Below are 72,089 nucleotides of genomic sequence, written 5' to 3' on the forward strand. Positions count from 1 at the left end.
TAATGATAATGTGACACTGAAAATTGTAATGATGCTGAAAATTAAATTTTTAAATATATTAAAATAAAAAACAGTTTTGATAATATATAATAATATATTATAACATAATACTAATACTAATATTTTGCAATGCTACTGTTTTTACTGTAGACTTATTTCAAAACATTAAAAAATCTTACTGATAGATAGATAGATAGATAGATAGATAGATAGATAGATAGATAGATAGATAGATAGATAGATAGATAGATAGATAGATAGATAGATAGATAGATAGATAGATAGATAGATCATGGACAGACGGACGGACGGATGGATTGGCAGATAGATAGATATTTTTTTTGAAGATGTAAATAAAACGATTGAATTATAGGAATACATTTTACAAGAAAATACTAGTTTTTCAGCTTCAAAATTTCACATTTAATTCAATGTGTTACTTGCCATTTCTTTGTAACTGTTTGCGAAATTTACTAGTAATTTTTGAGTGAAAATTGATTCTCGTAGCATTTCTTAAAACGTACGATTGGTAAAGAAACCCCCTTTATGCAAAGGAGGTTTTGCTGGTTAATAAAAAAAAATAAAAAAAAAAGTCATGGCCAGTCACTTCAAATCAAGACAGATGATCTCGGAGCACCATGACGACATGAGACTGATGCGTTTCTGAGCATTTATACCCGTGCAATCAGAAGGCTAATGTCATCATTACTTAGATTGCACTTAATTAGATTATGATGAGTGTACGATGACAAGCTGTTTGGTTTGATTAGAATTCACTCCCCTGTGAAAGGCAGAACTAACAGCCCTGTGGTCCGAGACAACGTTCCTTCCAAATATATCCTGCTCTCACCTTCTCCATTTCCTCCCTCTTGCCTCAAATGTTTTTGCTTACTTTACCACACTCATCCTCTTATGGAACAAGTGCATCTACTCATTAAGATTCACCTCAGATGTGTTACAGCTTGTTGGCACGAGGCAGTTGGTCTCTGATGCTGATATTTACGATCATTACTTTAACATGACTTTTTCATGCCAATAACATTGCAATCTGATAATATATAAATGCTTGTGTAATATACCTGTAAACATGCAATATAAAACATGTTAAGAATTTTTTATGTATGAAACATTGCAACGGTCACTTATCACTACATTATTATATTATATTATATTAAATCCAACAGTTCTTTCTGGTTCTCAAATCTGATTGGCTGATAAGATTAGAGTGCTAACAGAACTCCAACAACCGTTTCACCGTTTGTATCACTTCATTTTTTGTTACAGCGAGTGTCATTGTGGACGCCCAAATCCAGTATAATTTTCCAAATAATTCTGTTTTTGTGTCACGGAATCTAGTTTTAAGAGTTTTTAGGCAAGAATGTAATTGTTTAGACTTTAGAAATGCGGTTTGTTAATAAAGCTAATGTCTATTTGAAAATTTGCTTCAATGTTTAGCTTCAAGCTCCAGGGCGTTAGCGGTTGTTCAGTACTCATGAATCTGCCCGAGAACACCTCACCTCGGCCAGATCTTCTGGAATTTACCACTGACTCTGATGTTTCTATAGTGGTTAAACATGAGATAGAATTAGTTTTGGGTAAATCTAATGGGCAGTCTTTGGTCTCATTAATCCAATTATTTTTTCCAGAGCAAATATTTTTGGCAGAGGACAAATCTCATCATGTTATATTTCTAATTTCAATGCTGTATATCAGTGATGCCTTTGTACTTTTGACTGAATTGCCTAGCAACTTTTATGATGGCTGTTGTTGTTGTATATCAAATATTATTATTCAATAAATTATATTTTATATATATAATAATAGTATTTAATAGTAGTAGTTAGCGTTGAGAAACGGTGTGTGTGTGTGTGTGTTCGAGATGGTGATTTTAGTTACATTCTTCTGCCATTAGATGACAACAAGAGACTGTTTTTACGAGTCAGCAGTAAAACCTTTTATATTGAAAGAGAATGAAACGCTGTTGTAAACAAGGAAGTAATTTTTACTTAGAACAACAGCTTGTAAGACAGCCAACAAATGCACTAAGCACCGCTGTCATTGGAAATCACCCTTAACAGATGAAAGGATAATTACAACAAAGATATCGTTTTCCTCAGCAGACATTCAAAGTAATGTTTTATTGTGAATATGAGATTGATCTGAAAAATTAATGCTGCATCAGATGCAGGTAATCACACTCGCTCAGTTCATCTATGCTTCAGAATACTCTACTCTACACAATATTCTGCTTTTAATACAAATATAACCCTGTCTACACCGTGTCTACACCGGACATAAATGCGATGCAACAAAATACTGATGGAGCGTTCTATTGACGACGTACTGACACAAAGTTCAAATGACGACGCAAAGTTCTATTGACGACGTACTAACGCAAAGTTCAAATGATTTGCAATGGTCACTGTCATGTCCAGTGTAGACATACTTTAGCTGTTGGGGCGCGGTGGTGTAGACACGGTGTCAAACTGAGATTTTAATCCATGGCGGTAGGAAGTTGTTCTGCACAAAAGAGGGATTTTAAAGACACTCCGTTGTTGTTACCCATGCATTTACTCATGAGATATGGCTGTATATCGGCACGCTGTGATTACCTACAGCCGAATCACAGCCGTGCCGATAGCCATATCTCACGGCTACTCGTGTGATATTGCTCATACATTATATTACGAGGCGCACACATGCTTCCTACAATTTTTCACAATCACTTAAGATGGCCAAATACCATGTGCAGTTCAATTTGTAGGGCACTTTCAGGTGATTAGATCCTACCCAATAAGATGGTTTTGTTGAAGGAGATGGTTGTCTTGTTTGGTCCTGCAGCTTCCTGTAATTTTTTGAGGCATCATTCCAACAACTTGTGGTACTCTCAGTTCCTGTCTGTCAGCTTCTGAGCCTTATATCATCTCCTTCTCTTATTTTATTCTTTCCCATTCTCCCTTATTCTACCATTTGAGCTTCAGCAGAGAGGAAGAGAAGGATTGACTACTGTCTCTCTTGCACTCCTGCTTGTGACGCTTAAAAGCCTTTAGCATTTCTGTGTTGACTCTGTGATTGATAGCTTCCTCCTGCTTAGGCACACAGATCTATAAGACACAAGAGCCAGACACAGCACGACACTGGCATTAAACATAGAGCAGACCCTGTCGTGCCAGCACAGCTCAATCACAACACACACACACACACACACTCACACTCACACTCACCCGCTAAATCACTTCTATCTGTTCCTGTCTTTTTATCACTTTCACCCTTCACATACAGGCTCATATGTGCCTATAAATGCATCCTTTTCACTAATCATACTCCAGGATTGAGTATTGAAACTCTGTTTACATGTAACCTATCATTCAGAGCTGCCTTTTAGTTGGTGAGTGACAGCTGAGCTGGATGTCCCTGTGGACTGGATCTGGTAATAAGTAAGTTTCTTGGGTTTTCTCACTTTTCATGGTTACATATTATGGCACATCTGTGCTATCTCATATCCACTCATTAAGCGCAGAAAAAATGGAGATGCTGCAGGTTATAGATTGCAAGAAAAAATAAATGCAAAGAAGATCCTTAGCCTTTATTGAATAAAGTCTAAATGTTGGACATATTGACAACATAAAAAAATTTATGTATATTATATTAATGTATTATAATGTATTACAGTTACATTTTCTATTATGTAGATATGTTTGCACCTCTAACCAAACTTCCTCTTAACAATAATATATATATATAGAGAGAGAGAGAGAGAGAGAGAGAGAGAGAGAATGTACAGTGAATAATTATTTACAATATACTATACTATTTTAAAAAATCTGTATTTTTTTTTTAATGAATGTGATACTTTGAATGTTTAATTATATAGTGATTAAATATATTAAAGTAAAATTATTCAGTCCATAAACCTAAATATTATTTTAAAAAGTGTGCATTCATACATTACAGTTCAAAACTTAAAACTTTGGATTGAATTTTTGAATTAGTATTTTTAATACTTTTATTCATTATTTTCAAAAACATAAAAAAAAATGACACCACCACCAAACTTTTGAACATGTACATTAAAAACGTATGTTTTAGTTGCTAGATGTTTCAGATGTACCCATTTTTTATTAATTAATTTATTTTTGAATGATGGAGTACATGAAGAAGGACCATCAGTGCAGATCCCAACTCCAACCAGAAATACTCTGAAGCTGTTCTGTTTATTTATTCATGAGCGAATCGATCCTTTTCACTCCTGAGCAATGTCGTAATCTTTCGTTAGAAACTTGAGAAGAGAGCATTCACATGGGCAACTATAGTCACTTAAGGGAGATTATTACGTTATTACGATTATTACGTTATTACGTGTGTGTGTGGGGGGGTGGGGGGGTACAAGGGGAGGTGAAATTATCCCAGAAACGATGGGGGAAAAAGGACAAGAGAGGAAAAGTGGAGCATGTGGAGCTATTACGCAGAAATTCTTCCTTGAGTGTAGCAGAGAAGCAGTGACCTAGTTCTGTTAAAGGACTGTGTGTGTGTGTGTCCATGTGTGCAGGTGTGGACATTAGCATTTCACCATGTGTCTGTGTCTTTATGATAGTTTTATAGATGCTCAGTAATCACAGCCTTTCCAAAAGTTTCATAATGCCAAACCCTAGTGTCTGCACATTGCCACCGGCTATCACTCCCACTGTCAGATTGTAACAGGATTTCTTATGCTGTCATGTGGAAGCAGTTCTTCCTGCTCTTCATGAGGCTTAGAGGGCTGTGCACACCTCAGATGACCTGCGTCCCTTAATAAATCTTCATTTTCTCACTTACCACCACCATTGTTCTCTCTAAGCTGTATGCATGCACAGCTGAACATCATGATATTGCGTTAGATAAGATGTGTGGGAAAAAGCTAGAGATTTATTGAACCAGATCAAAATGAATGGACTGAGTCTCAAATGGAGCACATCTGCAAGTCTATTGATTTTCACGGTAACACTTTAGAATAGGGAACACTTATTCTCTATTAACTATGACTTTTCCCTCAATAAATTCCTAATTTGCTGCTTATTAATAGTTAGTATGGTAGTTAAGTTTAGGTATTGGGTAGGATTAGGGATGTAGAATAAGGTCATGTAGAATAAGGCATTAATGAGTGCTTAATTACTACTAATAAATGGCTAATATTCTAGTAATATGCATGCTAATAAGCAACTAGTTGAGAGACCCTAAAATTAAGTGTTTTGCATGGAAATGAGCAGCACTAATTAATTATGGAAATTTAGGATTTTTAATTTTTTAAATAATTATTACAATAAGCACAACAGCAACTGTTATCTTGCATACTTTGGTGGGACTGAACATCATTGCTCCACCAATGTGGTCCAAACACCCGAATCAGCTCTTAAACATACTGACGAAACTGCATGTCATGATATACTGTATGTGGTTATAATAATCTTCTCCACCATTTGATCCTCTTCACTTCTGCCATGATCAATAGAAACAAGCATCTTTGCACAAAATCTACACAGACATCTCTAAACATATCTAAAGATTTTAAATGCACTAAGATGCACCATTATTTATATATGTATATATATATATATATATGTATATATATATATATATATATATATATATATATATATATATATATATATATAATTTTTTTGTTTTTGTTTTTTTTAAAGAAGTCTCTTATTGTTTTTAAGGACTTGCCATAGAAATTTAGACCGATTTTTACTGTCTATTTTGATCAATAAATAAAAGTATTAATTTCTTTAAAAGAAATCTTACTCACTTTTTAACAGCAGTGTATCTGTGCATAAAATGTAATAAAATGCAACCAAATTGTTTAAGATATTTAGATTTTTTTTAGAAACCAATGATGAATTTAATGATGAATCTAAATTAACAATAATCTGCATATATTAACATTACAATTATGGCAAAAAAAAAAGGTGTACACACCTGTTGTAAATCCAGCTGAAAAATTTCTATGCATATTGTATCAAATTTTACTTAATTTATTAAAAACTTAAGCTATTAAATTTGATCATGAGTGGTTTGTGAATAATATGCAGGATTTTGTACAAAAAAATGAAAAACACTTTAGAATAGGGAACACTAATTCACTATTAACTAAGACTTTTCCCTCAATAAAGCTCCTAATTTGCTGCTTATTAATAGTTAGTAGGGTAGTTGTTAAGTTTAGGTATTGGGTAGGATTAGGGATGTAGAATAAGTTCATGTAGTAATATGCATGCTAATAAGAAACTAGTTAAGAGACCCTAACATAAAGTGTTACCAAAAAATCACATGCTCAATGAGATGCCCTTAAAGGTTACATGAAAAAAAAAAAAAAAAAAAATACATTTTTGGTCTCACTTTATTTTAAGTTCAAATTCTTGACATTAAGAAACCATTAACTACAACTTTTGCCACAATAAACTCCTAACTTGCTGCTTATTAATAGTTAGTAAGGTCGTTGTTAAGTTTAGTTATTGGATAGGATTGGGATGTAGAATATGGTCATGCAGAATATGTGCTTTATAAATACTAATAACAGCCTATATCGTAATAATAGGCACGCTAATAAGCAACTAGTGAGAATTGGTCCCTATACGTGTTATCACCTTTTTTAATAAAGTAGTATTTACAATATTGTGTTGATAGTCAGAGAAATTAAAGGATTGTTGACACAATACTGTAGTATTACAGATAGTGCCTTCACAGAGCAAGGGGAGAAAGATTTGCTTGTCAATTTGTCTTCTAAAAGAGAATTCAGCACATCGATCACACTTTAGAAACTTGATGCGTTTGCATGAGTAAAGGACTTGTCTGATCTGCATTTCTAAATGTGTTCGGGTAATATAGGTCTGGCGTAATGCTGATGTTTATATTAGTTCTTTATCTGTAGTCTGTCAGCTCAGTAATACAGTGGTCTGTCTCCCATCAGTTGAGCTGCAGTGATTCTCTTATCACAGAATGAACAGAGTGTATGTGTGTGTCTGCTAATTAGATCACATTGAACCACTCTGTTGCTTCTGCTCTGTGTCTCTGTTTGCAATCATGGTTATGTACAAATGCTTGATGGCTTTTTACTCACTTTCTCATTTGTGCTGCCCACTAAAAGCTGTTTATCCACGCATCTTTTGACTGTCGCTCTTCACACTGGACATCAGGGTTTATTTATTTCAGCAGTTAAACTGCAAACACTGTGGCCATATAAAAAATGGCCTGTTGTTTGTCATGTCAATAAAACACACTAGATTGAAACTACAGTCTGTGAGGATGAGAAAGTGGCCATCATTAGCGTCATCTTAGTGTACTCAACACAGTGTGACAGATCTGAACTGCCAGATATTTGTTGTCCCCGCCTGAAGACAACAGATTGATATAAACAAGAATGATTACAAGGATCATCTGTCAGGCTGGTCATTAGCCAACCAAACTAGTTGTCGCAATTTATTTTTATTTGGATGGCATAACCGAGCGTCAGCTCTGGCAATTTGGTATGGCTGCCATGAAAGCAAATTGCGGCAATTATTTTAATGCAATTATTCATTATTATACACTACTGGCATATTTGCACAACTAATGTTCATCTGTGTCTTTGTGTGTAGGAGAGAATTAAAGATAAACAATGTGTAGCTTCGGAGCCATATATATTAGTTATATTTTAAATACATTTTAAAAATTAATAAATGCTAATTATATATATATATATATATATATATATATATATATATATAATATAGTACATGCTCATTACTTTTCTGTTATGTAACACCCATTTAAGGTTTCTTTAAAAACACTAATATACAAATATGATTAAAAGATGAATATGAGTCAAAACTACAGAATGTCACATTCTATTATTGGGTGATTCAACACAGAATCACAGTGTCCTGTTGCATTAATTCTTCAGATATTAAAAGCAGGGAATGTGTCGTATCGTTATATCCATTACTTCTGTATTCTGAATCTTGCATTCGATGATGACACACACAAACCAGGATGAAGACAAGGGAGTTGACTTTGAGAGAAAAGCAAGCAATTTGGATGCTAAAAGAAAAGAGGAAGTCAGTTAGAGCTAAAGCAAAAACAAAGGGCATGGAGAAATCAAGAGTTTGGAAACCACCAGCGACACCAGCAACCAACAACGACCTGATCGGCTGAGAAAACAACAGTAGTTGATGACAGACAAATCATAAAAGCTGTGAAAATGAATCCTAAAAGACATGTCTGTAAAATCACCAACAACTTCCAGAAAGCTGGGGTGATGCTCTGACAATTTACTGTCCTCAGGAGACTTTGACACAGAATTACAGATGCTACACAGCAAGATGCAAACCTCTGACCAGCACCAAAACTAGAAAGGCAAGATTAGAGTTAGCAAAAAATCACAAAGGTGAGCCAGAAGAGTTTTGGAACTGTGTTCCTGGACCAATGAGACAAAGATGAACCTTTATCTAAGTGATGGGAAAGCAAAAATGTGGAGAAAAAAAGGGAACTGCAAATGATCCCAAGCATACAGCCTCATCTATAAAGCATGGTGGAGGTGGTGTCATGGCATGGGCATGTATGGCTGCCTCTGGAACAGGCCCTCTCAACTTTACTGATGACTTAATGTATGATGACAGTAGCAGAATGAATTTGGAAGGGTACAAAACCATCTTGCCTACCAATATTCAAGAAAATGCTACCAGATTCAATGGGAAGTGCTTCATATTGCATCAGGACAATGACCCAAAATACCCTGCCAGTTCAGTCAAGGAATTTATAAGGGCAAAGAAATGGAAAGTCTTAGATTGCCCAAGTCAATCTCCAGATTTAAATGCGATTGAACATGAATTTCACCAGCTGGCGAGGAGAATAAAGGCAGAAACTCCCCAAAACAAGCAACAATTGGAATTGGCTGCATTAAAGGCTGGGAAAAGCATTTCAAAGGATGAGACCAAGAGTCTGGTGATGTCTATGGGTCACAGACTCACTGCAAGGGACCTGCAACTAAATAATACTTATGCTCGCATCAATGAGTGGGATGAACTCTAAAAGTGCTGAACTTCTTAGCTGGTAAAACATATATGTGTTGAAACGGCTAAATAAAATGTGACATTGTGTAGTTTTGTCTCATATTCATCTTTTAATCATATTTGCAAATGTCTTGACTCCACAGCCAACAGAGCATTTTTTTCTTTACTGTTCCAATACTTATGGAGGGCACTGTATTAATTTAATGACAGTTGAAGCTTGTATATGAACATCTATCATTTTCTTTTTTCATATTCCACACTTTAATGTTGTGATGCCTAAATTCATTTTTAGCTTTTAAAACTATTGTTATTTTTTATTTGTAAAACAATATTATATTATTATATCTGCCATTTCTTTTTCTTTCTTTCTTTCTTTCTTTCTTTCTTTCTTTCTTTCTTTCTTTCTTTCTTTTTTTCTTTAAATAAAGAATAATTCTAAAAATATATAACTAGTAAAAATAATTATATAGTTACATTCAAATAAAAACTAAAAATAAGTAATAGGGTTCTTTATTTTTCCTCATTTGTGTATTTTTCCCCTTTTTTACAAAGAAATACAGATGCTGTCGTTCAGTTCCAGAGAGAATCAGAGATGATACGAAAGCGACCATTTCTATTTTCCAAAAAATGACCAACACTCGCCTGCCATTTCAGCTTCCTCTACTGCCAACATGAATACATCAGAAGACTCTGATCCAACACACAAGTTCAATCTCACATTCAATAAGTGTCCATATCAAGCTGTCTTGCTAGTTTTCTACCAACTTAACGATTGTACTTCAGCATGACTTCAAAGCCAGTCGGCTGCTTCCTGGAAAGGACAACCTCCTTGAGCCTGACCAACAGGATGCAATCTGACTGGCAAAAACCAATGTGAAATCATTATGAAAATGATCTCTGTTGTACATAAAATAACCTAGTTAATGGTGTAGCCTAGCAACTCAGAGCTTTGGGTGTGCTTGTGAACATGTGTGCAGAAGAACATGCTTCCCAGGGCTTTGATGGCATAAATTTGAATAGCACAAGATGGTCCAATTCCATCCCCCACTGTCAGAGAGGTGACGTGGCTCAGCGTTCTCGTACGAGCACCACTAAACCAGTGTTTGCTCAGTAAAGCAGTCAGTAAAAAGAGAAGAAAGCTGTTTATATCCCTCTCAACCCTCTGTCCCACTCACAGTACTAATGGTGCATGGGCCCGTAACATGAATAATGAGCGTAACATCCATTAACACACGAGCACCTGGGCTTATTGTACTCTCTGGGCTGGATAACAGTGTGTGTGAGAGAGATAGAAATGAAAAGAATGACTGAGAGGATGAAAGAGGCTGTGTGTGTATGAATATTCAACATATCTGCACCAAAGCACATGTCTAGATCACGTACGCATACTAACATGCATTTCTTTGCCATTTTGTGTCTTATGCTTTCCAGCGATAGTGATTTATTTCTCTTTATGTTCATAAATATCAGCCGAAACGCCTCATTTATCTGCTGTAATTTTGATATAAACCACAAATCTCAAAGCTGATAAGTGTGATATCTATCTCTGGTATTACCAATGCATGTTCCTGTTCATCCCCTCCTTATCTTTTCACTGTATTCTCCCTCCATTTTCTCTAAGCCTAGTTTTTGACCTTCCATTTTGTCCTTCAATGTCTCCGCTTTTCCCGTTTTTCTTCGGCAGCCTCGTCTTTTTTCTCTGCCTCCCCGGGTGAGGGACTGGAGGGGGTTGGGTATGCTCTTGCTCACCCTTTCCCCTCTTTTCTTTATGTCTCCAAAAAGGAGGAATATGTTTGTAGGTGTGTTAGATATCATATTTTATAGAGTAGAGAACAGAATTAGTCATGTGAAATGGTGAGGTGTTAGACTTCAGAGAAGCAGAAAAGTTTTTTTTTTTCAGCTTTCCTTCTCACTTTGATAGTCTGTCTGGAGAACGATTGATAAATTGCTCCATCCTCTCTTATATTGAGCTCCGGGCTGCCAATGACTTGAGGCACTGAAAGATGGAGAGGAGGAGGGGAGCTGCTAAAAAGATGGATCAGTTCTTTGAAATTAAAGAACAACTTTTTTCATCTATTTTTAGATGTAAAATCTGCCGGAGGGTTTGATGAAACTGTTTACTTTGCCTGTACTGAAGGAATATTCCAGGTTAAGTACAAGTTTAACTCAATCAACAGTGTTTTTGGCCGTAATTATTAGTTAATTTTCATTTGTCCCTCTTTTTCTTAAAAAAAAAAAAAAGATTGGTTACACTTTGAATACAGTTCAAAATTTTTGTTTTTGAAAGACGTCTCTTATGTTCACCAAGGCTGCATTTATTTGATTAAAAATACAGTAAAAACAGTAACATTATGAAATATTATTGCAATTTGCAATAACCTTTCTTTTTTAATATATGTTAAAACGGTGATGGCAAAGCTGATTTTTTTTGCAGTCTTTACACCTGTCTTCAGTATCACATAATCCTTCATAAATTATTATAATATAGCCTACTTATTCGGTACTCCAGAATTTGTTTTTTTTATTATTATCAGTGTTGAAAACCGTTGTGTTGCTTAATATTTTTGTGGAAACTGTGATGTCTTTTTTTTTCTCAGAATTCTTTGATGATATGTGTTTATTTGAAACCTTTTGTAATGTTTTAAAAGTCTATACTGTCAGGACTTTAATGTGTCCTTGCTGTATTAATTTCTTTAGGGCCATAAACATTGCACACTGTTTCAATTGTATAGCCATAAGATGTGCACAATAGGTGGGGTTAACATTTTAGGCTCAAAATTTACTTATTCAGCTTTTCTGTGTGAAGTTACATCCAATTTTACACAGTCCGAAACCTAAAACCCTAACTTGACAGTAAAATTATTGTTTAAAACAGCTTTACAGCTCAAATAATAAATATTTATACTAATGTTTAATTCTTATACACATTTATATTAATAATACACATTAATACATTTAACAGAAAAAGTATTTACCGTAATTGCTTGTATACAATTATAAGCTTCACAATCCTGCTATTAAAACCTCAAGGCTTGCTCTTTTTTTGTGGTTATTATACCACACACACACACCCAAATGCTATATCGAGCTTAACTTGTATTGTTAACTTTCTTTTCTTGCATTCTGGCTGAAACAAGAAAGGTCATGTGATTCGAGTCCTTCATCTTTTTGAGCCTTAATTACGATCGTTCACTATCATACACTCTTCAGGGTGGCTCTCTTCATGGGAAGAACAGGATCTCAAAGCATCCCCTTCTCAGGAGAAGCCAGCTTCACCTGTAGAGAGGGAGAAGAAAGAGAGGGGGACGCAGGAGACAGAGATACTGCCCTCAGGGTGTGAATCCTCATTTATCTGTTAGTGTCCATCTCTCCATGCTGGAGGTGAAGGATAGAGCGGGCTGGGGAAGGGATGAGGAAAGAGCTTATCTCTTTGAGAGACGGGGATTTAGAGAGAAATCATATCAAAACCCTTCACCTGTGAGAAGTATATGCGTGTAATGTCTGTAATGTCCACACACAGTATACAAGAACTGGATTTTTGTGTGCACAGAATTGATGACTTCTGTCATTATTTACGCAATATGCATTTTGATCCAATCCTGACTGTTTTCTTTCCTGAAAAAAAGTGCAACAAATGCTACCTTACAGAGATATTTCTATGTGATATAACCTGTAGATTAAGTTTTTTTGGTCTAACCTATAATGTGTTTAGGCATTCATTGATGTTAAATAATGTTTTTGAATAAGATCTTGAATACAATCTAATAATTTTGATGTTACCACATGCAACACATTTTTAGACAATACAAAAGGTAGAATAGCATGAACAGTGTCATTCTTTTGAATGAAAAGAAAGAAAATTACAAAAAATGGCATTCAATGAAATAAAGAAGTGTGTTTTTTGTCATAATGAAGCTCAACAGATGACAACCCAGATCCTTTTTCATTGTCATTATATGGACATTTGTCAGTCCATTTTATTGTATTTCTCATATCATTTGCTTGTAAATTACTGCAGCAGAACCTGAAAACCAACACACGCTAATACCATTGAACCCTTTCAAAGACTACTGGAATGACGGCCAGAATATAGCCATCGTCCGCCTTCCCTCGTCATTCTCTTTCTTTCTCTGTGGTACTTCTCTGAATTTTTCAATAGCTTTCTCTTGCTTTAAAAACCAGCTATATGTGACTAGAACTAGGTTATGAAAGCATGTTTCTCAATAAAATCTCATTAAAAATGTATATAAAAGCTTGCAGTCCATATAAAGCTGTAGGCCGGACACCTGGATGAGCCCCGGGGACATATGCCCAGTCACTGTAGCCACCCGATCCGGTCCGTATCCAGCCCAGATGGTCACTGCAGTCACCAGATCCAGTCCGTATCCAGATCAGATGGTGGATCAGCACCCAGAGACGACCTCTACAGCCCTGAACGTCAGCGGAGACCAGGACACCGAGATGAGCGCCAGAGATAGATCCCCAGTGAGGACCCCGCCACTTAGACAGCCATCGGAAAAGACGACTGGAACCAGTTGAGCCCTTACAATCTGACTTTGCTGCAGTTGGAATTGAACTGCTGGTTCGTTTGGCCAGAGGAGAACTGGCCCCCCGACTGAGCCTGGTTTCTCCCAAGGTTTTTTTAGCGATATCGTCGACCTGATTGCAAAGACACTATTTAAACTGAACTGAGCTGGATGATGACATCACTGAATTCAATAATGAAATGCCTTTAACTGAAAATATTTTTTTTAATCTTTTCATTTTACATTATTGACACACTATTTTCCTTTTTTGATATTGTGCAGTTGCTTTGACACAATTTACATTGTTAAAAGCGCTATATAAATAAAGGTGACTTGACTTGACTTAACAGGAAAACAATATGCATGCATTTCTGAAGGACTTAGCCAGGAAATGCAGCCATGCATCTATTTAATTTTCCCCAAAGGCTGGAATAACATTTCACTGCAACTAATCACTGATTGAATTGATGTCATATGAGAATTTCTCACATCCTTAATACGCAATGCACTATAGTTTCATCAGACTGATAAGATGTGTACCTCTGCATACATAAATTCATTCATTCATCCAACCGTGCTAGGGAAAAGCATGTTTCCATGTGGAAATCATTGTTTTGCATGGCACTAGGGTTCGAGGATGTTAGTGAACAGCTTATGCAGTTTAAAAAAATCTCCTGGGCAAATAATGACCATTGCAATGTTTCCCTCTCCTGTTCTCTCTCTCTGCTGTTTTATAGGCCTAAAGTGAATCCAATTTTCTCCTATCAGCTCTGCAATGTTCTCACATCCGTAATGACAACCTCCCAGTCCAATTACAGAAAATTAACGAAGCCTCGTTGAACAATTCTAAATATTTAACGAGAGAGATCTCTACATGCTCGTAGGGCTGAATGGGGCCATCATTGGGAGCAAATGTGCTAAGGTTATGTGAGAATAAGATAACATTCTGGAAAAGCCTGGGATGTATTTGCTCTTTTGTATTACCATGCTTGATTTAGCAGAAGTCGCTGTCGGAAAAAACGACACAATGGCTAGAGCTATTAGGAGGGCAGTGTATGCATTCTTAGCTAGCTGTGTGGAAGTCATACATCACTAGCATTGTCTCTGCGTTGAATTCAGTTCGATTTAAATGACATTCACCAATATTGATGGCAGAATTTGGAATCTCCACTCGTATTTGTAATAAAGACCCATAGCAATGTGCTGCTGACTGATATTATTGTCATTATTTTCATCACTGTTGACCCATAAACTGTATTTTGGCTTTGTAGAATTCCTCTCGGGTTGCTTAATACTGAAGCCAGAAAACAAAATGTAATTTTTAAAAAATGTGTTAGCCCACAAACTGATGCTATTACAACTGAACATAAGAAGGAATAGCATTTGCATACTGGAGGATACAAAAAATATATATATATAATAATATAGGATAGTCAGTTACACCTGCATTCAAATAAGTTTTAGCCTTTATCCTCAAATGACCATATGTCAAATGATGCATACTGCGCACAAAAATGTGTCTGAAATCATATCTGCAGTCTTTGAAAGATATTCGGGGTGTTGTTTGAGGCTCTTACAAGTGTGAGTAAATTAAATATCTAAGGAAATCAGAATGTAAAAACAGAGGAAACGTGAATGCACAATTAAATATCCAGTATTGACTGATATGATAAATGTTCATTGAAATTTATGCATTTGGCAGATGCATTCATTCAAAAAGGCTCACATTTTCACATCAGTTCTTGCTTTTCCTGGGAATCAAACTCATAACATTGCTATTACTAGTGCCATGCTCTACTGTTTAGAAAGGCTCTTGTATCTTGTAATTTTAAGAACAAAAGTGTACTGTACAAACTTTATTTTTTATGCCCTTACCCTAACACCCTACACCTAAACCCCTCACACAAAGTTTTCTGAATTTTTAGATTTTCTTCATTCTGTATGATTTATAAGCTTGTTTCCTCATAAGGAACTGAAAAAGGTCAAAACACAAGGTCAAAATTTACTATCCTTGTGGGGACATTTGGTCACCATAACAACATAAGGAACACACACGAACACATACATGCACTTCACAAATCAACAACACTTATGTATGTGACATTCGTAACATTTTCCATCATTTAACTCTCCTTATTTATTTTTATCATTATAATTTTTTATTTTTTTCTGGATTTGTTGGATGGGAAACCAGCAGTACTTGAACAATCCACTTATCAAAATCTAAATAAATAAATACATTAATTAATAAATAATCAAGGCTTATAATATTTTTAATTTAGTTTTTATGTCTAATTTATTTCTAATTAGTTTCATTTGTTCATTTGTTTGGCATTCATTAGTTTAAAAAATCATTGTTCATTAGCTTATAAAAGGTTTTCAGAGATTCATTCATTTCCATTTTAAATTCAAAGTTATTGCAGCATCTGGGAATATAAAAAATAAATAAAATTAATATGAAAAAAAATCAGCACAAGATATTTTGTCAATATTGGCATTTTGACTCAAATTAAACTTTTTCCCTGTATGCTATATATTATTTTAGTTTTGGAGTTATTCCAAGTTAGTTAGTTTTAGTTTTAGCTGTTAGTTTTTATTTTTATTTCAGTTAACGAAAATATTTTCATCAAGTTTAACTTGATTGAAGTCTCTTTTTAGATTTCATTATATACATTAGTTTCCATAATGAAGGTGCTTCAGACACCACAACAAATATTTTAGTTATGGATTTCAATGAAAACAAGCTTTAATGTTCAATAAAGCCCAAAATAAATGTGTAAACTGTATGAAAATACAATATCGCAATCACAGACATTTCTCAAAGGACCTTATATGTTGACCAAAAATCTGCAATTCATTTTCTCTAACTTCTGCAAAACAGAAAAACAAAGACATGTTTATTTTGGATGGGAAAAAAAAGTTCATTATTTTCCATGAAGCACAAATTTTAAGTGACTTGCTCAGGGAAAATAATGACCTCTCACGCCAGTGTATAGCATTCGATACTTAACAAGTGTAAGCACTGCTCTGCTTTTTTGAGCTCAGAGATCATGACACAAAGGATCAAGCTAGCTGTGCAAATTTAGCTCATTAAAAGTAACAGGCTAATCTCCATCTAATGATCACCTCAACATCTGTCAGCAATAGCTTGCATTTGGAAACGCCACCTGATTCTAAGACCAGGCCCGTATGAACGACAACAACCTGACAAGCACAAGCTATTTTCCATTTCACTTTTTCCTTTCAGGCTTTTTGCCCATTTTATCATTGAGATCATAAAATGGGCATAAAATGAGTGTGTTGTGAAACAATAAGCAGATTTATCAGTTATGAACATGAACTAGATTAAAGGTTGAATTAGCAGAGAAGCGGCCCTGCTCTGCCAATTGAACAGATTTTGAGAGATAGTGACACAATGATTCACTCCAACAAAGAACCTAGAGTGAATCAAATGAAAATAGCAAGTCATTTATGCACAGCGTTTGCTCAGCCTCACTCTTGAGTGTTCAGGGTCAATGGCAGCGCTGCTACGCCAGACGGATTGGAGTGTGCTTGTTCTGCATTGTCAGCTGCCTGGTTGTTGCTGTTATTAGAATACAGAACAGCACATCCCTGAAAAGAAAAATTATATAATTTGCTGAACAATTAACCATTAATTGTTGGGCTTTCTCAGAAAGTGTTGATAGGACCTTGATGTTTTTAATTTAGTTCAGTTGTCTTCCATAAAAGCTTGTGTATTATAGTTTGCTGTGTTTTGAGAATAATGCTGATATTTAATTTACTGTACACAAACATGTGCTTAACTGTCTCATGTCCTTTCCATTCCTCTCTCCATAGTTGACTCCGGCGCAGCCCTGTCGCGCCCACAGCGCCCCCTCTCGGCCCGGACGGCCCACCATGCCCCGGCCATGAAGGGCTACCAGGTGAGTCGCAGTCTGTCGCAACACTCCTCTGGGCCTTGCTACTTCATGCCTGAGGACAGCGACACTGCACGGGACTATATACACCACCCCGACCACTACCAGGGGCACAATGACCACCCCTACTACCCACCTGGTGGGCCCCCTGAACCGTTGGCCATGGTCCCATCTGGTGGAGGCACTTTCCCTCGCTCACACCCCAGTCAGCCACAGCCCTATGACTCCACCTGTGAAGAGTGTTTATCCTCTGCAGGGCATGGGCATGGTCATGGAGGAAAGATGCACCGTATCCCACCAAACCTTCTGAATCAGTTCGAGAAACAGTTGCCCTTCCATCCAGATGGCTTCCACACCCTGCAGTACCAACGCACAGCCAGCGGGGAACAACGCAGCGAGAGTCCAAGTCGCATAAGGCATCTGGTGAACTCTGTCCAGCGTCTCTTCGCCAAGTCACATTCACTGGAGGCACCCTCTAAACGAGAGTTTAATGGCACTCGTGGGGGAGAGTACCGGGACAGAGATAGAGGGCACCGCAGTGGTGGCGAGGAAAGTGGCGGACATCATTATTCAGGAACGCACCAGTCTCGTTCAGCCCGTCGGAGCAAAAGCCGAGAACGAAGCAAGAGTGGAGACTCCCGCCATGAGTCACGAAGCTCCCGCCACCGGAACAAAACAGCTGGATGGTGGAGCTCCGATGACAACCTGGACAGTGACAGCAGCTTTCTGGTGGGTGCAGGTAGAGGGGGACGTGGATATCCCACCGGACACGAGACCCTGGATGCTGCCATCCAGGAGCTTACCTTGAGGAAATCTAAGGGGCCACCTCCAGGAGAGTGCCTGGCTTGCACCAACATAGCCATCACAGGCGATAGTGGACACTCTCTGAAGAGGAGCACGTGGTCGGCCATGACGGTCAGTCAGGCTAGAGAGGTCTATCCATCTTCCCGTGGAGGAGGAGGTGGAGGTGGATATGAGAAGGCATTGGTTCCTCTAGATCCCAAAATGAAGGAACGATCACTCCATTATCTGCAGGCAAGTTTTATCTGTCTGTCTGTCTTATTCATCCATCCATCCAACTAAAAAGGCATTGTCAATTCAATTCTGAATGGCATACAACCCCCAGTATGTAAGTGAGACAAACTTTTACAACAAGTGAGCCAAGTCAGTGACCCCAAATTGGCTCCCACTGAGACTTCAATATTTATGTGGCGTCTCTGTTCTCAAATACAATCAGTCTGCTGTCCTTATTGACTTGCAGATTCATTTCATTGTCAAAAGAATTAATCTGTCTGCAGAGATGGGGATCGGCACTAAATTACAATTTCTGTGAGTGAAAGACAAAAATAACTTTATAATTATGTTTGTTATCAGCTGCTAGCTGTGAAGAATGGAGGCTGATGCTTTTTCCAGCCTCTGTCAGCTCGGTGTGAAAGGGTGAAAAACAGCATTGTAGGATACAGGAAAACAACACATTAACCCTTGGCCTTCACAAAACACACTGTGAACTCTCACAAATGCTGCTATTGATATCAGCAGCAAGCTGTGTGCTCCATTTCTCCTACTCATCTGCTCAATTGCACACACAACACTGACATCCTGCTTTGTGATTTCAAGTATACAAGAATACAGGATGCTTCTTAGCATCATAATTCAGCATTATTGGTGTCATGTGTGGCTGCCTATATGGTTTAAAGGGGTCATGCACTGAGAAATCAAAATTCCCTTGATCTTTTGACATATAAGAAGTCATTGTACTATAAAAAAAAACATCCTGTAAGTTTCAGAACACAATATTTTCTTGTTAGTCTAAAAATAGCTTATATTGAAGCCAATCAGCCAAAACAGGTTGTGGAATGTGCCACTTTATGATGTAATAGTAGTGGTGCAACGGATCACAAAACTCACGGTTCGGAACATATGATGGATTTTGAGTCACGGATCAGAAAATTTTTCGGATCAGCAAAAAACAAATAAACAAAATAAAAGTTGTGTTTTTATTAATTACCGAAAGCTTACTTTAAGTACTTCTATACCACAGCAAAAACTACTAGCTGAACTAATAAAGTCAGTAATAAAACAAGAACAATTACACAAATTACAAGCGTAGATGAATACAAAGTAACACTAGTATTCAGGTGCAGAAATGTAATAATTAATTGTAAAATAACACAATAGTGCTCTTCACTGCGGGTATTTATAGGCTGCTGTCTCTTTAAGATCAAATGCACGTACCTACTACTGACACACTTAAGACATAATTGACTGTGTTTACCAGAATACTTGCCAAAAACGGGTATTTAAACATAAGTTTGTGTGTATGTTTCCATTCAAAGGGAAGTGAAAGAGGAATCAATCTGTGTGAATCATGCAGTCTGAATCGCGCCTCTCTCTCTCTGCGTGTACTCGCTTCGGGTGTGTGTAGCAGTGGTAAAAAAATACAGTGCACGTGTTCTCTTTTGCTTGAATGGTTTAAAATTGTTTGAATTGGTTAAATTGGCAAGACAAAACACGTGCAAATAATACACTTTCACTCTATGATGGTTAAACTTTACAGTTAACCTGCGAATCACATGCGTGCCGAGCCGTGGTGTCTGGTCCGTATGGATCACGGATCATCTACAATCCATTGCACCCCTATGTAATAGTGTGGCTAAACACCACCTCCACAGAAGAAGATCAACACTTGCTTCTACATCACTGCCTGTTTAGCCCCGCCCACAGATTCATGTATGTAGTGTAAATAACGAGAGAGACAAATGCAGGTTTACGCAGAAAACAAACAATAAAGATGCTCTGCAGACAACAGGACGCTGTACAATGCAAAGTTGTGCAAAACAGTCTTTGCATCACCTTCTGATCCCAATTTTAGGAAAGAGTGGATGAACTTTATTTTTATTATAAGTTCCAGACAATGTCAGTAAGAACTTGGTCCTTTGTTCATTTCATTTTACCACACATTCGTTTACAAACAAAGCACATTCGAAACAGGATTTTCATAAAGATTGCAATTAAAAGACAATGGTGTGCTGGTTTCATTGGATCCGATGGTAATGTTGCAACCCAAGTGTGAGTAACTGTTTTTATTACATGGTCACTATTGCTTTGTCTGTTATTACAGATCGTTTGATATAATAATGTAGATATTGATAAGATTATGAATTTTTATTAAACCTATGAATGAATGTATGAATGAATACTCTGACACCATTACTGACCATGGTACTGCCACAGTACTTTTTGAAAGAAGATGTTAAGTTTTGAAATTATTTCTAATATGTCTCCAGCAATATATGCTGTTAAAAACACAACTTCAGAAAACACATGAACAATGACACACACTGACAACTGGAAGTCCTGTCCTGAGCTGTACTGTATGCCCTGCTGTTTCCTTGATGAATGAGCAGCAGCACATAGTATAATTGGACTCAATTATTGTTTTCATTTCTGTCTTTCTCTTTCTTCTCACATATATACTGTTAGGCTGTTAGACTCACCTACTGTGAACACATCTAGACATGCTACCACAAATACTTTTTTGTGGACACACACAAACAGGGGAGGAAACAATATCTGACATGACATCAGGTTAAATGAGGATAATTGTTCTCCATGCACTCTCACACACTTCCCACCGAGTGTCAGCATATGGTTATGTTTCTAAGGTAACAGGATGGAGCTCTAGGAGGTTTCGCACATTTCCAGGTACAACCGTGAGCCACAGTTGAGCACTACTTAAATAAGGCCTACAAATTCACACTACCCCTGTGAGTATCCCTGATGTTTTTAGCAGGCAGTAGTGGGAGTCCTGGGTCATTTGGTACCCTGGGGGAGATAAAGTAAATAAATATATACAGTGGTGGACAAAATTATTAGAACACTAGTATCTTCACCATATTTTGCTGTAGTGTGTCAGTAGGAAATATCAGTTTCCAAAACAGCAGTGCTCCACACAGAGATCTGATCTGATCATCATCCAGTCTGTCTGGAATGACATGAAGAAACAGAACAAACTGAGAGAGACTAAATCCAGAAGAACTGTGGCAACATCTCCAAGATGCTTCAAGAGACCTACCTGCAAAGCTACAGTAGGCACTTGTATAAAAATACTCTCAAATGCTGTTAAAAATAAAGCCATAAATAGATTTTCTTTATCAATTAACTTATATTAACTAAATTAAATCAACATTTGGTGTGACCATCCTTTGCGTTTAAAACAGCTTTCTCCCTAGGTGCACGTTGCCACAGTTCTTTTGGATTTAGTCTGTCTCAGTTTGTTCTGTTTCTTCATGTCATTGCAGACAGTGTTGTGGATGGGGTCTTTAAAACAGGTCTATTCATTTATACTGTTATCAGCACATGTTGAAGTAGATTCGTCTCTTGTCGTCTCTGAGAGAATATGCGCTGTTAATGCAGCGGGGTTTTTCTGTGTGACAGAAGTTAAGACGTTCACCGGCATAACTATTGTGCAAAGTTTGCACGTTTCTTGTGTGATATCAATCAATTTAATGGTTTAAAACAGAAATATTTCCAGTATTGCGACGTAACCGCAACCCCCCATGCATATGTATCTTAAACGCAAGGATACATGAAAGAGGAAACAAATTGGTATGCCACGCTGTCTGAAACATGTCTCTATTCTTGTGAGTGCTGGTCCGTATATCACGGATCAACTGTGATCCGTTTAAGCCCTAATAGCCTATATGACAGATCAGAGCAATCTTTTATTTACCAATTTAACATGAAATCGTCAAATTGCATCTCCATATCAATAGCATACAATGAAAATACAGAATAATTAGAGCAATCATTTACGCACAATAAATAACAGAGCGTCATATCTATACACATTTTCCCCCGAACGTTCTCGCGACCCGGTAGGAATTATTCCACGGCCCGGTAGTGGGTCGCGACCCGGTGGTTGGGGACCTCTGCACTACAGGATAAGATAGAAATAACTGACTTAAACCATTTTTTAGCTGTGAAAATACTAGTGTTCTAATAATTTTGGCCACCACTTTATATAAAGGTATAAAAGAGCAGCTTTGACATTTTTCGAATTACTCCTTTTGTGTTCCAAAGATGTTTTTAATTTGTAAATTTTATTTACATTTTTTTTTTGGTCTAAAGCAATGTTCTGTGGAAGGTGCAACTAGACTTTACTAAATTTAGATGTAAGTGGGTGATTTCTGCAGCGTTTTATATTTTTTTTCTCCATAGTTGCCTGCATGACACTTCTTTTAGTGAAAGAAAATATCAGGCTTTGTAGGGGAAGTGGTATGTCAAAGAGCTTGTGGCCTTCTGGTTATCATTTTTGTTGCATTCATGCTATGTCGCATCATGCCTGGACTTCAAACGCCTGGTGCTCAATGAAAAGAAGACCCGTTTCAGAACAGTATAGACTAAATATCAGCTGTGAGAAAGCACAATAAACATCAGATGCACCGCATCTCATGGCTGCTCTGTCCCCGGGCTCTTCAGTGGGAGAGAGAAAAGTCAATGCTTTGTGACGGACATAACCAACTGTGATGTCTCTTGCATTCTCTGCTATTGTTGCCCAGTGCGACAGGAACGTGCACAGGGGTCTTGCCCTGACACTAATTTAACTTCCTGTAATATTAGCACTTGCAAGCTCCAATTACACAGAACATCAGCTTCACCCTGATAGAAACACATCTGGTCAGTCACCTCTATTGTTAAGATAATTTGTCACAGAGAGCTATTCAGTCAACTTTCATACACTCCCACGCAGTATGATATACATCTGTAAATGATTACTGTATATAGCCAGCAGTGTTGGAGAGTAAATAACTATAAATAGCAACATGGCTAACTAAACTACATTATTCAGTTGCATGACAGCACGTCAGTTTTTTTGTTTTGTTTTGTTTTTTTTAAACATCACAGCTTTTCTAGTAGCAAGCTAATTTTTCTAATGAGTTGCAGTGTGTAGCATGACAGTCACTATTGCTGTTGTTGTTCACATTGTGTTGAACAAAGCAAGCTTATAATCAAACATGCTTTCTTTAAACAAAAACCTTTCTCTATAGCTATGTTGAGAAGTCCAAATCATTTTAGAGAATTCGTTTTAAGGATTTACAATTAATCTAAATTTCCCTGCACTTTTTTTGTTTTGTTGTGAAATTGTTTTCAGCATTAATAATATATTTTAGATTTTTTTTTCTATAATTTTATCATGTAGTATTTAGTATGTTCAGTTTAGTAAATTATTACAATCAGAATAGAGATTGCCACCTTAAAATCTGTTTTTGTGCCATATACTGTATGACCGGACCAGTCTAATAAGTTGGTCATCATTTTTTTTGTTAAGTTAATGTAAGACTGGTCATAACTTATTTAATTTGGTTAAATAAAAAAAAATTAGATTAGTCTTAAGTTGAATCTGAAAGAAATAAGAGTGATTACTCCTTGGCTAACTGCTAGTGCTCATTCTGTGTTCCATCATGAAGACCAACTGGTCCAGAGGAAATTGTGTGAAGTGTTTTACTTTACTTCCTTGCAGTAGTAAAGTAAAACACACTTTACTACTGCAAGGAAGTAAAGTGTGTTTTGAGGGCAAGGGGATATATCAAAATATCTTCTTTTATGTTTCACAGAAGAATGAAAATCATACAATGTAAGAACAACATCAAGATGAGTGAATGAATACAGAATTGTTATTTTTGGGTGAACTGTCCCTTTAAATTAAAATTCTGTCATTATTTGCTCACTTGCACTTTACTCATTCCATGCACATGTTGTGGTCCTACTCTCCCCGCTCCGAGCAGGATTCAAACCGCGGTCTCTGGCGTGGGAGGCGGGCGCTCTAACAAGGAGGCTAAAGGCTATGGCTATGGCCTCTAGCATCAGTCACAAGAGCGCCACTTGAGATCGGGGAGTGAGGTTTAACCTGCACAGCACTTACCCGCTGGCCTCTGCTACACTCACCCCCCCTAAACCTCACTCCCATCCAGGTCACGACACCAATGTTACGGTCCTACTCGCCCTGCGACGAGCAGGATTCAAACCGCGGTCTCCGGCGTGGGAGGCGGGCGCTCTAACAAGGAGGCTAGAGCTAGAGCGCCACTTGAGATCGGGGAGTGAGGTTTAACCTGCACAGCACTTACCCGCTGGCCTCTGCTACACACATGATGTTATTTTTAGTGATCTATTCATTTAAAATGGTCAGAAGGAGGCCAATTATGTCAGAGGTATGCAAGAAAAAATATATGACATTAATGCAGTGACATTACACGTACGTCTTTGCAGGAACAAATATTTTTCTACTGCATTAAAAGAACAAAATGGAAGTCTGAGGAAAAATGAAGAGAACAATGGAAACACTCAAACCAAAGATTAGAAAAATCTATGATAAGCTTCTCCAGAAGAGGCCAATTAAACTCCAAATTCAAAATTATGTTTGTGTATCGGTGTGTTTTTGTGTTAAGTGCATGTGTGTATTAGAAGGAAGATAGGGGGGGGGGTGGAGCCAAGAGAAACAGAGATGAATAGAGAGATCAAGTCCCATCATCCTTTGAAAGAGATGACCTATAAGTACCCCTCTGAGTGGTGAGTTGATAGATAAGGCGTTCCTTATCTTGTGTGTGTGAGCACAAGTGCATCTCCCCTTGGTCATTTGGTGGTGGGATTATCATCTTATGTCAGTGAAAGAAAGGGGTGAGAAAAGAAGTATAAAGCTGTCTGTTGAGGCACAATCTTCCTTTGTTTTATACATTTGTCTATATTTTGGTGCATGCACTGCCTCTTTGGACAAAATAGCCCTGATAACTCCATACCTACAATCTTAAAGGGATAGTTCACTCAAAAATGTAAATAATTCTGCAATTATTTACTCACCCAAGTTGTTCCAAATCACTTTCTTTTTTCTGAGCACAAAAGACAATATTGTGAAGAATGTTGGTAATCAAACAGCTGACAATAGCCTTTTACTTCCATAATATGGAGGGGGGAAAAATGTTTGGAACAGCTTGAGGGTGAATAAATGATGACATGATTTTTAGATGTTTTATTTCATTCAATATTTCTGCGAACTCAAAGTGAAAACTGAATAATTAACAAAATAAAAAACAAAACAAAACAGAGAATATGTATACAGTTGGGGGGATCACGTGACGCCTTCATGAGCCAAGTCTCACATTAGCTGAGCTCCGTGTATATTTGTCTTTTACTGTTGTTCGTCTTGTTTTTTTTTACATTTGGGGTAGTTTTTCATTTGTCGTTGGTCTGGAGATGTCATACAGTCGGAAACTCGCTTATCTTTCACCATCATCCTCCCCAATTAAGAAGAAAATAAAACCAGCAGCTGCGGCGGGCCGAGCCGACATTGAAGACAATATGGTGGTCACTATAAAGCGATTTGAGGACATTTTGAAGGCTGAATTAGCAGCAATGCGCACCGAATTCACCGAATTAAACTTGACTTTTTAACAGAGAGAGCAGAAAAAAGTGATCGGCGAACACACTAATCGTCTGGATGCCCTCGAGCAGCAGGTGACTGATTCACAAGACCGCAGCAGACGCAGTAATCTTCCGCCTGTCGGGACTGCCTGAAGGGGCTGAGAAGGATGACCCAATCGGCTTTCTGAAACGGTCACTACCGATCTGGATCCCATCACTTGCGGGCAGAGATATTGAGATCGAACACACGCATCGAGTTTACTCCAGAGCTTCAACTGATCTCTTCAAACCGAGAGTGTTTCTCTCCAAACTGTTACGCTACAACGACAGGAATTTGATTCTAAATGAAGCAACACTGCGGTCCTGTGAAAGCGGGTGATGGTGCGATGTTGAGCTTTTTCCCCAACTTCTCTCCCGCGACGGCAAAGAAGTGGAGCTCCTTCAGTACAATACGGAAGAAATTGAAAGAGGCAGGTCTGCAAACCTATCTTCAGTATCCTGCTACTCTGAAGGTCTTCATGAAGCATGGCGAGACCAAACTAATGCACTCATCGGACGAAGCGCGTCAATTCCTGAGCTCCATTCCCGCTCCTCATTCTCCTGGGATGGACGTGGCATAAGGGTTTGATAAAACCAAGTGACTCGACTTCTGATTTACTGATCTAGAACTTTATGTGTCAATCGGCTACTGGCAGTTCTTCATGTAAGCTAGGAAACTTGGTATCACTAAAGTACAGTTTTCAATGTACATTTTTTATGTTTGATTCCTCATTATGGAAAATATACATGCTTTTTTTTTTTTTTAAACCCCACTTTATCACTCGTGTGAATTTGAAGTTATTCTGTTCTCTTATAATAGGGCTAATGGCAGTGTTATAAAGAATTGTACTGGCTGTCATGTTAATATCACTGATTAAGACAGGGGAGGGCGGCAGCCTTGCTGTCAGGTGTGGGTGAAGGGGTGAGAGCAAGGACTCACTTGCAGGAGGAAATAGGGCTTTATTAACAATAAAATAAACAAACAAAAACTACCCTGTAGGGGAAAACAGACTGACAGGACAGGACAGGGTAACATCAACAACGAACCGGCACAGGACTGCAAATACAAGGAGATTATAAAGGGAGCAAATGAGGAGGGTAACGAGTAAACACAGGTGGGGCAAATTAACCAATAATCAGGAAACAAGGTGGGTGGGGTCAATACAATTGACATAAGAGCACATGGCACATAGAACCAAACAAGACAAGCTATGTGCTCACACAAAACAAAAACACAACCACATGGCCAGCAAAACAAAAATCACTAACCATGTGCAAAACAGGACATGAACATGCAGCTAATGAGGAGACTCATAAGCCACGTGTTCACAAAAAAAAAAAAGAAAAAACATAAAAGCATGCAGCCCGTGAAAAAACACAAGCTGCGTGCAACACAGAGCAAAACAAAACAAGAAAAAGCATGCGGTTCGGTCACAGTGGTGTGTACAGTTGTGTGAAAAAGTGTTGGCCCCCTTCATGATTTTTAATTTTTTTGCATGTTTGTCACACTTTAATGTTTTAGATCATTAAACAAATTTAAATATGAATCAAAGATAACACAATATGCAGTTTTTGAATGAAGTTTTTTATTATGAAGGGAAACAAAATCCAAACCCACATGGCCCTGTGTGAAAAAGTGCTTGCCCCCTAAACCTAATAACTGATTGGGCCACCTTTAGCAGCAACAACTGCAATCAAGCGTTTGTGATAACTTGCAATGAGACTGTTACAGCGCTGTGGAGGAATTTTGGCCCACTCATCTTGGCAGAGTTGTTGTAATTCAGCCACATTGGAGGGTTTTCGAGCATGAACTGCCTTTTTAAGGTCATGCCACAGCATCTCAATAGTATTCAGGTCAGGACTTTGACTAGGCCACTCCAAAGTCTTCATTTTATTTTTCTTCAGCCATTCAGAGGTGGATTTGCTGGTGTTTTGGATCATTGTCCTGCTGCAGAACACAAATTCGCTTCAGCTTGAGGTCACGAACAGATGGCCGGACATTGTCCTTCAGGTTTTTTTGGTAGATAGCTGAATTCATGGTTCCATTTATCACAGCAAGTCTTCCAGGTCCTGAAGCAGCAAAACAGCCCCAGACCATCACACTACCACCACCATATTTGACTGTTGGTATGATGTTCTTTTTCTGAAATGCTGTGTTACTTTTACACCAGAAGTAATGGGACACACACCTTCCAAAAAGTTCAACTTTTGTCTCATCAGTCCACAGAGTATTTTCCCAAAAGTCTTGGGGATCATCAAGATGTTTTCTGGCAAAACTGAGACGAGCCTTTATGTTCTTTTTGCTCAGCAGCGGTTTTCGTCTTGGAACTCTGCCATGCAGGCCATTTTTGCCCAGTCACTTTCTTATGGTGGAGTCATGAACGCCAACCTTAACTGAGGCAAGTGAGGCCTGCAGTTCTTTAGATGTTGTTGTGGGGTCTTTTGTGACTTCTTGGATGAGTCGTCGCTGCGCTCTTGGGGTAATTTTGGTCGGCCGGCCACTCCAGGGAAGGTTCACCACTGTTCCATGTGTTTGCCATTTGTGGATAATGGCTCTCACTGTGGTTCGCTGGAGTCCCAAAGCTTTAGTAATGGCTTTATAACCTTTTCCAGACTGATAGATATCAACTACTTTCTTTCTCATTTGTTCCTGAATTTCTTTGGATCTCAACATGATGTGTAGCTTTTGAGGATCTTTTGGTCTACTTCACTTTGTCAGGCAGGTCCTATTTAAGTGATTTCTTGATTGCGAACAGGTGTGGCAGTAATCAGGCCTGGGTGTGGCTAGAGAAACTGAACTCAGGTGTGATAAACCACAGTTATTTTGTAACGGGGGGGGGGGGGGGGGGGGGGTTGTTTGTGATTTTGTTTTCCCTTCATAAAAAAAAAAGCTTCATTTAAAAACTGCATGTTGTGTTCACTTGTGTTATCTTTGATTAATATTTAAATTTGTTCGATGAGCTGAAACATTAAAGTGTGACAAACATGCAAAAAAAAATAAATCAGGGAGGGGGCCAACACTTTTCACACCACTGTATGTTATTTATTTATTTAAATTTTTTTATTTTCGTTTGCCTTTCAATAAAAGAAAAAATTGTTTCCAAAAAAAAAAAGAATATGTATACAATTAAACAGAATTAAGGACTGCAATAAGTTTAAGAGGGAACATACTTTTGTTAAACACAGACAACACTGGAACTGTGCCCATCTCACCTTGCCCTGAATTGAAAGAGTTATAGGTTCTGGTATTAAATGTGTAGCCATCCTATAGTGGCTGTATAGCTTGTAAGACACCATTTTTTAGTTTATGTGTTCAAAATATGTGACAGAGAGCAAATGCAGAGGCAAGAAACAGCAATAATACGCAGCGATGCTATCATATAAGGACATGGCTCTGGAGAGCAGAGTTCAAGAAAATAAATAATCTTGCCTCTCCCCTCCATAACCTATCTCCCCACATCTATGCTCTGTCCATGCCAGAGCCGAGGGGCAGCTCTTGAGTGTGATGACAGCTCTAAATGTACAGCTGGTGCCTTTCATCCCTGTCAGCCAATCAGATTTCATTTTACTCAGCTGCGCTCAGTTCAACCCTGCATTCCCTCTGGTTATATAGTGGCCAGAAAGGCACAACTCTAACAAGATAATTTTTTCTGATATACATAAAGCTTTAGTTGCAGTATTCGTGTTCTGCTCCGATATACACTGCTCCGGGTGTGTGTTCACGGTGTGTGTGCACTTTGGATGGGTTAAATGCAGAGCACGAATTCCGAGTATGGGTCACCATACTTGGCCGTATGTCACTGTCACTGTATCATTGCATTTTCTTTCATATCAATGATATATAGCTATATGACACTAAGTTTAGCTCCTCGAAATTAGCACTTGGACTTTTCACTCTTTGAATCACTCCAGACAATCTATCAATATGTGAATTAGTGATGGAGTGGACTCTTCCTACTAGTTACATCAATACAGCAGTAGGTGGAGACAAGTGACTTTCTTATATTGAGTGAGTCATTGAAACATTAACTTTTCTCATTCGTTCAAAGCATTGATTCATTCTGGTACAAAACAAGTGAGTCATTGAATAATTTGGTTTGTTCAAAAACACTAACTAATCTTAATGAGTGAGTCACTGAATTATTCACTCTGATTTGTTTAAAAACAGATACATTTAAAAATGAAACAACTGACTTTCTGTGTGAATCATTCACTCAAACTATTTGTTCAGCAGATTTGCTCGATTCAAAAAACTAGATGTTGTGTATAGAATGTAAGTTTCTCAGTATTATCTTTTGTGTAAATAGACACACATACCTCATCCCTCATCAGTTTGATAAGTAAAGACCATGCTGACAGCAAGTTGTGTGTCTCTTGTAGGTTCCCTCAGATGACTGGTGTGGTGGTGGTCCATCTGACAGTGGTGGGGAGATCCCTTGCAGACGTATGCGCAGTGGCAGCTACATCAAGGCTATGGGGGATGATGACAGCGCTGACTCAGACACCAGCCCCAAAGCCTCACCCAAATCAGCCCTCATTGCCCAGAGAGAAGCCTTCCGCCGCTCCGTCAGCATGGACCAGCGCTCCTCCACTGCATCCATGTCAGCTGTCACTTGGCTTTCAGTTTTAATTCAGACACTGTGACCATTTTGTGTTGCTATTTTGAGATTTGTATTTGCACTATTAAAAAGAAGCATATTGGACTACCATGTAAAAACAATAGTACATGAAAATGGTAATGGTATATGGGTATACCAAGGTAATTCCATTTGGTACATCATTGTACAATGGTACCGCATCTGTACATAAGGATTGAGTGGTGTATGTGTTTTGCTTTATGGGACTGGGAAGTGCAATCTGGGGATTTAATGGTGTACTCTTATTCTCAGGTACTCATGTAAACAGTGTACAGACGTCTACCCGAACAGTCGAACCACACCTAAAGGCCACGCTCGCTCCCGTAGCGCCACACGCTCTCTGACCTGCGCTCAGGTAAAACCATACAGTGTTCACATTACAAGTAGTTAGTTTTCCAAGTTATTTTAATGATTCATTTTTCTTACAATAATCATGAAAACGAAAAGTATTATGAATGTTGTAATACATTGCTTGGGTGTTCTGCTGGTTGGTTTGGCATAACTAGGAGGTGGCTTGGGAGTTCAGGGGCTTCATTTATTAAGCATGCATACGCTCATATTTGATCTTTAAGCGTACGCTTAAATCCACGGCAATGCTCGTGCTTGTAAAAACTGGCTTTGACGTGGAAAAGTGCTTAGCGTTACGTCAGGGTCCTTCTAAATGAAAGAATATGGATGACGACTGGTTATCTTTACATGACAATGCCATTAATTAGGAGTCGTTTGCAAAGCAGAGAGCTGAAACCATTCATTTGCACGAAGGTTCAAGATCATTTGCGATTCATAGATTTCACATCTGAAAGAGACGCATACTTTTTCTGTACGTACGTTCATTTTATGATTCACACATGCATATTAGAGAGATGATCGTAAGATAAATTTTAGGATGGTTTCTGTGCAACATTTTATAAATGAGATCCCTGGTGATTGCGAAAACATCTTGCTAGTTGCTAGGGCATAACTAGGCAGTTATAAAATAGTTATGGGTAGTTACTAGAACATAACTAAATGGTGACTTGGGTATGCTGCTAGTTGCATGGGAGGTGGGGTAACTAAGTAGTGAATTGGGTGTTCTGGTAATTGCAAGGGTGTCTTACTAGTTCCTATGGCATAACTAGCTGGTTCCTAGGGAGTTTTGGCTTATTGCTAAGGCATAACTAGATGGTGACTTGGGTGTTCTGGTAGTTGCTAGGGCAGGACCATCATTAGCTGACACGGGGCCCGGTGCGAGGCAATCCATGTGTGATCACGTACTTTTGCTCCCCTTTGCCCGACCACACCAATTGAACTCGCCTAAGGACAGCCCTTTTCTAAGGTATAACTAGGAAGTTGAGTTTTGGCTTGTTGCTAAGACATAACTAGACAGTGACTTAGATGTGGCTTAAGTGTTCTAGTGTTTGCTAGCCTAGGGTATCCTTCTAGTTGCTATGACATAACTAGGTGATTACTATGGAGTACTGGGTAGTTGGTAATGCATGACTAGGTGGTTGTTATAGTGTTCTAGATACATGCTTATTGGCTCAATGTCAACAGAGCTCACCCCCTCATATTCTGGTCACTAGATATGTCACTATGTATTAGTCACCTGATTAGTAATAATGTGCGGTCACGTTCAGCTTTTACATATCATTTATCATCTGAACAGTTGCATGAACAGTCCTGGTTATTTGCTGAAACATATGGACCTCAGACTTCATTAAAACCTATTATTTGTATGTTTTAGCTGAGTGACACTCTGAACCTGTTTGGAGAAATGGAATCACAGGCTGTCGAGGCACTGGACCTACCCGGATGCTTCCGCACCCGCAGTCACAGCTACGTACGGGCTATCCAAGCCGGCTGCTCCCAGGACGATGACTGCCTGTCTGTCTTTTCCATGTCGGGCCCACAGGGGATCATGAAGGGCGAAGCAGGTGAATCATCAGCATGTGTTTATGTATGTGTGGGTATACCTAGTCTCCATGCTGTCACAGGGATTAGATTAGTGACTTAATGAGTTTCTGGATCAGTCTCACAGGAATTGCTGGAGAAACACGCTTCAGCCAAGGGATTTAGATCAAAACTGTTTTCCTTCTATCTTTACGCTCTCTTTGTAAACAAATGTTACATCGTGAACAATTTTAAATGCTCAAATTCCCATGAGACGTCTGTCTCCTTGACTGTCCCTTGGGTTGTAGTCAAGATTATGGTCGTAGTGCTAATCTTGTCAGTGAATTACTGAAATGAATGAACATGACAAAATCCAAAAGACAGGGCAAAAGCCAAACATCAAAAAGTCTCTGTAAAAAGTAACACTGTATGGTTACAATTGCAATCACAATTTATTCCCTCTCTCACTAACATGTGGATGACTTTCTTTATCCCCACTGCCCTTTATTCTCTCATTTAGAGTAGAGAATCTCACAGGAGATTTATTAAAGCCCTTGTGAAGTGTCAAAAGCATCCATCTGCTGTTTCCCAAGGCAACACTCATGACACACACCGGAGTGAGAGTGTTTTTAAGAGAGGGATGAGGAGAGGACAGGAGAGATGGAAGGAGGGCTTAGGCATGTTTTTTTTTTTAAAACTCCTTTAATCTCTGAGTGTGTCCCTCTGAATTTCATGTCTCCATTCTCAAGAGCTAGTGAATGTGTCTGTGTGTGTGTGTGTGTGTGTGTGTGTGTGTGAGCGGATGTTACTTAAGCCTGAGGATGTGTCTAAAGCTTTTGAATGATAATACTTGAATGGGGATTTTAAGCTATAATGTATATATGTATATTTCTCTGTTTCTGTCTTCTCGATACAAATAATACATTTGCATATATCTATATGCGTTCTCACAATTCTGTCTTTGCTGTAAATTTGAGTTATTTAACTATCTATCTATCATCTGAGTCAGTAGTAGTATGATTGCTCTGTATAAAACAATATCTGCAATACCTTTTTTTTTTTAAATAATTGCTAGGACACATTTCTCTACACTTGGTTCACCTTTTCAAAACAGTTGTCATTAAAAAGTTTCAGCTTGTCAGTTAATTTCACATCCAAAATGCATTAAAACTGCTAATACACAGTCATTCTTCTATAACCTTAAAAAACTTGTGACACAACACTTTGTCACTTTTAAAACAATGACCCTAAAACACTAACAACAAGTAGCATTGGCTACTTATACTAATGAGGTCAGACTTTTAAATGCAGAAGCCTACAGTCATCACTAACACTGTATATTTTTCTCTTGCATTACGGCCAAAAGAAAAACAAAAAGGGGGGAGGATGAAATTACAAACAAGGCGTCCCTATAAAGGTGCCGCATTCTTGTCTTGGTTGTATTTTGTAATTGTACTGAAAACATTAGTGGTCATATTGGTTTGTGTGTCCATCTTTTTTCTTACCTACAAAAATGTGCCTAGTACTTGATGCCTGTAGCAGGTTTTGTACTGTACGTCCTTGCAACCTTTCCTCTGTTCTCCTTACTAATGATTTTCCTTCTTCATTTCCTTCTTCAGCAGAAAGTTAACTTAACTCAAAGGAAGAGAATGTTTTATTCCTTCTGTGGCAACTGTTTTGAATGAACAGCCCTTCATCTTTCAAATAAATGATACATTTGAATAGCAGTCTTAATAAAACCTTTATGTCTTTGTCGGTCTAGTGTTCCCATACAGGAAAGGACCCCCTCCTCTTCCCCCGCGCATGTCAAAACCAATGATCTCTGTGACCGCTCAGAGCAGCACTGAGTCCACCCAGGACGCTTACTTTCAGAGTACAGGACAGCCCGCACTGGTCCGGCCCAGACAGCACAGCAACTCTGTGGACCTGACGGAGAGCAGTGGGGGCCGTACCTCCAGAGGTGGGCACTATCTTAGCGGGGGTACTGCGCGAGTCAGACAGAGCAGCAACTCCGCGGAGAGTCTGAACGGCAGGGCCCTTCAGAGCATCGCCTACCCTGGTGGACCTGGTCCAATGAAACCGAAACACAGCAGCTCAGCTGATAACCTTCTGGAGGGGCCCAGGGGATCTAGGGACCGAGCTGGAGGCAGCCTGGGAAAATCAGCCTCTCTGCCCCAGAACAGTATGTCCCTAGCTAAAGCTCTGACTGGAGGAGAGGAGTTCAAACAGGAAGGACGAGGGAGGAAGTGGAGGCCCTCTATTGCAGTGCAGGTATAAGAGGGGATAATCCCGTGAGAGATTCAGCCCGAATGATGTCTCTCTCTTGTGAAACATTTTGTTAAATGTCTCTCTTTGTGTTTTCCAGGTGGACAGCTCAGAGACGTTGTCTGACTCAGATCCAGAAGGCAAAGCGCTGAGAGAGGTGCACTCCATAGGGGTTCAGGTGGAGGATGACAAGAGGTAGATTTAGCATGTTTCATTTTTCATCTATATATCCTATAACATTTTTGAAATGGCATAAAATGGCACAGTTTTATAACCTGTGTTGATATATATCCTAATGAGCTGTGGAGTATTGAACGGCTCTTCATTTAATTTAAATTGCCAATAGATTTTCATTTACATAATAGCCATGCATCATGAGTTGCTACTTGCTATTGCTGGTTGATGGCAGTTTGTATTAGTGGGGGGATATTCTCATACTAGAGAGCATTTAAGTAATTATTATTAATAATTGTTATAACTGTTTTTTTTTTGTTTGTTTTTTTACATTCTTGATTGCAATATGAGTCATCAGAATATACATTTTTTAAATATGTTAAATAGGGTTGGGAGCTGAAAACTGTTTCAAATGGTGTCCTTTTAGAGTAAATCAAACAGACACAACTAACTAATCAGTGCAGTTACTCGCTGGTTAATTATATGACAATGTGTAGTTAAAGATACACATTATGGGTTTTGTCAGTAGCATTTTATAAATAATAATACAACATATTAGCCATTATATCTATATTGTTTAGTGTATAATTAAGTCCAATTAATTTATTGCATTTATACCTCGTTTAAAAAAAAGTCATTAATAATTCTGTGTAAATGCAACTTTTTTATTGAAGCTCTCATCATTTGGTGAAGGAATTGTATTTCTTTTTTCTTAAAGGGATAGTTCACCCAAAAATAAAAATTTGATGTTTATCTGGTTACCCCCAGGGAATCCAAGATGTAGATGACTTTGTTTCTTCAGTAGAACACAAATGAAGATTTTTAGCTCAAACCGTTGTAGTCTGTCAGTCATATAATGCCAGTCAATGGGCACCAAATCTTTGAGAGTAAAAAAAAAACATGCACAGACAAATCCATTACACTGATGTCCTAAGACACGAAACGATCTGTTTCTGCGAGAAATTGAACAGTATTTATATATTTTTTTACCTCTGATCCACCTCAATGTCCAACTGTCCTCAGCTCGTACACACAACAGCTGGTGCGTCTTCTTCTTCTTGCCTTACGGCGGATCGCAGACTTATAAGTGCATTACCACCACCTATCTGTTTTTTCTATTTTTGGGTGAACTATCCCTTTAATTTTATTTTATTTTATTTATTAAAAGTACTAAAAGAATCATTAAAGGGGTCATACCATGCTACATGCACTTTTACAATTCAGTAGAACACAAACGAAGACAAGTTGTTTGAACTGAAATGTGTGTTGGCAGTGTGTGTACACAACCACCCTATAATGATAAAAATCCACCCAGTGTTTTTGTTTTTTAATCTACTAAAATCGTTACCCCTTTCTCAAATCGAGCCGTCTGTCCATGTGACATCACACGGACGGAGGCCCCTAGTTTGATTGACAGTAGCGTTTTAGCACAGACTGCACTGGTGTCTTACCTCAGACCAGCCCTGAGTGAGCTGTCATCAGTTGTTTCACCGCTGGAGCAGATGTAGACAAGAATAACTCCTAAGCGACTGAGGTGTTTTGTTGTTGGATTTAATAATGAACATAGCAGTCGTCATTTACTCCCGACATCAGACCATAGACTGTAAAAAAAGATGGACGACGCGTCTCGCTTCCTTCGGAGCGAATACATCTCAGTATGGCCGCTGCTATCTTGAGTAAATTACGTCATTTGTAGCCAGAGTCTGCACAGTAGAGGTTCGTTTGGAGCCAGAGTCTGCGCAGTGGGGGTTCGTTTGGAGCCAGAGTCTGCGCAGTAGAGGTTCGTTTGGAGCCAGAGTCTGCGCAGTAGAGGTTAGTTTGGAGCCAGAGTCTGCGCAGTGTGGGTTCGTTTGGAGCCAGAGTCTGCGCAGTAGAGGTTCGTTTGGAGCCAGAGTCTGCGCAGTAGAGGTTCGTTTGGAGCCAGAGTCTGCGCAGTGGGGGTTCGTTTGGAGCCAGAGTCTGCGCAGTAGAGGTTCGTTTGGAGCCAGAGTCTGCGCAGTGGGGGTTCGTTTGGAGCCAGAGTCTGCGCAGTAGAAGTTCGTTTGGAGCCAGAATCTGCGCAGTAGAGGTTCGTTTGGAGCCAGAGTCTGCGCAGTAGAGTCGTGAGGTGGAACCGCGGTATCAAACTCCCGCAGACCCAATCAACCATAACGAGATGCCCCGTTTTTATAGCATCAAATTACTAGCTAAAATCAAACTTATCACAAAAACGAACAATTGAACATATATCAGCGTGATAACAACTGCCTTAAATGACCAAAACCATATATCGGAAAATTGTATTGGAAGTGTAATTAATTTTTTATTTTGACTGAAGTCCCATTCGTTTACATGGAGAGGGCGGGGTTTATGACCTGGACTGTAGCCAGCCACCAGGGGGCGATCAAAGAGCCCGCAGCTTCACTTTTAAGGACGAGTGAGACATACCCGCATCTGAGCGGTTGAAGAGGTTTACGTTTATTTTTGAAGGGAATGTGCCCTAGATCTGCCTGAATGCATCTATGTTCGCACGAATCATTCGTGATCCAGCTTCACCTACAGAAGAAGTGAGTACAAGGTTTTTTTTTTTAATTAATCTTTGCAAATCTCCTTTCCTAATAATGTGCTAATTAGCAAGTTTCATGATGAATGCGGCTAAAATAAACAGTCCCTCAGAGAACAGCTCGGAAGAGAGGGGCGGAGTCAGCAGAGCTCATTAACATTTAAAGGAGAATGACACAATACCGCTTGCTCTGACGAGCTGTTTTTGACAGGGTAAAAAGGGTGTTTTTTACACTACCAATGAAAATTTTTAACCAAACTATGTTACAGACTTTTCATTAAGACCCTAAAGAATATCAACTTGTGGAAAATGGGCATTATATGACCCCTTTAAGGTCTTTACATTTATAAGGTCTTCATATATATATATATATATATATATATATATATATATATATATATATATATATATATATATATGTGTGTGTGTGTGTGTTTGTGTGTGTGTGTGTATATATATATATTAAATGTGTTTTTTCAAGATCTTTGGTAAACAAACATGTTAGAGTATTTACATGTTGTTGGGACTATGCAGTTTAAGGTAATATTAATACATTTAAGTGTTTGATTTTAAGGACATCTTTGTTTTGAACAATTACAAAACTTCTACACTTCTTGATGTCCAATGTAAAGTCTAAGCAGTTGAGAACCACTGCACAAACTTACAGATTAATTCAATATAACAGATTCAGGACTAAAAGCTACAGACATGGACTAAAAGCTTTCATGGGCTCTTTCATTATCTCTCTGATATTTGCATTTATTCTCCTGATGTCAGAGGTGGTTGGATTATTTCTGAGGTGGGGTGGAGTGTGAATGTGTCAGTGTTAGATGAGCAAGAGGTGCAGGTGCAAGGTTCACACACATGCAAGCAAGCGCACACACAGTGGGTGTACGTGCTAGGAACACAGAGTGAGGTGAGAGGGTATAATTAGGCAGCCATTACGCAATACGCCAAAACCTGTGAAATGATGTCACTCATCCACGAATGAGCTTAATATGCTTTGTGTCTTGTGATCAATAATTACCCTTGTCTGCCTCTTTTTTTGATTTAGCAGAAACACTGTTAGTTTGGAGTCTTTTGGGTCATATGTATGTATTTTTGGTATTGAGACATTAAAGGTTTCAGTACAAGTTAAAGGAATAGTTCACCTAAAAATTTAAATTTGCTTTAAATGTACTCACCCTCAGGCCATTCAAGATGTAGAGGAGTTTGTTTCTTCATCATAAAACATTTGGAAAAATGTAGCATTTCATTAGTGGATCCTCAACAGTCGATATAAGAAAAAATCATAACAACTCCATCAATTAATGCGTTGTGAAGTGAAAAGTTCTGTGTTTTATGAAACAAATCCATTATCAAAGGTGTTTTAACTTTAAACCATCACTTCTGGCCAAAATACCAGTCTAAAATCATACATAAGAGCCGGAAGCAGAGGTTTGAATTAAAAAAGCGTCATTATTGCATTTTACAAACACGCAGCTTTTCACTTCACAAGACATTACTTCTGGACTTCTGAACACCCATTCACTGCAGAGGATCCACTGGTGAGCAAGTAATGAAATGCTAAATTTCTCAAATTTTGATCTGATGAAGAAACAAACTCATCTACATCTTGGATGGCCTGAGAGTAGGTACATTTTCAGCAATTTGTGGGTGAATCATTCCTTTAACCTCAATCAACAGCATTTGTGGAATAACGTTGATTACCATTAAAATCAAATCCATGTGTCCCTCGTTTTCTTACAGTTGTGGTACTCACAGTGGAAGTAGATGCAATCTGTAAATGTAGTATACTATAGACACAAGACATAAACAATAGTAGTAGAGTGTTAATATTGTTTTAGCATAAAAAAAATAATCGTTTACAACTTGGTTAGTATGACAAAGCAACAAAGCCATGACTATAAAAAAATATGATTTTCAAAGTTTTAAGTTTCCTAAATTTTTCTAATTTATAAGCTTCACATTCCTGCTTTTAAATCCTTCAAAATTGGTCCAAATTGCTTCCATGGTAAGTGCCTCACTGTAACTTACATTTAAAGGCATATACAAAAATTTACCGGTAACTATATATTAGAATCAGAATCAGAATTAGCTTTATTGCCAGGTATGTGTGCACATACGAGTAGGGCTGGGTATCGAGTTCGATACTTTTTAGGCACCGACCGAATTGCCTCGATACCACCGAGTATCGAAAAACGTCTTGTCGTTCGGTACCAAATTTCGATACCTAAGGGGTTAATCTCATCACCATCAGTGAGCCAATAATCCTGCAGCACTAGGTGTGTTTGACTAGAAGCGGCGCGGCGCTGATTGATCAGTGTTTGACATCCGCGAGAGCGTTTCGAAAGCGCACGGAGCAGTCCGCTCTTTAAATCGCGCGGTTTGTTTATTATACACAGACTGAAGCTCGCGTGACGCTCTCGGTTCAGCGTCTGCCGCCTCTCTAAATGAGGGCATAAACACATGAACAACATCTCCAGACCTGCTCTGAGAGTCACTTCTTGAGCATTTTACCGTTTGATTCGAGTAAAACTAGCGTCATATCATATACACACAGAACTGTAAAGGTATTACAGACAACCCGTCAAGATAAAAGTTCGGTTTAACTTGGAAGACACTGCGGCAGAAATATATTAATATTGTTCAGCAGACAGCACTGCTAATACTAGGCTACTATTAAAATTATTAAAACTTTTTTTTTTTTTAGTAATGATCACACAACAGTTATTCCATGTTTTAATTTTAATAGTAACCCCCCTTTGTTTGCCAAAATAAATAAACTTTGATTTTCAATTATTTAAAGACAAATTAAATTAATGTTTTATGTCTTCATTTGAAAACCAGATACAGAACACAGAATTTCTGAGAAAAAATAAAACATTTCATAAGGCTGTTTTAAGAATAAATTTAAATAAACTAAGTTGTTTTTATGCATTCAAATAATTAGACATACTACACCAGAATTTAATAACAATAAAACATATGGTGAAAGAAAATAAAACACCCACTTTTGAAAGTGGATGAAGATTTAAAATTTAAAGTCTTTAACAACCTAGAAATGATGATTCTGTCTGAGTTTTGTGTTTTAAAATGAACACACACTAATGTAAACGTAGCCTAACAGATGTGTAAACTGAAAACTATTTGAACTTTATTAAAATTATTTATTTATTTATTGTGTTGGATATATTTTGTTCCTTTATGCAGTGGCTCAGGAGATGAGGCTTTGAGTCTGTATAAATATCAACATGCTAAAAAAAATAGTTTTTTGAGATAATGTAATCTTATTAAAACTGATTTCATAAAACTGGTATCGAAAAAAGTATCGTTCCGGAACCGGTATCGAACTCAAAGTATCGGTATCGATATCGAAAATTTTTGAACGATACCCAGCCCTACATACGAGGAATTTGTTTTAGTGACAGTAGCTCCACATTGCGACAGAATGACAGCGACAGGACAGGACAGGACACAACACAGATAATAAAAAAATAAATAATGTACAGATATACAAAATGGACAATATGCAAAGTAGCACAAACACAATATACAAAATAGACAATTCAGTATGTACAGGTATGTTAGGTGCACATTTGAAATGTAATAAGTATGTGTGTTAAATAAAAAATAAAAAGTATGATAATGTTGTGTGTTTCATGTTTATTGTTAAGAGTTCAAATGTTCATGAGATGGATTGCCTGAGGGAAGAAACTGTTCCTATGTCTGGTCGTTCTGGTGCTCAGAGCTCTGTAGCATCGACCAGACGGTAACAGTTCAAAGAGGGAGTGTGCTGGATGTGAGGGGTTCAGAGTGATTTTACCTACCCTTTTGCTCACTCTGGATGAGTACACTTCTTGGCGACTAGGGAGGGTTGTACCAATGATTCGCTCAGCAGTCCGGACAACCCTCCGTAGTCTTCTGAGGTCAGATTTGGTAGCTGAGCTGAACCAGACAGTTATAGAAGTGCAGAGGACGGATTCAATGATGGCGGAGTAGAACTGTTTACAGCAAGTCCTGTGACAGGTTGAACTTCCTCAGCTGGCGAAGGAAGTACAACCTCTGCTGGGCCTTTTGGACAATAGAGTCAATGTGAATGTCCCACTTCAGGTCCTGAGAGATGGTGGTGCCCAGGAATCTGAATGACTCCACTGCAGTCACAGTGCTGTTCATGATGGTGAGTGGGGGGAGTGCAGGGGGGTTTCTCCTGAAGTCCACGATCATCTCCACTGTTTTGAGTGTGTTGAGCTCCAGGTTATTAAGACTGCACCAGACAGCCAGCTTCTTAACCTCCTGTCTGTAAGCAGACTCGTCACCGTCCTGGATGAGGCCGATCAGTGTGGTGTCATCTGAAAACTTCAGGAGCTTGACAGAGGGGTCTTTAGATGTGCAGTCATTGGTGTAGAGGGAGAAGAGCAGTGGGGAGAGAACACAGCCCTGAGGAGCTCCAGTGCTGATCGTACAGGTGCTGGATTTGTATTTTCCCAGCCTCACTAGCTGCTGCCTGTCTGTCAGGAAGCTGTTGATCCACTGACAGACAGAGTTGGGGACGGAGAGCTCAGTTAGTTTGGGCAGGAGGAGGTTTGGAATGATAGTGTTAAAGGCAGAGCTTAAGTCCACAAACATGATCCTCACATAAGTCCCTGGTCTGTCCAGGTGTTGAAGTATGTAATGCAGTCCCATGTTGACTGCATCATCCACAGACCTGTTTGCGCTGTAGGCAAACTGCAGGGGGTTCAGTGATGTCCTTCAGATAAGCCAAAACCAGTTTTTCAAATGATTTCATGACCACAGATGTTAGAGCCACAGGTCTGTAGTCGTTAAGTCCTGTTATCTTGGGTTTCTTTGAGACGGGGATGATGGTGGAGCGTTTGAAGCATGAGGGGACTTCACACAGCTCCAGCGATCTGTTGAAGATCTGTGTGAAGATGGGGGCCAGCTGGTCAGCACAGGATTTCAGACAGGCTTCTCTTATCTGCAGTTCAGGTGTGGGGGAGAGGGGGGTTGCAGGAGGTGTGAATGCTGTTTTTTCAAACCTGCAGTAGAACTCATTCAGATCGTCTGCAAGTTGTTGATTCTCCACAGTGCTGGGGGATGGTGTCTTGTAATTGGTGATGTCTTTCAGACCTTTCCACACAAAAGCTGTGTCAGCACAATGGCTTCCATGCGCGGTGCCATCTTGAGATAACTAAAAATGGGATGGTAAGATTCACCAATTCACATCAGTGCAATGGCATAAATGTTAACGATGCGATGCATCGATTTAAACAAAAGCCTTTCCACACAAAAGCCGTGTCACTGGAAGATAATTGGATCCTTAGCTTATCGGAATAATTCCTCTTTGCCACTCTGATCTCCTTTTCCAGTGTGTATTTGGCCTGTTTATACAAGACTCTGTCCCCATTCCTGTAAGCATCTTCTTTGGCCTGACGGAGCTGTCTGAGTTTAGCAGTGAACCATGGTTTGTCGTTGTTGTAAGTTAGATGAGGCCTGGTATGAATGCACATGTCCTCACAGAAACTGATATAAGATGTTACAGTCACTGTGAGCTCGTCCAGATCGTTTGCAGCAGCTTCAAAAACACTCAAATCAGTAAGGTCTAGACAGGCTTGTAAAACCCGCTCTGTTTCATTAGTCCATCTCTTTACGGTCCTTAATACAGGTTTAACTGATTCCAGTTTCTGCCTGTAGGTCGGAATAAGATTAACCAAACAGTGATCAGAGAGTCCTAAAGCTGCTCGTGGAACAGAGTGATATGCATCCTTTATTGCTGTGTAACAGTGATCCAGTATATTGCTGTCTCCGGTGGGACATGTCACATGCTGTCTGTATTTTGGCAGTTCACGGGAGAGATTTGCTTTATTAAAGTCCACTAGAATGATTAAAACAGAGTCCGGGTGTTGTTGTTCTGTGTCTGTGATCTGCGAGTTTCTGTAAAGCTGAGCTCACGTGCGCGTGCGGTGGAATGTAGACACTCACGAGAATGACCGAGCAGAACTCCCACGGCGAGTAGAAAGGTTTACAGTTAATGAAGAGCGTTTCTAAATCAGAACAGCACATCTTCTTTAACACTGTTACATCTGTACACCACCTTTCATTGATGTAGAAGCATGTCCCGCCGCCGCGCGATTTCCCCGTTGATTCCGCGTCGCGATCTGCTCTGATCAGCTGGAAATTAGGCAGATGTAACGCGGTGTCTGGAATGGCGCCGTTCAGCCAGGTTTCCGTGAAACAGAGCAGCAGAGTTTGAAAAGTCCTTGTTTAACCGGGAAAGCAGAAGGAGTTTGTACGTTTTGCTGGGTAGAGAGCGGAGATTAGCCAGATGGAAGCTAGGCAACGGCATTCGAAATCCGAGCTTCATGAGCGCGCCGGCTCACTTCCCACGTCTGCGCTTCCTAAAGCGCCTAAACAGTGCCGCAGCTCTGCCGACTACTATGTTCAGCAAAACATCCGCAACCGGTTGGAGATTTTGTGGTGTGTTCTGCTGAATGTTCAGCAGTTCTTCCCTGGCGAAACTGATCATATTTGACAAACAAAAAACAGGAAAAAACGAACAAAAACACTAAAACAACTGGAGCGCCAAGCACAATGGCTTCCATGCACGGTGCCATCTTGAGATAACTAAAAATGGGATGGTAAGATTCACCAATTCACATCAGTGCAACGGCATAAATGTTAACGATGCGATGCATCGATTTAAAACAGTGCATCAGACACAAGTTGACATTTGCATCATGATGCATAATTTCTAGCATATTTGCATCGGTAAAAACTGATTTATTTATATATAATTATTAGTAGATGTGCAATACTTTTATTATTCAAAAATTTACCAGTAATTTATAACCAGTATTTTATATGTAGATTGATTTCTCCTCTCCAGACTGTTTCTCAAACGCGTTCTCTCATCACTGCTGCTACATGAATATGATGTATCACAACACTACAGAGACCAAGGCATGTCCTGAGAGTCACATAGAATACAAATTAACATTGCTCACTGTCTGAAAGAAATACAAATAAAATAAATAAAAGCGAAGTATCTGTACCATATTGCAAGCATCATATTTTTTCCCATTTCATCGCATTGTGTTGAATCAAATCGAAATCGGATCAGCTGCATTGTAATGGGGTGAATCATATAACATTGCATTGGTAGCTGCTATATGCATGTATAATGTATTGTATCATTGTCTATGCATCGAGATATGTATCGCATCGGCCTCAGTTATGGAGATGCACATCCCTACTATACATCAATATTTTCTTCTACCGCTATTTGAGATTAAATTTACCTATTGTTGTTTGTTCCAGACGAGCCCGTTTTAAACGCTCCAACAGTGTGACAGCAAGTGTCCAGGCTGATCTTGAGACGGAGGGTTTTGGTGGGCTGACAGTCCCCACTCAAGACAAGGGCCTGCAGTTCGGCTGCTCATTCCAGCGCCACTCATCTGAACCAGAATCAGCTGGTCAGTTTGCAGAGTATCGCACAGTGCACACACAGGGCCAGTGGGCCTACCGTGAGGATTACCATAGCGGTTACACCAACGAGCCTGGGCCTCCAGAACTGAGGGCCCTGCCCCGCTCCCACTCCCCTCTGCCCCTGGCCCCTGAGCGTGGAGTGGGAGGCTGGAGCGAGGGCCCGAGGAGCCTCCCTGAATCGGGCCGAGCCTCGCCCTGCTTACGAGATGGAGAGTTCTTCCTCCGGCTCCTGCAGACAGAAGTGGAGAGGATGGAGGGATGGTGCCAGAACATGGAGAGAGAGGCAGAGACAAATGAACTGCCAGAAGAGGGTAAGTGAGGAATAGTTGGGGTAAATGTGACATGGGGTAAAAGGCCCAAAACACGAGTTGTCATGTATTTCATGGGTTCTTGAATCTGTAGTTTTGCCCACAGAACAGTTCCTTCTGTCTAAACGCATTTTTTTTTTTCCCCCTTCTGATTGGTTTGTTTTGTGGTTCAGTGTTGGAACTCATCAGAGGAGCTGTCGGCAGTGCTCAGATGCTCATGTCACAAAGAGTCCAGCAGTTCTTCAGGATGTGCCAACAGTGTGTGGTAAGTGTTTTGAAACTGTCCTTACCTTTTTTAGAATCTATATAAACGATATAGTACAATAATGTGATAAACACAATAAAATATAATAAATAAATATACAATATACAGTATAATATAAATAAATAAATATACATAGGAAAGACAGCTAAATAACTTAACATTTTGTAAATAGAAGAACTTTACTGTCCTTTAATATCTTCAAGTTTTATAATAAAACTGATTTTTTTGTATAGCTTATTTATTTATTTATTTCTATACGTACCTTCATGTGACCTACTGTTAAAAAAATAAAAAATACAATGATAATGTGATCTAATTTAACTACCAAACAATAATACAGGTGGTAAAACAAAAAGCCACTTGATGTTAAGCGTTCATCATAAGTTTGACTGTATTTTATTGTAAAATTACATATAATGTTAAACAATTTACAGTTTTTAACTGTATTGTATAAGATTTTTCCATTAGATTTTGAATTATTCCAAAAAATAAGCTCTGCTACTAAGAAAAGTTTATGATTCATACGTTTTCATCATCATAATCTTTACAACTGAACGCAACTTTAATAAATTTGGAAGTCTAAATACAATCTCCAGAAGTAAAAAGCTAAATGTAGACTATAAACGAACTACTTCATGGTCACATGACTTCAGTGTCACCGCCGTTAAGCTTCCAACAACCCTGAAAGATTTAGTTTGGCTAGTTTGCAAGAACATGATTATAAACACAATGTGGCTGTAAAAGTGGACAAGTGTGGACATGAGCTTACCTGTTTAGCATGATGACATACCCTGTTGAAAAAAACAGCATATGCTGGTTTGGTATGTTTTGAAACACGGTATGAGCTGGTTTAAGCTGGTCATGTGCTGGTCCTAAGCAACTAGCTCCTGCTCAGGACCAGCTCATAATCAGCTTATAACCAACTCAGGACCAGCTTAAACCACCTCAAACCAGCTGACATGCTTCAAAACATACCTAACCAGCATATGCTTTTTTTTTGTTTGTTTGTTTTTTCACTAGGGTAGTCCCATTTTGCCACTTAGCAACTGCCTTTTTTCAAGTAAAAATGTAAAAATAAAAACTACATTACATTACTACTAAATAACATTATGTATTTTATGTCATAGAATAAAATGTAAAATATCTTAGGCTTTTGTTTACCACAGACCTTATTTCAGGAATTTAAGCCCATAAAAAAAAACAAAAAAAATAACAATTGACTTCGGGAATATGGAACTGGAAGTGCTTAAATGCTAACTCGTTTCCAGGTGTTGGCCTACAAAAATATGCCATCCCTGCAGCGCTCAATAATATCCTCCCTCTTCTTATAGGATCCTTCATCATACCCTCAGCCCAGCACTCAGGATCTGGCCAGTTATTGGGACCTCCTCCAGCTAGCCATCGAGGACGTCAGGGTGAAGTTTCAGGACCTCCAGCTGCTGAAGGACTCTGGCTGGAGATTACCTCCTGAGAAGAAGGTGAGAGTGAAGTTTCGCTCTGCTCAAGTCACTGCACAGCTCCACTCCAGTGCCAAAACAGCAGCAGGCAGGAGAACCGCCCATGTGCTGGGCCCCAGCAGCTCTCTGCCATCACACAAACACCTCAGCAAGAAAAGGAACTAAACTACAGGGAAAAAAAGACATGCATGTTCTGGAATAACATCTGATTTACTGCCTAAAAGCTGTTCATTTGCTTTAAGATATTAAAGCCTAACAAATCTGTAACTAATTTCTCTGTTTTCCTTCTTTTTACTGTCTGCTGCTTCCACAATGTCATGTCTCATCCTAAATACACTAATCCAAATCATTCTTATGTTGCAACTTCATGGTGCTGTCCCTTCTCCGTACATGTCTTGGTCTTCATCCTCTCTGGCATATCCTCTGCTTGTGCGTGTGCGTTTTCGGTGTCTTTCCCTGCGTTCCCGTCCATCCCTGCATTGGTCATCCATGCTGTCACGCCACTCCCCTGCTCTTCCTCTCAGGAGGACAAGAAGGTTCCACCTCCATTACCAAAGAAACCAGTCGGTGGCGTGACGGGCAGCCTGCGTGCCGAAAGCACGACTGAGGCCGGAGGTATGCTAGTGGTCTCGCGAGGACGTAGCGTTCCGGAACGGGAGAAATCACTGGATGTGGGTGACCGGCAAAAGCTGGAGACACGGCGCAGGCTGCTCCAGACCAAACGCTCAGCCTCTTTCCGTCAGAATTCTGCCACGGAGAGCGCTGACAGCATTGAGATCTACATCACAGAGGCTCAGACAAGACTCTGAGTTTCTCTGACCCCTCTGGACCCCCTTAAACAACCACTACAGCTCTTCTCTGGCCCTCTGCACAGACGTCCATGTTACAAAGCAGCCAGAGAGCGAGTGCAATTACTCACTTTAGTGTGATGAAGAACTTGAGATGGCTTAAGATGCTGCTGGTGTTTGGATGTGAGCTTACACATTTTATTTTCATTTTTTGTTGAGCAAGTGTTATTATTCTCAGAATAAAAGGGCTCAACCAGCACAACCAAGCGTTCCAAGATTGAGACTTTTGTAAGTCCACAAAATATATAAAAATGTTAGGACTGTTTTAATGAACCACGCCAACACATACGGGTGCAATGTCATATATTAAGAGGATCTTATCTCGTTATTTTAAATAATAGACCTTGTTTTGATATAACCTTGGCTGTGTATGTGTTTCTTAACTGATCCCACACAGTGTGGCGGACGCAGCCCCTTTCACTGTGACACAAGCGCACTCTTGAGGCCAGAGTAGAGCAATGCACCCTGATGTAAATTTGGGCCTGAAACTGAATGTCTTAGCAGTGCAGTAGTAAAACTCTTGAAAGCAACTTTTGCAGTATAGACAATTGCCTTTTTAAAGCCAGTTATCAAATTACCACAGGGATTCATGTCCCGTATAGTGCAATATCACTTTACAATTGCATTCAGGCTTCTCATCAGCTCAGTGTGAAGACACGTGTCTTAAAAAAGATGAGAGAAAAACACACACAACAGAAACATTCAAACTCTGAGGCAACAGCCACGCTTCCTGAAATAGGACGGTCTACATCATAAGACTCTTCAGAAACAAGGGTGCAGAAGACAATCTTCAATTTCACACATGACCTGCACACTGAAAATGTGTCATTCAGAGAGGAGGGGATGCATCTTGTTCATTTCACCCCCCTGCCTTTTTTTTGGAACAGATGAAAGCCCCCTAACATGAAATCAATGTAGCTTCTACATTTTGCCTGAGCTCTTTAATTTATTGTGGTTGCGCCCAACCCCCCCTTTCAGAAATTAAGAAATTAATCAAATCACTTTTTCTTCTGGCTCCAGTTCCATTTTCTCTCTTTCTCTCAAATAGTTATCTATTATGTTATTTCCCTCTTTAAATTTATCTGAGGTACAAAACAAAATATTATACTTCAGATCCTTTTATAGAACAAAAATGATCTGTGTCCACTTCACACCAAATGTTAATTTGTGGATTATTTTTAAAACATGCTGTGTTAGTTTAGGTGGTGAAGTCTTGTGTGTTTATGAAAGAAAGGAAACATTAATTAGAATGAATTATGTGTTTGTGTCAAATGGGTAAAAGCAAACTGGAAACAAGATCACACAGTAATTCTTGCAAATTCCATCGATTACTTTCCTTTTTTCTCAATGAAATATGTTGATTGCATGAATGATCTGAACTTTTTTTTTAGTATTATTTAACTATGGAAAAAGTAACGGAATAATGGAAAATATTTTATTGGGAGATGTATATTTTATAAAGTACATTTTTAGATTAGCAGATAAACATATGTTGTCAAAAGTGATGTTAAAATATGTTATAAAAGTGTCTAAGAATTTACAAGGTAGGGATGTGACAGCTCTGTGGACTTTAAACAAGTGGGTAACTCACCGCTACAAACTTCAGCAGAATCGTGTTGTTTTCCTCTTTCTTTTGTCAACCTTGAAACAAACTGGCTAAAGACTTTTGACAAAAGAAGAGTAGATGGTTGACAGCTACTTGCCATGTTGTCCATGGGCAAAAAATATAATCTGTTTTCTATGTCTTGACTATCTACACGTGCCTAACAGCACTAAGTGTGGCTTTTTTTTTCTTTTTTTTAATCTAACTATTTAGTATTATATTCAATACGAAATATATAACTCACACAATATGTATTGTTCTAAAAATTTAATTTGTTACACTTGATCCAGCCAATAGCCACCTCACACTGGATGTTTCTATGTAACCTGCATGCTCGTATTAATCCATGAAAAATTTAACAAACTCTTCTATCAAAACTGTAGATCTTTATCCACTGTCTGGAAAAAAGGGCAGGAGTATTTATCTAATTATTTATAACTACACCTACATTTCTGTATCTAAACTTGTTGGATTTTTTTTTTTAAATCAATTAATTAGTCCAACAGTTTTTTTTTTGTTCATTTACTGTTGCCTATCATCGCTTTTTTTCTGTATTTATTTATATATTATTTATTTATTTTCCGAATACTTTATGGATAAAATATCCATCATTTTAAAAATACATATTTTTTTAAGCTTCAAAACGGATGTAATCACAGTCAACTTAAATATTTTTTGGACACAGCAAGTCTAAGAAAAGCACAACAGACTATTTCCTCTTCCACTGTGAAGGATTTCCTGCCTTCTCAAAACACTGAAAGACTGTACAACATGCCGTTGGGGTTTCCAGTGCGAGAAATAGGATGATCTCTTATCAGGGCCATATGTTTTAGATATACCAACAAAACTTAATTTCGAGCAAGACTGACCACACTTTCCCCTTTGCAAGTTGTTTGCCTTCTCAGGCACGGACAGGAATCAATCTGACTCTCTAACGGACTGCTCAGAAAGACTATTTTGATGGCCTTTCTATTCTAACCAACATTTTCCAATGTAAATGGATCGATGGAACCTAGTCAAATACAATATTTAATGGTTGTGTCTCTCGCTACATCATGTCAAGCTTCCCATGTCAACACATGACCCGATGGTGTGCTGACTGACATCTGGTGTCTTAATAATTCGGAATGGATGGCTGAAATTCTGCCATTGCTCCTTTAAGCTGAAAAACGAGTCTAAAAAGTGTTGGCAAAGCCTCTGTATATGCCGTAAACATATTTAGCTAGAGTAAGTGATGAATATTTATTCGTAGCACAGAGGAGCTTGTAGCAGTTACGCATTACAGATCACTGGAAATTACATGGGTCATAGACTTACAAACAATTACTGTGTAATTACAAATACCTTCTCACGTTCCGTTGTATTATGTACAGTAAATATATCTGTTGCAATTGAAGTTGTTATTAATATCGAATGGATTGATGATGATTACTGGTATTATTATTAATTTCATATATAATGAAAAATGTTATTGCAATTATGACTGAGATAATCTATTCTGTATTCTCCAGGGTGCTCATGTGTAAAGAGCCACCCTATTTAGATTTTATTCTACTGTTTGTAATTGCTGCTAATGTAGAAAATAGCCCTGTGGAAGATGAGACAAATTGAAAAATAACAGCTAATGTTAGGCCAATCTCTTCTAGTAGTTGCGTGCAAGATTACAGAAAATGTCAAATGAATATGTAGATCTGAAGAATGAGTATTCCCCTTTCTTAATGGAAAAACAAAGAAAATATATATAAATGGTTGGCCATTTTGTGATGTAGCAAAACAATCCTGTTCTTTTTTAATTGTTCATTAAGTTGCTCATAACACTGCATTATAAGAACATTGTGGAACAATTATTATTAATGTTATCACTATTTATGTTTTTTTTTTTTTTTATCATACATTTGTTTGATACAGTGCCAAGGTCAAATAACTTCATTTTGTATCTTTGCTTTTTACATTGTTTTACCAAACTGCAATAGCTTACAGCTTCACCTTTTTTAATATATTGTTTCCAGATTTGAAATAAATCTGAATCTCTTACCATGTGTTGCGGTTTAAGGGTGAAGGCCTTATGATGAACAATGGCACAGCTGAAGTAAAATACATGGATCATGTTTAGTCTTTGGTCAGAGTCTACTAGCATCAAATCAGAGATGGCACACTGTGATGTGGTAAACCTAAACACAGAATGTAATATTGTCAACGGTTGTAAACATTTTCTAAAAATTACTATAAAGCTATTTTAGCAAGGTAAAATAACTGCTGTCCACTGTCCTGTTATTTTCCTTATGACATTTCACAAGAACGTATCCATTTAAAAAACACACTCACTATTTTTATTAAAGATCATAAACTTTTGAAAAGTCTGTTTAAAACGTACTCACAAGAAGACACCGTTATGTCACCTTTTAAAGCAGGAAAGATACTACGGTCCACACCAAGGACGTTAAGTTTCCGTTTATTCTTAGCGCGCGCTAATCAGCGCCATCGTCATTTGCCGCTTTCTTCAGAAGCGGAAGTCATCATTTTAGTCAGTAAATGAAAAACTCCAGTGTTTTCACAATTTTCAAAAAACAAATAGAAAACAAAGAAAGAATGATAGCGGCAGGTCATCCTGGTACTTTTTGGCTTCTCTTTTATGAAAACTGTAAATTCAGACATAAAGTTACTGTCTCATATGTTTGTGTCATCATTATGTTTGTGGTGTTGACTTGCCTATTCTCACTGGATTAGAACGATTATAAACACTTTATAGTCATAGGGCTGTGCAATTTTGCATCAACAATGTTTGAGTCAATCATTGTCATTGTTCCATATTATTCAGCTGCAACCCCACAGCAACTTCAGGCCAGGGGCCAGTTGCATAAAAGCCTAAAACTGGTCTTTTTTTATTATTCAGTTACATAAAAATGTAGATTAGAGTTGAATCCAAAAACAAGACTGATTACCCTTTGGCTAATTGCTAGTTGGTAAAACTTGTACTTAAGACTGAAGTCTTAACATGGAGGCTAAGGTTATGCAAAAGGCCACAGAAGGGTGGGATTATAGCCTTACTGAGGTTAGTGGTAAGGTATGGATAGGCATTCTTTAACTCCTGCTGTCACGGATGACGCTGTAGATCAGCAGCTGGACATATCTCATTAGTAGAGATAAAGGCAACTGGTAAGATTGTATGTAAAGGCAACTCCATACTAGTTATGCTGCTATTGGTCTGAAAAACAGCATATTCAGATGGCATTTAGAACTGTTTGTGAGGTACTGTACTCAAAATTTAAGTAATTTACTCACCATCACATCATTCCACACACATAAAACTCAGTTACCTCAAGTACACAAATTAAGCGTTTCTTTCTAGTCTCGTTTTTTTGAATGTGGTAAAGCTCACCCACACGTCCTTTACAAGAAAAACCTAATTTTCATTTTTGGGTAAATTATCCATTAGTCCAAGATCAATCAACACAACAAAAGGATTGTTTGCAACCTAAAAATACCCAAGCAATATTAAAAGAACTCTTTTTTTTTTAAAAAGAACGCAGAAACATAGTACAAAGTAGGAAATACAAACTTTACTTGATCCATCAGTGATAAAATTACAAACCAAACAAAAACACCACATAAAACCAAATTAAGTGATTTTCAGTCCTTTTCCTAGACGTAACCGTATCAAGAATGAGCTGAGGCGAGAAGACAATGAGCCATTGCCATTTGGTCCTTGTTAGAGCTCTCTGCTGTTTACTACCATGGCTTTAACTCTAGGAGGTGCAGACTGATGTACAGAAACCAAATGTAGATATGCAGGGGACTTCTGGGTAAAACTTATGAGACACAGATCTCTATTAAAAACCAACATAAATACAAATGACCAGGCCAAAACTTTGTCAGAGACCATTGCATTACTCCTGGGTCTCCATGCTTTCATCTTCTCCCTCTCCACCTTCCTCCAATGCTTCATCCTCCTCTTCCTTGCGCTCTGGGGGTTTCTCATAAGCTTTTTCAGATGGGGTGACAATCACTCCATCCCATGTAGACATCTCAGTGGTGAGATCTACAGATAAGCATCACAAACATCAGCCTCAGCGACACTGACACACAAATACAACTACATAGATCAATTTAATCTGGAATAAACCTCAAACACTTACAACTAGCATCTCCTTCAAGGCCCAAGATTTTTCTGTATCCTCCATGAGAGAGAACCCTCACCAGTGTTTGGGCTGTGAAACACACCATGTCCTGCAGAAACAAATCAATTAGATTAGCTGTATTTTTAACACTAAATTACCTGCTGACTGAAGTTTGCATTACCTGCTGCTCCAGGGTCATGACAGTGTGCACACGGAAGTTTCCGCTTTCACACGGATCAGTGATTCCTACAGAGCCTGGCAGGAAAAGACCTGCGGCGAGCATCTGAAGACAGCGCCTGCAAAACATGGTCATTATACCTCAAAATCCAGAGTTTGATGCCCGTTAACACAAGCAAAACAAACAGGCAGTACACCTTACCTGTAAGCAACATTGAGTGGCAACGGCTGCCTAGATGGGTTGTTCATCACAGCAGAGTGCCCCTATGAAGAGAGCAACATTACAGGCAAGTCAGCTGGTGTAGTGCAGAAAAGACTAGAAAAAAAACTGACAACAGTGCTCACCAGCAGATCTAGAATCCAGGGTGTGAGTGGCTCAAATCCGGGGAATCGGGCTCGCATGTCTTTCAGCAAGCGGATCAAAACTTTCACACTGAATCAAGATAGAAACCAAAGTAAGCCACAAAACACATTTGATCCATTAACGCCATTAAGAGAAAGTGAACTTGCGTTGACTGAGAAGCGTTCTCCTCAAACCAGCGAGCATGACGAATGGCTGCCAGAGCACTTTGCAGAACCTTGATGTCCACTGCAAAAAAAAAAAAAAAAAGTAACTTTAATTCTGGTCAACCAAGATTACAGATAATCTATAAATGCCAGATATTAAAGCTCTGCACAAATGTAGACTAAATTAAATTGCTAAAAACAACCATTTTAATTGACATGTGAATTCAAGCATCACAAAATGTGTGTACAGTATGAAAAAAAAAAAATTATTTTAAGATTTACTGAACATTATATTTGTGTTATTAGTGTTCTTTAATGAGCATTAGACTATAGCAAATGTCAAAATAGGCTAAATCAGTGTGAACAATTAAATATCCAATATTGACAAGAATGAAAAAGAAAAGAGCAGCATTGTACAGATACCTGGTACATCCCTAGTAAGAAAAGCTAATTGGTAAGAATACATGTGAAGTGTTTGAGTGCAACATACGGTGGAGCTCTGGGTCCAGTTTGCGCAGGTTGGGTGGAACCGTAGTGATGAGGATTTTCACAGTGGCATCGGCAGAGCTTATCTCAAATCCTGTCTCGTTGGTCAGCATGGACAGCACTGAAGAAAACAGGGGAAAATTATTGTTGAGATTTTTATTGATATTTTCCTTCATTATTTTGATTGCAAATTATGTTTCCTTCTATGCTCTTGATCGTCTTGCCAGATTAAAACTCATACTCACCCTCAGAAGGGTCCTGTGTACGCAGGGTCTCAACTACTTTGTTTCCCAAGGCAGCAACAGCTTCCACTGAAAAAAAAAGAAAAAAGGATCATCAATAAACGAAGCATACTTGGGCTAGTGACAAAACAGAACATCACAATTCATGAAATACTGAGACTCACGGGTAGGTAAGATCTTCAGGATAACCACAAGGTCGGCTACATTGTGTCCGGTTGTCATGGTGCCCTTTTTATATGAGCCCACTTGCCTTACTTCCTCTATTTGCTGGGAATTGTTAGACATTGATTAGGATCACAAAAATACTGAAAAAAAAAAGAAAAAAAAAAGGACTTATTAAAATATCTTCTCACCACTTCAAAGCTTCCAGGTGCCACGATTAGGTTGTCAATGACGTTGTTAATCTTAGTGACCAATGACAAAATGGAAGCCTGACAGAAATAAACAAGAGCAAGAAATATTAAACTAATAACTGAGACACCTCTAACACATAATTTAAGACTTTAGTGTTAATATGGAGGGTGATGAGGTGCTATCATCTGCTTATGCAACCGAAATGGACAGGACTCTTTTGAGTGTGTTGGCAGCATTTATCTTCTTAATGAACAACCAATGTACCTGTTCAGAAGGGATAGGACTGAGGTCTTGGTTTCTCTTCAGCAGGCATTCACTGAAAGCGGACTCATCAGGTGCTGGCTTCACTCGAGGAAAGGCCATCTCACACTGCAAGAAGAGATTTATGAGCTGGAGGCTTATTGTTTCACAAAGCAAAGAATCAGTGTGGATCTGTACTTACAACATAGAAGTCAAATGGTATGTGAGGAACAAAGGGCCGATACCTGAGAAAACAGAAGGCATAGACAATGTCAGGTCAACACAAAGAAATTAAAGCAAGCTAATTAAACAATAAAAAAACAAGCATATGCATAATAAACAACGCACCCCTGGACCAAACCTCCGCGGGAGCCGAACCGGCCACCTCGGCCCCTGCCACGATCTCCTCTGAGAAAAACAAAACCATTTCAGTAAATTAACGGGTGGGAAATACAATATGCGGGGAAAAAAAAAAAGAGTTTAAAATAATCAAGAAAAAAAACTCAAATGTGTGTGAAAGATTAATTTACGAGACTAACAAAAAAAATAACAACTTGAGAAAACACGGTGAATCGAGCATCAGTTCATGTCAATGCTAGGTTCTTCGCTCATTCATTAATGAATGTAATGTTAACGGTCTCATTATTCGGATACATAGCGTTAAAAAAAATAAAAATAAATGAAGATTAAATCCAAACGCATCGTTTAATCAGTTTTAAAGCATATGCTTTAATAATAAATACATTTTCTTTCTTTTATTCATCAAAAGCACGGCGGCTAGCAGAACAACATGCTAACAGGCACCGAGCTAGCTTACCACCAATACAACAGCTAATAATAAAAAGCTACGGTTTGATGAACCTCGGTTTGTATCTTACTTAAACACGCGCTATTTTATTTAAAGAAGAATAAAACAATTGGTACCTCATTGCGTAAGACGTTTTGTCAGTTTAACAAGGACACACGCTGGTGAGAAACACACTGCCTCCGTCTGCAGCTCGCCGTTAGTCTGCGCTTCGACGGATGTTGCTTTTCATAATAAAAGCCCGGGAAAACCGTCAATGATAAAAGTCCGAGAAGTTATAATAAAAGTCCAATTCGGATGAGTCGTTGATAACAAAATATATTTTTTTTTAATGATGTTTTGTTATATATATATATAAATTAAGAGATAACTAGTTAAACGTTGACTTTGATCACATTAACTCTTTTGTTAAGACGGTGAGATAGTTCTACAATTACGGCGTTTATGTTGGAGTGCAACTGTCATTAAAGCAAAAGGGGATTTTTATTTTATTTAATTTTGATACCGTTCACTCAAATATCTTTGCTAATAATATAATTTGTAATGGAGAAATAGGCTTTGTATAAATAAATAAATACACAAATATATATAAAAATACATAAACATTTACTCGATGTGCCATAATTTTGGCTCTCATTTAGTATGCATTTATTCTCAAAACAGTTAGTACAAGTGGGTGTTGCAGTACTTCACATAGCCATGTTAGGGTGGACCTGTACTGTCATACACTGAGTTTATCAGAGACCAGACAGAAGAAATTTACCACCCACAGCCAATCAAATGCTTGATAACCTAAAGCCGTGCCATTTTACGTAAATTACGTAGACATCAAGCATGTGCTAAAGTAAGATAAGATTTGTTTTTAAATGTTTAAAGTCACCTTCACCATTACTAGAGCAATATGCCTCCATCATCAGACCACAACTGTTTACAGAACGAATTCCTTCCTGTAATAACACAAAAGGTAAGAATATTTTAAACAGTTTTATAATATAATATCAGTTTCTTAAGTCACATCTTAGCTACACTAGGGGAAAAAAATAAATAAATATAGAAACAATTTTCACTCTAGTAAATTTCACAAACAATAAGTAAATTGTAACAAATTAAACAAAATTTTGAAGAAAAAAAAACTGAAATAGTATTTTCTTGTAAAACATATTAATAATCATTTTATTTATAACTTCATAATGTGTTTTACTTATAATTAAGTTTAAGGGGAAAAAAAAACATTTGTAAATAAAACAATGCAAGTCTATTAAAATGGCAGCAATCCCATTTCTGCCTCATGTTTTAAAATGACCTGGATTAAATGTATATCTTGCTTTATTGTTTTTCTCTGTATTTCACAATATATTTCACAGTTAAAATCTTTTGAAAACTTTTAACACTCAAATAACTTCACCTTTACATTTCTGTCCACTTATTTTATCCTTTATTTTTAATTATATTTTATTATTTTTAATTCTGTAGTACACAATTGAATTATTTTATATTAATTTTCAGATCACAATTCAGCCTTTTTAAAATCATGTAGCAAGCAGTTATGGCAGAATTCAGAGATTACGGTAAAGTTCACTGCACTACTTAATCAAAATTTAATTGTGATTGTGTCATGCATTGTTTATTAATGCAGTGCAAATATTCTCCTTCCCAACAGTTGGAACAAATGGAGGAGACAAAGGCTGAGTTAGAGGAAGAGCGGGAGGAGCTGGAAAGAAAGAGTGAATCGGTGAGCAGACAGACCGAACAGTGTGAGTTCCTCAGAAGTGAAATCCTCAGGGTGAAGGAGGAAATGGAGAGCAGGTGGCATGAAACAGAGAAAGAGGAAGTCGAACTCAGAGCGAAAACTCAGCATGAGCTGGAAAGACTGGAAAAATTAAGGGACGAGGTCCAAAGATCTCAGAAAAATATTGAGGAGAGCAGGACAGAGCTCTTGCAGTGGAAGGATAGTCTTGAAAAAATGAAGGTTCATGCAGAAGAAGACAAACTTGCTGCCATCAAACAGATGGATGAGGCTAAAGCAAAGAGAGACGAGTTGACAAAAATGATAGAACAGATGGAGAAAGAGCAAGGAGAGATTAATAACAGCAGAGAAAAGGCTAAAGAAGAAGCAGATGTAATCAAAAGCATGAGAAATGAGCTACAAAGACAACAGGCAGAAATAGAGAACAGGATTAGAGTTGCAAAACAAGAAAAAGAGGAGGCAAACCATGCCAAACTTGCAGTCCAAGAGGCTGAGATGCTTTTAAAAAAGCAAATAGAAGAGTCAGAAAAGAGACGGTATGAAACCATAACAGAGGTGCTTGAGTTAGAACAAATAAATGAAGAGATACAAAGAGCCAGTCATGAGCTAGAAAAGTTGAGGCATTCTGAAAAAGAAAACCTGCAGAAAATGCTGGAGGATACACAGCTAGAGAAAGAGTTTGTTGAGCAAATGAAAATAGCTGTGCTGAAGGACAAGGAGGATCAGGAAAAGCATTTAGTTGAGATGGACAAGGAGAGAGAGGAGCTGAAACAGATTAGAGTTCAGGTCCTGAACGAGAAGAAAGATCTAGAAAAACTAAGGTATGAAATGATGAGATATGATGTAGAACAGAGTGCTCAAGTGCAGAGACAAAAAAAAGAGGATGAAAAGAGAATGTTACAGAACATGAAATATGAGCTGCAAAAAGAGTCTAGTGATATCGAAAGGTTAAAACAGGATGTGCAGAAAGAAAGACAGAACATGGAGAAATGGGCAGAGCAGCTTAAACAAGAGAGGGAGGAACTAGAAAAGAAAATGTGTGATATGCAACAAATACAAGCAGAAATAGAGAGAGAAAAGAAAGATCTAGATAACCTAAGAGAGGAGAATGAGCTGACATTAAAGGAGATCAAAATGGAGAGAGACTATCTTGAGAAAATAAAAGATGATTTTGAGAATGAGAAGGAGGAAATAAAGAAAAGAGAAAATGAACTGCAGCAAATGCAGGCTGATCTTAACAGACAACAAAAAGACATGCAGGATACTCAGAATATAGTTTTAATGCAAAAAAGTAAACTTCAGAAAAACCAAGATGAAATAGACGACAAGCTAAAACAGGTGGAAGACATCAGGCAGTTGATACAAAATGAAAAAGACAATCTTGACAGAGAAAGGGCGGCTATAATGGAACAGAAGCAGCAGATGGAGAGCAACGTGACAGATGCATTAAACAAAGAACTAGAAACTGTGGAGCGTGTGAAAAAAGAGGTACTAAATGAGAAGCGACTTATTGAGGACTGCAGAATAGCTTTAATGAGAGATATAGAAGATATGGAGCAGAAGAAAATCAATTTGGGTAGTCAGGCAGAGGAGATAAAATTACAAAGACAAAGTATTGCAGAAGAGAAAAGCAAGTTGGAACAGACTGAATCTGTGCTGCAAAGAGTAGCTGAAGATACTGAGAAGCTAAGACAAGATACACTAGCTGAAAGACAGAAACTTAAAAACACTGCTGTGCAACTTCAGAAAGAGAGAGATGCCATTGTGAGCCTTGCAGAGGAGACAAAAAGAAAGAGAGAGGACCTGGATAAAATGCAAGCTCATGTAGAAAAGCAGGAAAAAGCATTTGAGATACTGAAGGCTGATCTGCAAAAAGAAGGCAGTGCCATTGAAAATTTAAGACAAGCTGTTCAAAATGACATACAAAATGTAAAAGACATGGAAGCCAAAATTCAAAAAGAAAGACAATACACTGATAATCTAGTTGAGGAGACTGAAAAGAGGTCAAAAGCTCTGGATGAGATGCACATGGAGGTTGAAAAAGAAAAGCGATGTATTGAGTCTGAGAGAGAAGGGCTAGAACAGGAAAAGTCTAATCTCAGAGATCTCAAAGATCAATTTGCACAGCAAAAATTGAAATTTGAAAGAAATGAAAGGGAAATGTTGGAAAATGATAGACAACTGCTGAAGAGAGACATGGAAAATCTGCAACAAAAAATAGTTAATGTAGACAGAGACTCAGAGAGTCTGAAACTTGAAAGAGAAGCTTTGGAGAACGAGACGGAAGTAATTAAACAGATCAAAACTGACCTGCAAAGAGAAACACATGAGATTGAGAAGATCAAACTACAAACACAACATGAAAGACAAAAACTGGAGGAAATGACAGCTCAACTCCAGAAAGAGAGGAAAGAAATCAGTGATCTCATTGAGGAAATTAAAAAGAAGGGAGATATTCTGGATGAAACTTATACTGAAATACAAAGGGAACAAAAAACAATTGAGAGAGGCAAAGACTTGATTAAAAGGGAACGGTCTGACCTAGAGAAAACCAAAGCGGAGATGTCTCAAATCAAGGAAGAGCATGAAAAACAGCTTTCAGAGCAAAAAACAAACATTGAGATCACACTGGCAGAGATACAACTAGAGAGAAACATGCTTGAACAGATGAGTGAGAAAATAACAAGAGAAAAAATGGCACTTGAAGACGAAAAGCAAGAGTTACGAATAGAAAAGGGAGAACTTGAAAGAATGCGAGCAGACATTGAAAGAAAACAAGAAGATATTGATAACCTGAGGTTTGGCATAAGAGAAGAGAGTCTGCTTGAGAAGGAACATTTCAACAGGCATTCGGAAGAGATTGACATCACTCGTGCAAACCTGCAGAAAGAGAGAGAAAGTCTTGATCAGATGAGTGTGGAGATATTAAAGCAAAAACATGACATAGAGAGAGAAAGAGGTGAACTTTTAAATGAAAAGGAATTGACTGAGAAAAGCAGAACACAACTGAAACGAGACATAGATGATATGAAACAAAATAAATCAAATCTGCATAAAGAATTAGAGGAGATAAAAGTTCAAAAACAGGATATTCAAGATGAAAGAGTTCAGCTAGAGCGAATGAAAGTTGAGTTAGCAAAAGAAAGAAAAGCAAATTATGAAATGTTGACAGAGGCTAAAAAAGAAATGGAGAAATATGAGGAGATCAAATCAAATATTTTAATCCAAAAAGAAGAGTTTGAGACTAAAAGACAATCAGAAGTAGAGGAACTCATTGGTATGAGAGCTGAAATACTCAATCAGAAAGAGGAATTAGAAGACAAGATGCAAAAGACTAAACGTGAGATGAAAGAATTGAAGCTTCTTCAGGATGAAACTGATAGCAAGAAGAAAGATCTTGATCACAAGATGAGACAAGCAGCGAGAAAGAGAGATGAACTGGAGAAAATGAAAGCTGATATTGAAAGTGCAAATGAGAAACTTGAAATGGACAGGGTCATGTTAAGTATAGAGCGTGATGACATGAAGCGAATGAAAGCTGAGAAACAACGAGCAGGAGAGGAACTACAATCTCATACGGAAGAAAGAGGTGGAGATCTGGAAGAGAAAGAACAAATAAACATCAAGATACAGAGGCTTATTCAAGAGACTGAAAAGACTAGGGAAATGGCCTGGAGAGCAAAACATGACCTGGAAAGAAGCATGCAGAGAGATGTTACTGTTCAAGCGGATTCAGAGGAAAGGCAAGAAATGAGTGCTTACATGCAGAGGCTGATTCAGGAAATTGAGCATGTCAGAGAGGTTCTCAGAAGAATGAAAGATGAAGTCAAGGCTGCTAGAAAAGAAAGATTTGAACTGGAGAACATGAGACTGGAAGTCGAAGCCATGAAACAGAGCATGAAGGAAACCTATGAGCAACAGAACAAGGAGATACAAAAAGAGAAGCAGCAAATTGAGAGTATCAAAGACTTGTTGTGCAGAGAGCGAAGTGATCTTGAGCATAATAGAGCTGATTTGGAGAGACAAAAACAAGAAATGGCATTGGACAAAAAAAAATTCCATGAGGAAAATGAACTGCTGAAGACAGAAAATGTTGACATGAAGAAACAATACGAAATTCTCAAAAACCTTCTAGAAGAAACAACTAGTACAGTACAAACACTTAAACCTTCCAGAAAAAAGAAAGTAATGAGGAGAGATTCAGAGGAATTAAGGGAGAAAATGGATTCATTAAGCATGGACGACCACCAAGAAGAGAGTAAGAGTCAGACAGATGAAATTAACAGACAAATAGACAAACTGACAGAGTTGAAGGCTGAGCTGGATCAACAGCAGATAGAACTTCAGAAAACTAAAGCAGACTTAAAACATCAGATGGATGAGCTAGAAAACATGAGGTCTGAGATATTACAACATGAAAAGGACACAAGAGAAGTGGAGCTGAGAGCCAGAGAGAAGTCCTAGAAACAAGGATTCAGAAAATGAAGCATGAGAAGGGAGAACTGGAAGTCTTAAGGTCCGAAATAGTCCTAGAAAAGAAAGATCTGGACCAGAAGATGAAGCAAGTGATAAGAAAGAGGGATGAGGTGGAGAAAATGAAGACTGAGATAGCAAAGGCAAGAGAGGAGATCAACAGAGATCGGCAGGAGCTGGAAATACTCAGGAATGATGTTCAAAGTGCAAGAGAGGATTTTGAGCTATTAGTGGAGAAAACTGAATCTAGAAGATGAGGAAAGTACCAATGCTGACATCCAAAGACTAATTTTAGAGGTTGTGAAAATCAGGGAAATGGTGAGAAATCTAAAAGTTGACATGGAGAGCAGAATGAAGGAAGGTAAGGTGGTGAGAGATGAAAAGGAAAACTTCAAGTCTGAGATCCAGAGGCTCATTCAAGATATTGGACAGATAAGGGAAAATCTTGGAAGCCTTAGAAAAGAGATAGGAACCACCAGAAGAGACAAGAATGAATTGGAGAAGATGAGAGCAGAACTTGCAGAAAAGCAACAGGAGGAAGAAAGCATGAGAGAAATGCTGCAGAAAGAAAGAAAAGAACTGGAGCAGCTGAAGGATAATATAAACAGAGAAAAGGAGGATGTGGAGACCAAAAGAGAGCTGGTTAAGGTAGAAATAGCTAAAGAAATAATGGAAGAGTTTAAGGACGCAAGAAAGAACAAGGAAGAACTGCAAATGGTCACTGAGGAACTCTTGAGAAACAAGAGTGATCTGGAACAGCTCAACAGAGATATTAAAGATGATAAGATACGACTGAAAAATTACAGGGATGTTTATGAAAGGGAAATGACACATCTGCAGCTTAAGAGGGAAGAGTTAGTGAGAGAAACAGAGGACCTGGAAAGAAAAGCCTTACAGCAGAAAGAACAAGATGAGATGGTGAAACAAGAGATTCAAAATCACAAAGAGCTAGAAGCAAATGAAGTTGGACATTCTGAAGGAAAGAGATGATGTTGACAAAGAGAAGAAAAATGTACATTCAGAAAAACAGACACTGGATACACTTAGAGAAGAACTGCAAAGAAAGGAAAGTGAGCTTAAAAACAGAGTAAAGACTTTCATGACTCAAGATGAAATGTATAAAATCAAGAAGGAGATTCAAAGTAATCTGGAAAGAAAGGAGGCCGAAAATCAAGAGGAGAGACAGCAATTAATGGAAATGGGTGAAACAATTACAAGAGAACGCAATGAATACAGAAAGCTGACTGAAGAAGTACAAAAAGAAAAAGAGCAGCTTGAAATCAGCAAAAAGTTGATGGATAAAGAGAAGGTCGAACTTGAAAGCATGAAAAATGATCTGGAGAAGCAATTACAAAATCTAAGACATGAGAAACTGAATGTACAAGATGAGAAGAATGCACTAGAACAGATAAGAGCAGACTCCAAAGAGATCCAAAATGTTATCAAGAAGGAAAGAAAGGATCAAGAGAAATGCTGGCTGGAAATTGAGGGTGAAAAGCAAAGAGTGGAGGAAGAAATCAGACAATTAGAGAGACAAAGGGAAGAAACTAACAAACTTCACAGTGAGTTGCAAATAATTAGAGATGACATTAAAATAAATAAAGAAAAGATTGATAAAGAAATGGAAGAATTATTGCAAATGAGGGTTGAAATTAAAATCCAACTAGATAAAGACAGAGAAGAAATTAAATGTTTGTCTGAAGAGACTGAAATAAAAATGAGGGACCTTGATAAGACGATAAAGGAGATGGAGAGACAAAAGCAGACAAAAGAAATTGAAAAAACAAAAGTGATGCTTGAAAAGGAAAAGACAGAAATTGATAAAGAAAAGAAAGACTTGGAAAAACAAATAATGGACCAGACTGAGCAGATGCAAAAGGACAGACTGGCCCTTGAGCAGCTGAAGGAAGAACTTATTTGTGAAAAACAAGAAACAGAGGAAGGGAGGAATAACTTGATGACTTTAAGAAATAAACTAGAAGTTTTAAGAGCAGAGATACAGAACAAGCAAAATGAAATTGACATTTTGAAGAAACTTATTTTGGAAAAATCAAACATTGAGGAACGGCAGATGGAGGTACTCAACCAGCAGCGACAGAATGATCAAACCAGGGAGGAAAACAAAAAAGAGAGAGAAGATCTGGAAAAACAGAGATTTGAAACTGATCAGCAGAAAAAGAAACTGGATCTTAACATCATAAAAATGAATGAAGAGAAGCAAATACTTCAGAAGGCCAAAGAAGAAATGGAAACCATAAAATACATGACCAACAAATGCAAGGTGAAATACACCATCAGATTCAGTCAATTGAACTACAAACGCAACTCATTCAAGACAAGCAGAATGCTCTTGATGAAAAAGAGATAAACATACAGAGGAAGGAAAAGGAAGCAGAGAAGAGAAACATAGAATTAGATGGAATTGCTGCTCAGCTTCACATTGAACAGGAACATTTAGATAATGTTCTTGAGGAAACCAATAAGAGACAACATGCCCTTGAAGAGATGCAGGTTGATATAAAACAGCAAAAACAAGAAAATAATAAGGACTTTGAGTTGCTTAAGAAGATACGGCATGAAATAGACAATGAACATATAGAAATGAAGCAGAAAAAAGATGATCTGCAGATCTGGACTAAACAACAGAAAGATAAGGTTCAAGTCCAGTTAGAAGAGCTAAAGAAAGAAAGAGAAAAACTGGAAAAAATTAAGATAGATTTTATTTCTGAGAGAGAACAAACTGAAAAAGAGAAAGCTGATATAAATAGGGTAAATGATGAAATAGAATCAATGAGACAAAGAGTGATGATTCAGAAGACTGAGCTGGAGCAGAGAGAGAAATATATTACTGAGCAGCAGCAACTACTGGATCAAAGTGTAAAAGAGATAAGAGAAGAAAGAAGGGAAATGGATAAGTTGAGGATTGAGCTAGAAGGTCAGAGACAAAGAATGCAAGAGGACATGAAGACTATTGCAAAGCAGGGAAAAGAGCTTGCACAACTGAGAGATGAAATACAAAGAGAAAAACAAGACATTGGTAGAAACAGGAACATGACTGACAAGTTAATGGAAGATTTGGAGATCATGAAAGCCAAGCTGGTGGAACAACAAGACGTGATCCAAACTGAAGCAGAAAAACTCCAAGAGGAAAGAAAACTGGTTGACCAGACAAAATCTGAGGTGCAGAATGATGCTGAAAATCTGAAAAGCACCTTAGAAGAGATCAAAAGGGAGAAAGGAAATATGGAGATAAGAGAGTCCCGCCTTAAACAAACGATGGAGCAATGTGCCAATATCATGGAAGAGAATAAGAGGAAGAGGAGTGAACTAGAAAAGAATATTGATGACATAGAAGAGCAAAATCAATTGATTAAGACTGAGAAAGACCATCTGGAAAAAGAGAGAAATGACATTGAAAAGGAAAAAGAAGATTTGCAAAGACGAGCTGATAACCTGGAGATGCACATAACAGAACAAAAAGAAAAAGAAGAGATGAGTAAAATATCAATGGATGATGAGAAAAAGCTTCTTGAGGAAAAGGCTAGCGAAATTCTGAGACAGAGAGATGAAATAGAGAAAGAAAAAGAGGACATGAAGAAGAAGTGGAATGAGCTGGATGTTCTCCAGAAGGAATTACAAAAACAAAGAGACAAAATGGAAGAAATCAAATATGAGTTACAGACTGAAAAGGCTGAAATTAATAAACAGCATCAAAGACTGGATGAAAGTATAAGAGCTGTGAACGAGGAGAAGAGAGATCTGGAGAACATGGGGAATGAATCCGAAAAATATAGACAACAAATGGACGAAGATATAAGAGTAAAACTAAAGATGGAGAGAGAGGAACTTGATCAGATGAAGAGTGATATGGAAAGACAGAAAACTAAAATAGATCACGAGCAGAAGAAAATGGATGATGACAGAAATATGATTGAACAGGGAAAAAAAGACCTGGAGAAGATGAATTCTGAAATAATGTTACAAAGAAAGCAAATAGAAGAAGAGAGATCAGAACTTGACAACAAAATAAAACAGACTGATCTAGAAAAATGTGACATTGAGAAGAGCAAAGCAATTTTACAAAAGATATAGGATGAGGTAGAAGAACAGAGAAATTATATTAAACTCCATGAAGAAAAACTTGAACTTGAGAGACAAAAGATCAATGATGAAAAAAAATTTCAGGCTCAAATAAAGACTAAACAGCAAAACGAGAGTGAACAAATCAGATGCATGGAAGAGGAAATAAAGAAGGAGCGAGAAACACTGAAAGAAAAGGAAGCGCATCTACAAAAGGAAAAGGAAGAAATTGAGAGTGTCACTGAAGAAACAAAGAGACAGAAAGAGGATCTGGAAAAGATGAGCACAAACATAAATGAACAAAAACAAGAGTTGAGTAAATACAGAGAGCTTCTAGAGCAGGAGAGAGAAGAAATTAACAATAAATGGACGCAGTTACAGCAGAAAATTAATGAGTTTGATGCTCAAGTCAGGCAACAGAAGGAAGAAGATTTCATGAAACAGAATGAGATGGAAGAAGAAAGAAAAAGTCTAGAACAGACCAAAGTCAAGATCCAGGAGCTGAAGACTAAAGCTGAGCAGGAACAACATGACATAAGTCTAAAAATGCAAGAGCTGAACACACTGCAAAAACATATGAAAGAAAAAGAGAAAGAAGAAGAAATGAGAGTAAAAGCAAAAATGGAGAGAGAAGAACTTGATCAAATAAAAAGGAAATTGGAAGGAGAGAAAACTGAAATGGACAATGACAGGAAGATGATTGAACAGGAAATAAAAGACCTGCAAATAATGAGGTCTGACATAATGACAGAAAGAAATCAAATGGAAGACACGAGAGAAGCAATCAAATTAGAGAGTTCAGCACTTGTCCAGAAAATGCAAGAGATTAATTTAGAAAAGCATGAAATTGAAAAGAACAAAGAAATAGTTAAGAAATTAATGGATAAAGTAGAAGAGCAGAGAAATTATATTAAACTCCAGAAAAAAGAACTTGGCCTTGAAAGACAAAAGATCAATGATGCACAATATCTTCTAGCTCAAAGTACGACAGAGCTGCAAAAAGAAAGCGAAAAAATCATATATATGGAGGAGGAAATAAAGAAGGATAGAGACACACTGATGGAAATTAAAGCTGAAATACAAAAGGAAAAGGAAGAAATTGAGAGTGTCACTGAAGAAACAAACAGACAGAAAGAGGATCTGGAAAAAATTAATACAGACATAATTGAACAAAAACAAGAGTTGAAGAACCGCAGAGACATTCTAGAACGAGAAAGAGAAGAAATAAACCATAAATGGGCAGTATTACAACAGAGAATTAATGCATTTGATGCTCAAGTCAACAAACAGAAGGAAGAATATCTAACAGAACAAAAGGAAATAGAAGAAGAAAGGAAATGTCTAGAAGAGACCAAAGTCAAGATGGAAGCGCATCTACAAAAGGAAAAGGAAGAAATTGAGAGTGTCACTGAAGAAACAAAGAGACAGAAAGATGATCTGGAAAAGATGAGCACAAACATAAATGAACAAAAACAAGAGTTGAGTAAATACAGAGAGCTTCTAGAGCAGGAGAGAGAAGAAATTAACAATAAATGGACGCAGTTACAGCAGAAAATTAATGAGTTTGATGCTCAAGTCAGGCAACAGAAGGAAGAAGATTTCATGAAACAGAATGAGATGGAAGAAGAAAGAAAAAGTCTAGAACAGACCAAAGTCAAGATCCAGGAGCTGAAGACTAAAGCTGAGCAGGAGCATCAAGAAATAAGCCTAAAAATACAAGAGTTGAACACACTGCAAGAACATATTATGAAAGAAAAAGAGAAAGAAGAAGAAATGAGAGTAAAAGCAAAAATGGAGAGAGAAGAACTTGATCAGATAATAAGGGAATTGGAAGGAGAGAAGACTGAAATGGACGATGATAAGAAGATTATTGAACAGGACAGAACAGTCCTGCAAATAATGCGGTCTGACATAATGACAGAAAGAAACCAAATGGAAGACACGAGAGAAGCAATCAAACTAGAAAGATCAGTACTTGTCCAGAAAATACAAGAGATTGATCAAGAAAAGGATGAAATTGAAAAGAACAAAGAAATAGTTCAGAAATTTATGGATGAAGTAGAAGAGCAGAGAAATTATATTAAATTCCAGAAAGAAGAACTTGACCATGAAAGACAAAAGATCAATGATGAAAAATATCTTCTAGCTCAAAGTAAGACAGAACTGCAAAAAGAAAGTGAACAAATCAAATACATGGCAGAGGAAATAAAGGAGAGAGAAACATTGAAGCAAGTTGAAGCTCATCTACAAAAGGAAAAGGAAGAAATTGAGAGTGTCACTGAAGAAACAAACAGACAGAAAGAGGATCTGGAAAAAATTAATACAGACATAATTGAACAAAAACAAGAGTTGAAGAACCGCAGAGACATTCTAGAACAAGAAAGAGAAGAAATAAACCATAAATGGGCAGTATTACAACAGAGAATTAATGCATTTGATGCTCAAGTCAACAAACAGAAGGAAGACTATCTAACAGAACAAAGGGAAATAGAAGAAGAAAGAAAATGTCTAGAAGAGACCAAAGTCAAGATTCTGGAGCTGAAAACTAAAGCTGAGCAAGAACATCAAGACATAAGCCTAAAAATGCAAGAGTTGAACACACTGCAAGAACATATGAAAGAAAAAGAGAAAGAAGAAAAAATGAGAGTAAAAGCAAAGATGGAGAGAGAGGAACTTAATCAGATAAAGAGTGAATTGGAAAGAGAGAAAACTAAAATAGATCATGAGCAGAAGAAAGTGAATGATGCCAGAAAGATAATTGAACAGGAAAGAAATGACATGGAGAAGATGCGGTCTGAAATAATGTTACAAAGAAAGCAAATAGAAGAAGAGAGATCAGAACTTGACAACAAAATAAAACAGACTGATCTAGAAAAATCTAATATTGAGAAAAACAAAGAAATTGTACAGAAATTATTGGATGAGGTGGAACAAAAGAGAAATTATATTAATCTTCATGAAGAAGAATTTGAACTTGAGAGACAAAAGATCAATGATGAAAAAGATTTTTTCTGGCTGAAATAAAGACTAAACAGCAAAAAGAAAGTGAACGAATAAGATACATGGAAGAGGAAATTAATAAGGAGGGAGAAACACTGAAAGAAAAGGAAGCTCATCTACAAAAGGAAAAGGAAGAAATTGAGAGTGTCACTAAAGAAACAAACAGACAAAAAGAAGATCTGGAAATGATGAACACAGACATAAATAAACAAAAACAAGAGTTGAAGAATTGCAGAGACCTTCTAGAAAAAGAAAGAGAAGAAATAAATCATAAATGGACAGAATTACAACAGAGAATTTATGAATATGAGCAGTCAAAGACCGAGTCTATGAGGAATGTTTGGGAGGAGACCAGAAAGAAAGACGAAAAAACTGAAATGGAAGAAAAAATTAAACATGCTAACAAGGAATATGAAAGAGTCATAGAAGAAACAAACAGGAGAAGGGGTGAATTAGAGAAAATCATGTTTGATATATCTCAACAAAATCAAAAGTTTGAGACAGAGAAAAACCTTCTGGAGAAAGATAGAAATAACATTGAAAAGGAAAGAGGAGAATTGCAAAGACAAGCTGATGACCTGGAGATGCACATGACAGAACAAAAAGAAAAAGAAGAGATTAGCAAAATATCAATGGGTGGAGAGAAGAAGCTTCTTGAGCAGAAGGCTGGTGAAATCCTGAGACAGAGGGATGAATTAAAGAAAGAAAAAGACATCATGATGAAGAAGTGGAATGAGCTGGATGTTCTCGAGAAGGAATTACAAAAACAAAGAGACGAAATTGAAGAAATCAAATATGAGTTACAGACTGAAAAGGCAGAAATTAATTAACAGCAGCAAAGACTGGAAGAGAGTATAAGAGCTGTGAACGAGGACAGAAGAGATCTGGAGAACATGAGGAATGAATCTGAAAAATACAGACAACAAATGGAAGAAGAGATAAGAGTAGAAGCAAAAAAGGAGAGAGAGGAACTTGATGAAATGATGGCCAAGGTATTGATGGAACAAAAAGAAACTGACAGGAGCAAGGATATGATAGTCCATCTAAAGAAGGAAATGGAGCAAACAAAAGCCAAACTGATTGCTCAAGAGGAGAAAATCAAACTGGAATTGCAAATATTGCAAGATGAGAGGCAAGATCTAGAACAGTCCAAAGCTGAAATCAAGAGACAGACTGATGAAATAAAGATCATGAAAGAGCAGACACATGAGTTAGAAAAAGAGAAAGATGTGTCTGAAACATTAAAAGAAGAACATCTATCTGGACAGCTTCTTCAACAGAAGAGAGAAGAAATGGCCTCTCAAGGAAAACAGATACAGATAGAAGAAGTCAACAGACTCTTGTCTGAGATTCAAAGGGAAAGGGAAGAACTTGAAAGAAACAAAAAAATCCTTGAACATCAGAGAGAGGCACTCGATGAAATTAAGCGTAAACAACCAATACAGAGGCTGGAAGTCATTTTGGTTAGTTCTGCTACACAAACATCTGATCTAGATGACATACTAGGTGACATTTCAGCCCCTTAGGAACAGATTGTTGAGGAACACACAGGCATTCATAAGAAATATACAACTTTCATAACAAAAGGGACAGAAGATGAATTAAAGAGAATGATAGATCAGGAGGACACAGAGCTCAAAATGAGAAGTAAAGAAACTGAAATGGACTCAAGCCAAGAAGACACTGCACTGACAACAGAATATAAAGATATACCTGATCTATCCATGATAGTAAAGTTGGAGTTCAATAAAGATGAAGCTGATGCCCTTACAGAAATGTTGATGATTGAGAAGAGGGAACTAGAAAAGACAAGACTTGTTTTACAGAAAGACCAGAAAGAGATTGAGGCAATGAGACAACACACTGACAGAGAGAATAATAATCTGGAGAAATATAAAGCCGCTCTTGAAAAACAATTTGAAGAGATTGAGATCTGCAGACAGAACATGGAAAATGAAAGATATGAGTTAGAAATGACTCAAGATAAAATTAAGATGGACATGGAAAAAAATATAATGGAGATCAAGAGCAAACAGGAGAAAATAGAAAACATGGAAGTTCAACTTCAAGAAAAGAAGAGAGAAATGGAAACCATTTCTGTTGAGATGAAACAGAGACAAGAGGAGTTGGACTTCATACATACAGAGATTAAAAGGAAGAGACAAGAGCTGGTGGACACAAAAGAAATGGAGGACCATGAGTTAACTAACATACTTCCAGACCGAGAGGAGTCTATAAAAAGACACCTGGAGGAAATACAGAACCAAAAGGAGGCATTACGGAAGGAGTGGGATGAAGTTGAAAAAATACTCACTGGGCTGCAGAAGGAGCAAATGGAAATGGAGATGCGTCAGGCAATGCTGAACTCAGAAAGAAATGAACTGAATAGAATGAGAGTCGATCTGGAGACACAAAAAGAGGAGTTTAGGCTTATGCAACAATACATAGCGACTGAAAGAGACAAGCTGGAATCAAGGTTAA

General features: G+C 38.0%; 4 protein-coding genes across 4 annotated transcripts; 3 read left to right on the forward strand and 1 right to left on the reverse strand.

Annotated features, from left to right (window-relative positions):
* Positions 1 to 17,403: 17,403 nt before the first annotated feature.
* dlgap3 (discs, large homolog-associated protein 3) lies at positions 17,404 to 47,737 on the forward strand (the record flags this gene model as incomplete). The annotated part of the gene is made up of 10 exons (XM_079381652.1): positions 17,404 to 18,504; positions 30,307 to 30,527; positions 30,816 to 30,918; positions 32,287 to 32,476; positions 34,195 to 34,703; positions 34,798 to 34,892; positions 44,731 to 45,209; positions 45,380 to 45,471; positions 46,803 to 46,949; positions 47,453 to 47,737. The coding sequence occupies exons 1-10, from the start codon at positions 17,461 to 17,463 to the stop codon at positions 47,735 to 47,737; spliced, it is 3,165 nt and encodes a 1,054-aa protein (XP_079237778.1). The 5' UTR covers positions 17,404 to 17,460.
* Positions 47,738 to 52,919: 5,182 nt separating this feature from the next.
* Positions 52,920 to 56,563, reverse strand: ilf2 (interleukin enhancer binding factor 2). Its single transcript, XM_079380443.1, has 14 exons — positions 56,428 to 56,563; positions 55,852 to 55,911; positions 55,706 to 55,748; positions 55,528 to 55,632; positions 55,263 to 55,340; positions 55,074 to 55,176; positions 54,913 to 54,978; positions 54,672 to 54,788; positions 54,185 to 54,263; positions 54,020 to 54,107; positions 53,877 to 53,938; positions 53,679 to 53,793; positions 53,516 to 53,606; positions 52,920 to 53,418 (listed from the first exon to the last, which is right to left on the reverse strand). The coding sequence occupies exons 1-14, from the start codon at positions 56,430 to 56,432 to the stop codon at positions 53,267 to 53,269; spliced, it is 1,164 nt and encodes a 387-aa protein (XP_079236569.1). The 5' UTR covers positions 56,433 to 56,563; the 3' UTR covers positions 52,920 to 53,266.
* Positions 56,564 to 57,144: 581 nt separating this feature from the next.
* LOC306847271 (uncharacterized protein) lies at positions 57,145 to 65,055 on the forward strand. Its single transcript, XM_079381120.1, has 4 exons — positions 57,145 to 57,272; positions 57,815 to 57,876; positions 57,969 to 62,584; positions 62,982 to 65,055. Exon 3 carries the CDS (start codon positions 57,978 to 57,980, stop codon positions 62,517 to 62,519), a length of 4,542 nt encoding a protein of 1,513 aa, XP_079237246.1. The 5' UTR covers positions 57,145 to 57,272; positions 57,815 to 57,876; positions 57,969 to 57,977; the 3' UTR covers positions 62,520 to 62,584; positions 62,982 to 65,055.
* A 1,706-nt stretch (positions 65,056 to 66,761) lies between these two features.
* Positions 66,762 to 69,632, forward strand: LOC306847272 (uncharacterized protein; the record flags this gene model as incomplete). The annotated part of the gene is made up of 2 exons (XM_079381121.1): positions 66,762 to 67,964; positions 68,274 to 69,632. The coding sequence occupies 2 exons, from the start codon at positions 66,762 to 66,764 to the stop codon at positions 69,630 to 69,632; spliced, it is 2,562 nt and encodes an 853-aa protein (XP_079237247.1).
* Positions 69,633 to 72,089: the final 2,457 nt, after the last annotated feature.

The sequence above is a fragment of the Barbus barbus genome, assembly GCF_936440315.1.
Source record: "Barbus barbus genome assembly, chromosome: 27".
Classification (NCBI taxonomy): domain Eukaryota; kingdom Metazoa; phylum Chordata; class Actinopteri; order Cypriniformes; family Cyprinidae; genus Barbus; species Barbus barbus.

What these genes read in the sequence shown, in the direction of transcription:
- LOC306847271 (XM_079381120.1), top strand. Translation starts at nt 57,978, where the DNA reads ATGGAGGAGACAAAGGCTGAGTTAGAGGAAGAGCGGGAGGAGCTGGAA.
- ilf2 (XM_079380443.1), bottom strand. An exon ending in CGCGGAGGTTTGGTCCAGGG is followed by an intron (nt 55,749 to 55,851) that starts GTGCGTTGTTTA and finishes CTGTTTTCTCAG; the next exon opens with GTATCGGCCCTTTGTTCCTC. An exon ending in ACTGGACCCAGAGCTCCACC is followed by an intron (nt 54,264 to 54,671) that starts GTATGTTGCACT and finishes TTTTTTTTGCAG; the next exon opens with TGGACATCAAGGTTCTGCAA.